Consider the following 71,074-nt stretch of genomic DNA (forward strand, 5'->3'; position numbering starts at 1 on the left):
ATTTATAAATTTTACCTCCTATCTCCTCTCCGCATTCTCATATCTATAACAATGACTATTTAACTAATACAGAATTTGTTTTGACTGGCTTCTGCGTACCTTTTGTTTGGAGCTCCAATGAGAATGCGAAGAATCGATCGGAGCAGCCCAGACTTTGAGGCCTGCTGTCTGGTCCAGATCTTCCTTAGGAAAAAAGTCGGTCAAAAACTCTCATAGGATCACGTCGGGGTCACCATTTGTTAAGGCGTGTTGGTTTATCCTATAATATGAGAGAAGCCGATCCAAGATTTTGGTTCAATCAAATGTTTTATTTAAAGATACAATGAAGAGTTATTCATAGCTATGGACAATTATCACAGCCTATGCTAATTAAGTTAGCAGTAGGAAGTTAATAATGGCCCCGAACAGCAGGGGTCGTGTATAAATATAACAGTAGATTTGATGTGATTGGTTATGAATATTTGGAGGGGAGTCACCGCAAATCACTTTGGATCTCCCTTATTGGTCCAGCCGCAGTCCCACGCCTCTTGTCACCGAATCCAGGAAGTGACATAGCAGCAGCTCTCCGTCATGCGCTCCTACGCTACTCTGCCGGTTGCTAGGGCAACTCTATCTACCCTGACAGTCTGATGTTGTCTCGTTATTTAGCCTTGAGTAGAAAATGTCTTGCTCCAGCCATCTCGGCTGCTGCATATGAGCCATAACAAACTCTCTTGGACTCTCCTATCAGGACAGCTGTGAGACTGACCATAGTTGTGACTCCAACCTCGAGACTTATCAGACAGCTCTTGGAACTCTATGTGAGTTTAATGAATCTGAGGGAATAACGCTTTAATAGAAATGAGAACTAGTGAAACATTAATTCTTAATTTGTAGATTAAACCCTAGGAAGGAAAGGTTATTATTAAAATCATTTGTATGAATGCCTAATATATAGCTAAAACTACTTCTATCTTTATTGTTAAGAGTTCTTTCAGACACAACCTATAGTTAAAAGTTTGAAATTCCTAACACAACCTGCTACACACAAATACTCAAATCTCTAAACATTCAGGTCTGTTGAGCAATTTTCAATCAGGACTGCAGCATAAAAGTGCATTGAGCCTCTGTTTTGTGGAGGAAGAACACGCATTTTCACAGCCGAAACAGGAGACTGAAATTGCTCTCGGCCTCTTGCTAGCCTCCTGACCAGTTTCTTGTTGTCTTTTATCAATTTTGAACACTCTAATGCTAAGAAGCTCTATGTGAACCATGGCTCTTGCTGTAAGTTGTAACTAAGGGAATGTCAGGAAAATCCTATAAGAACAGCTGAACTTTATTTGGGATTAATCAGAGTCACTGTAAATGATGGCAAATTGTAGATATGGTTCATGAGAACAACGCTATCACACTCAGACAAATAAAAACAAGGATCCTGGCTGACCATGTCAGCCTCTCTACATTGGACCGTATTCTTCATAGGAATGCAATGCAGTTGAAACAAGTGTACAGGGTCCCATTCGAACTGAACACAGACGCATCAAGGAGTTACGGCGAGAGTTTGTGCTTGTTAGTACCAAACATTCAGCACTGACACTGTATTTTACCTGTAATCCAATATTGTTCCTTTTCTACAGTGTCTCACTGTAGCCCACTGTGTTGACCTCTCTGTGTCCATACTGTAACTTGCATTCTCATGCTGTCTGTGTCAGTACTGTACTGTTCTCTGTGTGTACCGAAATAAACCCTTATTTGCTGCACATTTGTGTGCTGTTTTATGTTTGACTATGAAAAAATTAGGCCTACACTGAGACAGTTTACAAAAGGAGAAATGGCTAATTCTCCAGAGTCATTGTCATTCATATGGTGTGTTCCATTTCGATGATTGTGTTTTAAATTTTGCACTTCAGTGTGCTGTAAATGCTTGGGAGTGTGCAAGCAAATGCTTAGTTGTGTGTACTCAATAAATGGTATGTGTGTGTCATTTGAAAATATGGCTGTGTGTACCAAATTAAAACACAAGTTCTATTTTGTGAACAGTGAAGAGATTTGATGGCAAAGAGCCATCTTGCAAAGGGAGTGTCAGGTTTAACATTTTGTGTGTGAGGTTTTGAGTTTTCTGTGTGCATTTTTGAGAAAGCCGTTATTGTTTTGAAAAACGTGTGTTAACAATTGTGAAAAACTGTAAAGGTGAAAAAGTTCCGACAGAATTTATCTTTGTCTCATTTGTTTACCTTGCATTTTAACAGGGGTGTGCTGCAGCCAGATGTTTTTGGGGGAACTGAGAATCCTAACCACATCCTGAAGTTGGACCACAAGTCATTAAATCAGTAGCATAAGTGCTCTTCCTGGTGTTAGCTCTAATGATCTTAGAGATAACACCAGGATCTGTTGTCTGGGCTTTCGTTTAGTGCCTGGTTGTAAATAGCACTGACATAGGTATGTGAAGGTGTAGATTTCTCTGTTAGACTCAAACACAAACCAGTATTGGTTGTCTTTATCAATTTAAATGCTGAAAAATGCATTTGCCAGATCAACAACAGAGAATCATTTACAGTTTTTCTCAGTTGTTAACACACAAAAAGCAAAAAGTGCCTTCAGCCTCTGTTTTGTTTGATGAACAATGGAATACAATAGAATACAGTGTAATGCCAAGGCAGTTATTACCTGCTCCAGATATTTCTGGTTTATTTTGGAGAAATGTAGTGATAAATGTCACCAAGTTGAAAAGAAAGTAAGATGAACCCTGTCTTGCTCTTGGTTTCACAGTGAATGAAGGAGGACATGAGGAGAGACTTGTGTCTATTTCAGGTCTGAAAACTCTGGCAGCTGACAGTATGAGACCCAAAAAATGAAGAAGACACTTAGAAACATTACACCCCAGTCATATGCATGTGTTATTTTTGGTTGAGCTTTATCATCGTTGTAACAAAGTGCTTATAAGTGGTTATTTGGTTATTTTTTATCTACTTTTGAAAAAGAACAGACTGGAGGCATGTAGTGATACATGTCCCCAAAAGTACTGCAATTAAGTTGAATTTAAGCAATGTTGAAACAGTTTAACAGAAATAAATGTTGCATGTATTAATATATCTGTTTCCTACAATCATTGTTGTGGAAATCATTGTTAATAATTAATGTGAGGAATAATTAACATTAACTTGATCAGACAGTCTCTTCACATATATTATTATTAATATTGTGCAACTCTGTTATTCAGGACGTTTGTATCAAACAAGTAGCCCTTTGTACTACTCAGTACCTTCGAAGTAGCTCTTAGTCTAAAAAAGGTTGGTGACCCCTGCCTTAGCATATTCTGAAGTTGGAACACAAGTCATTAAATCATCAACATAAGTGCTCTTCCTGGTGTTAGCTCTAATGATCTTGGAGATAACACCAGGTTCTGGTGTTATCCCAGGCTTTGTTTAGTGCCTGGTTGTAAATAGCACTGACATAGGTATTTGCGGCCGCGATGTACCTCTGAACATCTTCAGAGAGGTTTAATGCAGATCAGTCTCTCTTTTCTTCTTCTTTTCTTCATGTTTAAATATCTTCTTCGCATCAACTGCAAGTGCTTTTATTTAAGTTCTTCCTGAGTCCAAACTTGATGCCTGTATGTTTAAACAGCCTGGCAACATCAGGTCACTTCAACAATTTCGGGATTTGGGCTGGATCTTTTCCCATCCATATTATTAAATATGTTTCTGATAGCCACATTAGTTGAGTTTCTAAAGTCACACCATAAAATAGTGTCACACTTACGGTATAATAATCACAACGAAATGTACAATCATTTGATGATGTCATACTTTTTACTTCACTCTCAAACAAATTAATGAGAAAACTTGAGTTGATTTGAATTTATAAAACCGTCTTTTCATTTTCTGACAGTGTGACCATTTGTTTGTGTAACCCTCATGAAGTCAAGCCTCCTAACCTCAGGAGTAGTAAACGTTATTGCCGAAAGGGGGCGCACTATGCTTTCCGCTCAAAGGAATTCCCCACGAAGAAGAAACTCTGTTGTCCTCCTTAGATCCTCCCATGAAACTTGCAGAGGAAGAAGCTTCCTGATTCCGGTATGAAATAACATGAACCACTCGACACATCACCACAGTCTAAACGGTTCTCCTCCAAGCAGACGTCCAACCTGAGAGAGTCAACGGAAGTGATCCTCCGGGACTGGAAACTCCGGTGAGTGAACACGGTTAGCTGGTCACTGCTAGCATCATGCTAGCGAACTTTGGAGAGAACTACTACTGCTGCCAAGCTGCTATTTGAAAGATTACATCTTTAAAACCATTCGGAGTAATAACATCGTGATTATAAATGTTTCCAACGAACTTTAGCAGCTTGTTATCATAGTTAACACCATGTTTAATGTTATAGACATTACGGGTCTGTCTCAGCCCTGTCTACCAGCACACTGCGTTTAAAAGGCAAATATTGAATTTCCACGGACAGACACATATTTGTGGTGTGAAATTACAGATCAATGATGGAAGGAAGATTTAGTTCGAGCCAGGTTTGCTGTTTCCCTGCGTTTTTGTGCGATGTTAACTGGCTCTTACATTGGCCTTAAAAAATTGAATAACTATACTATAACTTTAAATATGTAACCAATACATTTACTATTGATATTTAGTGTATATTTTGCTGATAATGTATCAGTTTTACTTTTACTTAATTTACTCAAGTCAGATTCTGGACGATTAAAATAAATGCTGTGTGATATTTTTACCCCAGTAAAAATATTTTAGAAGTTTTTTCTGGCACTGAACAGCGAACAAACAAACACACGTTTAATAGTTAAAGAGTAAACTCTCCACAACCCTGCGCCATCAAGAATAATCCTGTGAAAGTGATATAAAATGCAACGCTGCAATTAAGCTGAAATTGAGTTTGAAGCATTATTATTTATCTGGAGGCAAATCAATTTAGATAATTTACAAATGAATATAAAATGAATAATTTTCAATCGTAGATTTCCTCGACCGGAGAACAGTAAAAAGAGCAAGAGGCTCAATGATAATAGAGAAGATGATTGCAGCCCTCTCTATCTGCAGCCAGGATAAAGCAGCATTGTTGCTGCAAAGATCCTTAACTATCCACATGTCTGCGGCAGACTCGCTTAAAGGCAGGCCATTGTGTGAAATTAGCAAAGACAGAAAGGCCATCGACATTGTTCCTGGCTAATAGATAAGCCCCGAGGCTGTGGCTGAGGGGTAGAGTGGTCGTCCTCCAACCTGAAGGTCGGCGGTTCGATCCCCAGTCTGAACCGTCTGCATGCCGAAGTGTCCTTGGGCAAGACGCTGAACCCTGAATGGCCCCCCATAGAATAACTAAGTGCTGCGAATAGATGCACTGTATGAATGTGTGTATGAATGGGTGAATGTGAAACTGTACTGTAAAGCGCTTTGAGTGGTCATCAAGACTAGAAAAGCGCTATATAAATACAAATCCATTTACCATTTAATGGGTTAATGTTTTCTCCTTTTTTATCAAGGGAGGATGAGTTGGCCCATTTGTGTCTTATGGACTCCAACACACACACACACACACACACACACACACACACACACACACACACACATCAAGAGGAACGTTGAGACCTAACAGTGTTGTGATCTGGAATGTTCTAGGATGCGTTAGTAGCGGATAGCAATGGTTTAGTATGCAAGTGCATTGCAGGGGCATAGAATCTTAATAGCCAATGCATATCTTAAATGAAGCACAAGTTACACTCTGAATTATTCTCATGTTTAAGTCAAGTAGGGCTGCTACTAACGACTATTTTTCTATCGATTAATAGGTCGACTATTTTATCGATTAGTCGATTAATCTAAACAATTAATTTTCCTCCAAAAAAATCAAATTGACCATTTCATTTCAGTTAATTTACAACAAACTGTATGTCATCGTATAATGCAGCGCAAAACAAAATGTAAACAAAGGCTCAAATATTAAAGTGCAAAACTGTAGGTTTAATCTAGCAACTCCAACGTGATAAAAATAAATCTAAAGAGGGCTTATAAGTTGAGTCAGCAGTGCAACTCAAAAAGATATCAAAGTTTTAATCCCTTATCAAAATAAAAAAGTTAGGTCTGCATATTAAACAAAGTGAAACATGTTTAAAGTAAGAAACCTATGTTATAGTGGAGAAGTAACCTGTTTAAATGTATCCTGACCTATGTCTAGATACCTATGTAACCTTTCTAAATACTTTATGACCATGTCCAAATGTTTTATGGCTTGGACAGTTTTAATTGTGTGAACTGTGTATGACCTGAAAACTGACCCTTATTTAGTGTCTGTTTATTCTCCAAAAGAACTGAATATATGTCTCCTTATCTCCAAAGGAAAAACATGTAAATCAGTCGTCTGTGTTTAGATAGCTCTCTCCATGCGCCTACAGAACCAGTCTGGATTGGCTGAGAGAGATGGCCTTAGTCCTCCTATATAAGATCATGTATTTGACTGACCTGCATCTTCACTCTGAGATCTTTGTGACTCTCTGTGTTGATCCTTTCTGCAGAAAGCCCCTTATTAAATACACTTAGATAACTTTGTTGTTTCCAGCCTCTTGTATCTCCAGATTTCCACCACACTGCCAAATGACTTTTGACCAGTTAAAGATTAAAAGATTAAAGATTACCTCTTTAAAACCATTCGGAGTAATAACATCGTGATTTTAAATGTTTCCAACAAACTTTAGCAGCTTGTTATCATAGTGAACACCATGTTTAATGTTATAGACGGAAAGAGTTCATGTTACCCCCCCCATACTGGTGCTCACTGTATCATGGAGGTAACGTTGAGACTTGCAGTGTTTTTGGTTTACTATGCAAGTGCATTGCAGGGGCATAGAATCTGAATAGCAAGTGCATATATTAAATGAAGCCCAAGTTACACTCTGAATTATTCTCATGTTTAAGTCAAGTATAGTGACGTGATATAGTAATGATGTTATCACATAACGTATGACTGAAAAAGGATGTGTAAAACAGATAAGCCCATAAGTTAGTGATGTGAAATACTTTATTGTTTTGATTTGTACATTATTATTTAGTGCAAGTTTCCAAACAAGTGAAGTTCTAATGTTATACTAGTGGTAACTGTGATGTTGTTCTATCATCTCAATGTAATCTGAGTGCACCCAGGTAACGGTTACACATATAGAAACAAAGTCAATGAGATCTCATGTAGGAAATAGAATTAGAAAACAGACACTGATTATTCTGCACTTTGTGTCGATTGTTTTTTTAGGCACAACAGAAGAATCTGAATCCTGTGAATCTGAATGCTGAGACGGCGAGATAAACCCAGATCGTGGCCTACTGTATGATCCAGACCGAACCTGATTCGCTTGTCAAGAAGACATCAGACTCCAGTCTGAGTTCTTTCACAAGAATCTTACAATTTCCAAACAATCTACTCTTCTTTTTTATTTTACACTGTTTTATATTGTGGTTGTTGCATGACCGATTTGTGAAGAAATAAACTGGTCATTTGTTAACCTTGTTCTTTGTCTCAGGACTACCTCTCCTTCGAATCTAGGTAGATGTTAAGTGCTTTTTGTAAAACTAGCCCCAGACAAGTGCTACATTTGCATTTTGCTTCAGTCTCTTTAATTCGGCTTCAGCGCTGCAGTTACGTCACAGACTCCCTCCCCGCATTTCCTGTTAACACTTTAACTCTCTAGCAGAATGACCTCTGAATATTGAACAAAGAGCAGATCACAAACATATTCGAGCAGCTATTTTACAACCAAGTCTCTTGTCTGTGTGAGCTTGTTGCTGCCGAATGACTTTTGACCAGTTATCAAATCAAAGGCGTGAGTTAGTTTTTACAATCGTGTCCTGACGGAACAGAGAAACCAGGAAGCATCTGTTTCTCCCTGAAGAGACGCAGGCTGAAAACCAGACGATCACATTCTCCTTCCAAACCAGACCAAACATCCAGAGTGAGTCCAGCTACAGGAGAGAAGAGTCAAACTACAACCTGCCGACGCCCCACACACTGACTGTGAGTATAACAAACACCTCGACTCAGAGTGGAACTCAAGCAATCAATAAAATTTTATTTGTATAGCATATATTCTCAAATCACATTGTGTCTCATAGGGATTTAACATGGTGTTACATCCTCTGCCCTTAACCGTCCACAAGAGTATGGAAAAACTAAAAAAAAAAAAACTTTAAAAAGGGTTAAAAGAACTAGAAACCTCAGAGAGAGCCACATGTGAGAGATCCCTCTCCCAGGACAGACAGAAGTGCAATAGATGTCAAGTGTGAAGGAGAACATCATCAAGATAAAGGTTTTAGCAGGATTGATGAGGATAAACAATAAGTGAACCTCAGTGAAGTTCGTGGAGCTGTGACTGACTGACTTTCTGTTTTCAGCTTCACCTGGAGACTCGATGGCTTCCAGATCAGAAGAGGATCTCTGCTGTTCCGTCTGCCATGATGTCTTCAGAGATCCTGTCATTCTGTCATGTACCCACAGCTTCTGTAAAAAATGTGTGAAGAGCTGGTGGAGAGGCAAAGAAGAAAAATTGTGTCCACTTTGTAAGAGTAGATCTTCAATGCATACAACACGTTGTAACCTGGTGTTGAAGAACCTGTGTGAGGCCTTCTTACTGGAGAGAGATCAGAGCTCTTCACATGCTCTCTGCAGTCTGCACTCGGAGAAACTCAGACTCTTCTGTCTGGACCATCAGGAGCCAGTGTGTGTGATCTGCAGAGATTCAGAAAAACACACAGACCACAGATTCAGACCCATCGATGAAGCTGCACAACAACACAAGAAGCAGCTTCAGGAAACTCTGGAGCCCTTGAAGAAGAAGTTACAGAGTTTTGAACGTGTTAAAGTAGAGTTTGAAGAAACAGCAGAACACATTAAGGTCCAGGCCGGACTCACAGAGACGCAGATCAAGGAGCAGTTTAAAAAGCTTCATCAGTTTTTGGAGGAGGAAGAGGAGGCCAGGATGGCTGCACTGAGGGAGGAAGAGGAGCAGAAGAGTCGGATGATGAAGAAGAAGATTGAGGCTCTGAGCAGAGACATAACAGCTCTTTCAGACACAGTCAGAACCACCGAGGACGAGCTGAGAGCTGAAGACGTCTCGTTCATGCTCAACTACAAGGCTGCAGTGGAACGAGTCCAGCAGCGCCCCCTGCTGGATGATCCACAGCTAGCCTCAGGAGCTCTGATTGACCAGGCCAAACATCTGGGCAACCTGAGCTTCAACATCTGGAACAAGATGAAGGACATGGTCTCCTACAGTCCTGTGGTTCTGGACCCAAACTCTGCTCATCCAGAAGTCATCCTGTCTGAAGATCTGACCAGTTTGAGAGGAGGAAAGAAACAGAAGCTTCCTGACAATCCAGAGAGGTTTGATCGATACGCCTCAGTCCTGGGATCTGAGGGTTTTAACTCAGGGACTCACAGCTGGGACGTCCTGGTTGGAGACAGTACACACTGGTTCCTGGGTGTGTTAGCAGAGCCTGAACAGAGGAAGGGAAACAAACTGTCTGGATACTGGAGAATAGGGTTCAAAGCAGGTAAATACTACGCAGTGTCATCAGGAGAATCTGTTCTCTCTGTGCAGAAGATCCAGAGGATCAGAGTGAAACTGGACTGGAACAGAGGAGAACTGTCGTTCTATGATCTTGATACTAACAAACACATTCACACCTTCAGACACACTTTCACTCAGAAGATGTTTCCATACTTTAACACTAGAGATCCCTTGAAGCTGTTACCTGTGAATGTCTCTGTGACGCTGGATCAGAGCAGTTAGAGATAAAGATTTTATTCATCTTGTTTATTTCTTCAAGAGAAATCTGCTGAATTTAAATGTTAAACTCGTTATTCTAAAGCTTTGTTTATTTCTTCTTTTATTTCACATTCTCTTGTCGATTTTTCCACGTGTGTAAAAAGATTTCATTATTTTCTGATCTTTATCTTTGGTTGGTGTTTTACTTTCATGGAAATGTTTTCTATCATTTAGATTTTGTGTGGATCCATGAAGTCGAGCAAACTGATGAAGATCCACATAAAAACACATGTATCAATAACAGCTGATCATTGTTCACATTCAACAAACTTTATTAAAACTCACACATGAGACATGATTCATGTTTAATCACATGAAGTCTGTTCACATATGAAATAATCCAACAAATATGATATTTGTCTGTTTGATGTGATGAAGCCAAAATGATTCTGTCTGTAAAAGTGTTTATTCAACAGCAGCCGAGTGATGTGATTTTAATATTGTGATCAAAATAATAAAAACTATGAAACAGAATCAGAGTTCTCACCTATTTTAAGTTGAAATGTAAACATAACATTATCTGTCATTAAGTAGGATTTAACACTCAGATCGTTTTTTTAATTGAGTTATATGAACGTTTATTCATGAATTATTACTTATTTAAATGTTGGGAGCTAATAGTTGTGAACAATAGTTGGGCCGACATGTGAAGACAAAGCCTGAGACCACATGTCTTCTGTGTTCTGGATACAAAGATGAGCTTCCAGAACTCAGTGTCCCAGGTTGCTTCCACTTCACACCTCGGTGTGAACCTGCCCCTTGACACAGCTTTCAACCCCTAGTGGTCACTGTGTGCCCCCCCCCCCCCCCCCCCCCCCCGACCCATGAGGTCACCAGGACAATAAAAGCCCAGTTCCTCCTCTTTTCTACTGACCTCTGCAGAAGGAGAAGGTTCCTCTCCCTGCTCCAGCTCTTTGGACCTCCAAGCAGGCCGGCCTGAAGCAGACTGCTGAAACCTTCCAGAAGGCAGCGACACGAGAGCCTGCCTAAGAACTGCAGCACAAGCAACTGGCCACGACACAAAGTCTGACCAGCAGATGCACAACAACAGGAGCCACAACCAGCAAGACCAGTTCACTGGACTTTAAACAGCACCTCAAAAAGCACCTTTCCCCCTTTTCATGACCTGGTAACATAACTGGGCTGATGACACCAGGCCTATGCACAGGACTGTTGAAATCTGTTCATGTGATGTTTTATAAATTGGATTTGTGCTGTTGTGATATTTAGTATTATGTTATTTGAAAGCTAATGTTAGTTCTGTGATGCTCTTCGTAGAATAAGCCTCTTTCTTTACATGCAACTAACTACTTCCTCTGACCTGACACCAACACCTCACACACTCCTCTCCACAAACACACACATGTGATCTCAGCCCCATGATCCCAACACTCCAGGGGGTCTTTTGTCTTCATAGTGGCCATCCGCCATTTTGAAACCACACTTTGTCACACACTCACACGCACACACACACACTTACACACGTATACTCACATTAACATGTATATAGTAAGTTCACTTAGTTAGTTTGTGTGTTTACCCTTTTATTATTTTCATAATAAATGTTTTTCTTAAAAAACAAATGCCGTCTTCATTAATGTTGCATAAGTGGGAAGTTTGCCAACTGAACTCCATATCCTTCATCTTTGCTAACTACTGACGTGGTAATTTTGGTTGAAGTTAATAATTTAATTATTCATCAAAGTTCCAAATTTGTAGTTAATAATTTCATGAGACTTAATCAATAAATATCCTCTTTTCCTTTCTTTGAAGGCTGGTGCCCAGTGGTAGCTTTAATGTTAACTAAAGTTATGATTTAATATTAATAATAAATATGTTTCTGATAGCCACATTTATTGAATTTCTAAAGTCAGACCATATAATAGTGTCACACTTACAGTATAATAATCACAACAAAATGTAAAATCATCATATGATGCTATACTTTTTAATTCACTCTCACACAAATTAATGAGAAAACTTGAGTTGATTTGAATTTATAAAATCATCTTTTTATTTTCTGACAGTGTGACCATTTGTTTGTGTAACCCTCATGAAATCAAGGATCCTAACCTCAGGAGTAGTACAAGTTATTACCAAAAGGGGGCGCACTATGCGTTCCGCTCAAAGGAACTCCCCACGAAGAAGAAACCCTGTTGTCCTCCTTAGATCCTCCCATGAAACTTGCAGAGGAAGAAACTTCCTGATTCCGGTATGAAATAACATGAACCACTCGACATATCACCACAGTCTAAACGGTTCTCCTCCAAGTAGACGTCCAACCTGAGAGAGTCAACGGAAGTGATCCTCCGGGACTGGAAACTCCGGTGAGTGAACACGGTTAGCTAGTCACTGCTAGCATCATGCTAGCGAACTTTGGAGAGAACTACTACTGCTGCCAAGCTGCTATTTGAAAGATTACCTCTTTAAAACCATTCGGAGTAATAACATCGTGATTATAAATGTTTCCAACGAACTTGAGCAGCTTGTTATCATAGTTAACACCATGTTTAATGTTATAGACGGACAGAATCAATGTTATCCCCCCCTCCCCCTCTGAATAGCCAATGCATATCTGAAATGAAGCACAAGTTACACTCAGAATTATTCTCATGTTTAAGTCAAGTATAGTGACGTAATATAGTAATGATGTTCTCACATAACGTATGACTGAAAAAGGATGTGTAAAACAGATAAGCCCTTAAGTTAGTGATGTGAAATACTTTATTGTTTTGATTTGTACATTATTATTTAGTGCAAGTTTCCAAACAAGTGAAGTTCTAATGTTATACTTGTGGTTACTGTGATGGTGTTCTGTCATCTCAATGTAATCTGAGTGCACCCAGGTAAGATAGATAGATAGATAGATAGAGTACTTTATTCATCCCCGAAGGGAAATTAAGTTGTCATAGCAGCCGGTATATTTGAATACAATAAAATACAATACAATACAATAGGATAAAATTAAAAATAAAAGGTAGAAAGAATAAAAAAACAGAAGCACAAGATAAAAATACAATAAAATAGGTAGATAAGGTGGATTGGCAAGATGATGGTAAAAGTACTGATGATATGATGGTAATGGTATTGTTAGACAGTATATAAGAATAGTACAGTATATATAGTATATAATGGTTACACATATAGAAAAGAAGGTAATGAGATCTCATGTAAGAAATATAATTAGAATACAGACACTGATTATTCTGCACTTTGTGTCGATTGTTTTTTTTTAGGCACAACAGAAGAATCTGAATCCTGTGAATCTGAATGCTGAGACGGCGAGATAAACCCGGATCGTGGCCTAGCGTATGATCCAGACCGAACCGGATTCGCTTGTCAAGAAGACATCAGACTCCAGTCCTGCCCATCAGGTAGACAGGTACTAAAGTAGTTTATAGATACAGTACACATAAAGACCCGGATCTTTTTTATTTTACACTGTTTTATATTGTGGTTGTTGCATGACCGATTTGTGAAGAAATAAACTGGTCATTTGTTAACCTTGTTCTTTGTCTCAGGCCTACCTCTCCTTTGAATCTAGGTAGATGTTAAGTGCTTTTTGTAAAACTAGCCCCAGACAAGTGCTACATTTGCATTTTGCGTCAGTCTCTTTAATTCGACTTCAGCTCTGCAGTTCCGTCACAGACTCCCTCCCCCGCATTTCCTGTTAACACTTCAGTCTCTAGCAGAACGACCTCTGAACATTGAACAAAGAGCAGATCACATACATATTCAAGCAGCTATTTACACAATTGTGTCCTGACACACCTCTAAAACCAGGACACACTGTTCCTCCCTGAAGAGACGCAGGCTGAAAACCAGACGATCACATTGACCTTCCAAACCAAACTAAACCAAACCAGAACAAACGTCCTGAGTGAGTCCAGCTACAGGAGAGAAGAGTCAAACTATAACCTGCCGACACTCCACACACTGACCTCGAGTTTAAAAAACACCTAGACTCAGAGTGGAACTCAATCAATCTATCAATCCAATTGTATTTGTATAGCCCATATTCACAAATCACAATTAGTCTCATAGGGCTTTAACACGGTGTCACATCTTCTGCCCTTCAACATCAAAAAGAATGAGGAAAAACTACAAAAGCAACCTTTTAACAGGGTACAAAGAAGGTAGAAACCTCAGAGAGAGCCACATGCTGCATAAAGGTTTTAGCAGCATTGATGAGGATAAACAAGAAGTAAACCTCAGTGAAGATTGTGGAGCTGCGACTGACTGACTTTCTGTTTTCAGCTTCACCTGGAGACTCAATGGCTTCCAGATCAGAAGAGGATCTCTGCTGTCCCATCTGCCAAGAGGTCTTCAGTGATCCTGTCATTCTGTCATGTAGCCACAGCTTCTGTAAAGACTGTGTGGACAGCTTTTGGAAAGACAAACAAGCAAAAGTGTGTCCACTTTGTTATAAAGAACATTCAATGCGTGAACCAACTTGTAACCTGGCGTTAAAGAACCTGTGTGAGACCTTACTGGAGAGAGATCAGAGCTCTTCATATGCTCTCTGCAGTCAGCACTCAAAGAAACTAAAACTCTTCTGTCTGGACGTTCAGCAGCCAGTGTGTCTTGTCTGCAGAGATTCAGAAAAACACACAGAGCACAGATTCAGACCCATCGATGAAGCTGCACAACAACACAAGAAGAAGCTTCAGGAAACTCTGGAGCCCTTGAAGAAGAAGTTACAGAGTTTTGAACGTGTTAAAGTAGAGTTTGAACAAACAGCAGAACACATTAAGGTCCAGGCCGGACTCACAGAGACGCAGATCAAGGAGCAGTTTAAAAAGCTTCATCGGTTTCTGGAGGAGGAAGAGGAGGCCAGGATGGCTGCACTGAGGGAGGAAGAGGAGCAAAAGAGTCGGATGATGAAGGAGAAGATTGAGTCTCTGAGCAGAGACATAACGGCTCTTTCAGACACAATCAGAACCACAGAGGACGAGCTGAGAGCTGAAGACGTCTCGTTCATGCTCAACTACAAGGCTGCAGTGAAACGAGTCCAGCAGTGCCCCCTGCTGGATGATCCACAGCTGGCCTCAGGAGCTCTGATAGACCAGGCCAAACATCTGGGCAACCTGAGCTTCAACATCTGGAACAAGATGAAGGACGTTGTCACCTACAGTCCAGTGGTTCTGGACCCAAACTCTGCTCATCATCAACTCACCCTGTCCGAAGATCTGACCAGTTTGAGAGGCGGAGGGGGACAGGAGGTTCCTGACAATCCAGAGAGGTTTGATCGTTATCCATTAGTCCTGGGATCTGAGGGTTTCAACTCAGGGACTCACAGCTGGGACGTCCTGGTTGAAGACAGTAGCTGCTGGTCACTCGGTGTAAGAGAAGAGCATGTCCAGAGGAAGGGAGAGTTTCGGTTTGTACACTGGGCAATATGTTTTGATCACAGTAGAAGCACAGCAGTGTCACCATCAGGATCCTCTGATATCTCCTTGAAGAAGAGCCAGAGGATCAGAGTGAAACTGTACTGGAACAGAGGAGAACTGTTGTTCTATGATCTTGATACTTACACAGACATTCATACCTTCACACACTCTTTCAGTCAGAAGATGTTTCCATACTTTCAGATTAGAGATGCCTTGAAGCTGTTACCTGTGAAAGTCTCTGTGCGGAGCAGTTAGAGATAAAGATTTTATTCATTGTTTATTTCTTGGAGAGAAATCTGCTGAATTTAAATGTTAAACTCGTTATTCTATTATTATTATCATCATTTGCTTTATCTTTATCTTTGGTTTGTTTTTTATTTTCATGGAAACCGTTTTCTATCATTTAGATTTTGTGTGGATCCATGAAGTCGAGCAAACTGATGAAGATCCACATGAAAACACATTCATCAATAACAGCTAATCATTGTTCAGATTCAACAAACTTTATTAAAACACACACAAAGCATGATTCATGTTTAATCACAAAGTCTGTTCATATATGAAATAATCCAACATATATGAACATTTGTCTGTTTGATGTGATGAAGCCAAAATGATTCTGTCTGTAAAAGTGTTCATTCAACAGCAGCCTAGTGATGTGATTTTAATATTGTGATCAAAATAATAAAAACTGAAACAGAAACAGAATTCTGACCTTTTTTTAAGTTGAGATGTAAATATAAAGCCAAAATGATTTTGTGTGTGAAAGGGTTTTCAATCATTCCTTAACAACAAAACAAGAGAGATTTAGTTCAGCTTCAACATTTAAATTCCTCCTAAAAGCTGAAGGTGCATCGACTCCTGTTTGTGAGAAACATCATCGATCACCTGACTGAATGTTTCATCAACGTGTTCCAACACAGACGCAGATTCACAGTAAAAATGTTTTGCATCCCAAACGCAGCAGCACGGAATACACACGTGTGAATGAGCTGCAAACAAAGATGGAGGAGCTCGGAGTTTGGTTTCAGAAGAAACGAGGGAAGCTTCAACGTGACCTCTTGTCTTTCTCCAACATCACAGGTTGATTCTCTGCTGGAGGAAGTGATGGCTGCCTCTGTGACACGAACATAATAAAAGTGTAGGACGAGAATCTATAAAACAAGAGTGAAAATATGATTATTCACAAATAGTGATCTACAGATGTAACTGGTGTTTGTGGGAAACAGATTTAAGTGAAGTGAACGCGACAGAGCATCTATTCAAAACACAAAAAATATTGTTTTTTATCGGATTCAAACAACGTGTAAGTGAAAAAACGTCCATGAACCTACATTCAGTTCGGCTCCTTTCAACTCATGTATCTCTGGCTCTCGTCGGGTGAATGTAAAACAACTGTAAAGAGCTTTGAGTGGTCATCAAGACTAGAAAAGAGCTGTATAAATACACCATTTACCATCTCCTGCATTGTAACTCAAACAGAAGTGAAGGAAACACCAGAGTCCTTTAATCATGAAAGGAAAATGGACACTAGAATTTTAATAAACTTCAAATCTGTTGAACCAAATGTTACAGTTGTTATTCCAACAACCTGTGTCCAGGGGGACGTGCAAGTGAGTGGTCACATGATTGCTGCAGGCGTGTTACGTGTTGGACGGAGATTAAAACTGATACTGAACTGAAATGCAAATATATCAAGTATAATCTACAATAAATCTATGTACATGTATTTAGTTGTGTGTTTTATACACTCTTGAGTTACCTCCTTGTCTTGCTGCTCATGTAAAACCTACTTTTACCTAATTTCCTTTCTGTGCTCTTTCATTGTTTTACTCTGCTACATTTCTGACTTTTTTGTTTCCTGTTAGCATCGAGTTCTGTGAACCTAGAATCAAACCTCAGCTTCAGCACACGTCACCCGACATGACGCACTTTATTCACAGCAAAGCTTTTATCCCTGTGGTTCGCTGCCAAAGTCGCAATAGAGAAACTTTTCATCATCTTATTTGAAAACCATAATAAACGGTAAACGGATCAGCAGTAGAAAAAAGGAAAGCGTTTCAACTGTGGCTTGCCACATCATTAATTTCCCTATCAAGTGAATAAGCAAAGGCAGAGCTGTAATTTAGCCGTGACTGATCCGTGAGTCAATGCACGGTGCATTAAAGGGACTCTTACCTTTGTTGCATTTGAGAATTACAGCACATTCAAATCATCCCGTCTTCCTCCAATGCCCCACCCCCTCGTTCCCATCCGCGGTGTTTTTTTGAAGAAACTTTATTTACACTTACAACCTACTGCCTCCGCGCACGCACGTGAGTTTTTGTTTACCAAAGCAATGGATTCGGATTCAGAAGCACCGGTAAGTTATATACATTGCCTTGATGACGCGGGCCCGAATGCGCCACAAGAAGCAGACGGAAAACCTGCATGTCCATGCAGCAAACAGACAGGTCTGTCGGCCAATAAGGTCCTTCGGTCCGAAGAATTTTATTGGTTGAAGTTTTCACTAAATATTATGAGAGTGAAATAATTGTTTGTTTTTACTCCTGGTGGGTCTGTCTTGCATTTTAGAGTGTCATTACCTTATTAATACCAATTTAACCTTATCCAAAAAAAGTGTAAAAATGCAACAAAGGTAAGAGTCCCTTTAATGAGAGAGTATTAAAGAGCCAGAGCCTGTTCAGCACGACCCTGCTGAATGTTCACCCTCCTTCATCTATCACACCCGACTTCTCACTGCGTCGTTTGTTCTGTCTGTGAATGGAAGGATGATTCTCAGCTTCTTCTGAGTTCACTGCAACGAGGTCTTTCAGGATCCTGACTGCGACAGAGCAGCTTCTGCTTCTTCAGGAGCCGTGACGCCAGCGTGCTCATGCAGGGTTTTTTTTCAGTTTACGACATAGATCATCTGACAGTTGACGTTAGTATCAACTTTGCAGATTCAAAATTGTAGCCTGAAGCGTAATGTTAATACTGTTACATCTGTGAATGAACTATTTCTATGATTGTGTTTTATCAAGTGTCTCTTTTTAAACCACAGCTCCACAGCTGTCATGTAAACACTGAGAGATTAATGCAACTTGATCGATTGATGAGAATAATCTATCATCATCTCAAACGAGCTTTAAGCTTCTTCTGTTTGATTTTTAGAACCAAAAAGAAATTAGTACATTGTAACACTCCAACTTCCTACTGTGTGATTATTATTTTCTTATCTACATAAGCCTCAGGTCGTGTTTATGTTCCTACGGGATGCAGAGAGACCTCGACCCTGACTTCTTCTGCAGTGTTTCGAATTAGATACTTCGACTGTGCGGACCCGTTACAGTCAAATTAGTCCCATGGTTTCATAATGTCATTAACAACTTGTATCTTACTTATGAGATTGTCGACTATTCTCTTACACACACAATGACCCGTCTGTCACAGTCGGACAAAACATCAGCAGCAGCCGGTGAAATCCTTCCCGTGTCCGTGGCCCGTTAAAACATCCATAATGTTTTTACCGTCCTCAGCAGCACCAGGTTGCAGAAATAATTCAAAGAATATTGAAATATTGGGGCTGGATTTGAAAATGATCACCAGAAAAATGATTTCTTCACCAACGAGCTGTAAATGTGCTACTTGTGTTGGAGAATGTTTTAAGCCTTGAGGATTTTCTTGAAAAATGTGTTTGAATCGACCAAGTGAAAGTGGATTATGCTGCAGGAACTTTGGGAAATGTTGATGTGTATGCGTTTGGTAACGCTCCTCTGTCTGTTATCATGAGACCCTGAAACACTGGACATGAGATGGGTGAGTGTATCCCCCCCACCCCCCCACCCCACCCCCTCCAAAAAGCTTATCCCACCATTGCAGCCCCACGTCAGCTGTCCGCACCCCCTTCCAGCTGTCTCCCTAATGATATAGCTAATGAGACATCTGGGGGTCTCTCTCGCACTGAGACAGTATGAGCTCATCCACTTTCCCACGTGTCACTTTCATGAAATTTCATCAACCGCATCTTGAGGGTTTCTGACCTGTCGTGGCACAAATTTCACGGAGGTCAGATGGAGCCGATATTTGAGATTCATAAGTGGCTGCGCACTCGAAGGGATGAACCCGAGTCGAACAATCCCATTTATCCCAGAGCTTCTGCATAATGTCAGAGCAAAGAAGAAGCCTCTGGCTTTAATTCTTATTTCAGCTGGAAACTTCTGGTATTTTCATTAAAGTGAATAAATCAACTGGACACTTTCAATAAAAGGTTTAATTCATGTTTGAATGGACAAACTAAATGTTTATTCATCGGTTGATTTAAAAGTAGATTTTCTCTATTTGTTGTAATTTCGTTGATAAAGGTTTTGTACAAAGGCAGTTAAAGGATATTCAGCAAATATTCATCTGTCTGTGTTTGGTTTTAACATATTATTAATAGAAACTTTAATCATGTGATTTGTCTTTTTACATTTATATAATCTGCTGCAGAGTTTGTCTTCACCTTTTATTTACATTTTGATCTAAGATTTACTTCCCGTAATATCTCATTAATCGAATCAGAAGTTTAATTTATCATACTGTGCACAGAGATAGTATTTAAACATTTTATATATTCACATGGTCATGTACCATATTTTACGTGTGTGACCGGATCAGAAAAGCAGATCCACGCCCTGACAATAGAAATGTACACACACACACACACACACACACACACACACACACACACACACACACACACACACACACACACACACACACACACTTTACTGTGAGGACAGTCTGCCGCTAACATCGACCTTCAGGAAGCTCCTGAGACGTTTTGGTGGCAGAGAAAATAACACGTCGTGCATGCGAGTGTTCAGGGAGTCGTGCCAATTATTCCTCCTCTCTTTACATCATAAACACATGAATCAACTGGTCAGACAAACAGAGAGAGCAGCAGCGACTGAAAGTTTCTGCTGCACTTGAACAATGACGCACTCCACAAAATCTATATAGTGGTCGTCTGCTGTCGCTCCATCCGGCGAGGTTGTTTCTGGCTGCGTAATGAAAACAAATGGTGATGTAGCAGCTCTGAACGCAGCCTCATCCATCCACATCTAAATCAGATCTATTCGCCATCACGGAGGAAGGACACCGAGTTCCCAGAGCTGTCACTGCAGTTCCACCTCCTCCCCGGGCCCGGCTTCCGAAATGTGTTTAATGGAATTGATCCTGGGACTTTGCACTAAAGCTCCGAGCAGCAGCAGAGAATCCAAACCCAAGAAACTCAAATACAGACGAGGAGGTTTGTGTGTCAAAGTCTTCTACTTCGAGATGTTTGTTAGAGGAAGGACCTCAACAGAAAGATGTCAGGAGAGGTCAAGTGATCAAATGAGTTTCAAGTTCACTTTTATTGCCGTTTCACCTCATACAAAGTATTTGTACATTAAACAGGACACAAGATATTGCATAAAATTACTACAGATTCAGGTGCTTTGTGCACACGTATGTATAATCACAATAAAAAGTACAGTGATTGGCAAAAAAGAATAAACTGAATAGATTTAAAACAGCAGATGGAACAAATCAGGTGTCAGCACAGTAATTACCCCGTAAGGTTACTGTGAGTGAGCATTGAATATGAATTTAATGTAATATATCTAGTATTATATTAAATATATAATATAGGATGTGTAATTGTAATTGTTGAACAGCAAAAAAGTGAAGTTGTGAAGTTTATCCCGAGCTGGATGTGATCTTGAGCTTCTCTCAGTGTGGTTATCTGAGTCCATTGGTTCATTTGCTGCTTCTACTCGGGACCTTCACCTGCCGAGGCCTCAGATTAACAATCAGCCGGCTGACGGAGCTCGATCGTACAAAACCGACAGAGGAAAAACAAAAAGACGGAGACAAACTGAGAGTCTGAACACAGCCTTACAGACACTGAATCACAATATGAGACACGCACACAGGGCAGAAGGATATTAGTTTATTACAGATATATGACTTTTTCTATGCAATCACCGTCTTGATCAGCTTGTGTGGTTTAAGAATTTATTGTTAGTAGTTGTTGTTGTTCTCTCTAGATTCATACTCATTATTTTACGATATATCGGTTATTTTCTGTAAAGGTTTATCCGGAAAAATTATGTTTATCTAATGGCTACACATTTGATTATTTTTAGTTATTTGCTAATATGCAAATTTTGTATATAATTTCAATAAATGTGATTTTCCCTTGGTGTGTATATAATGGTATATTTTAACATTTTGTAAAGCAAATGTTATGTTATTTAGTTTTGATGTTTAGTTGGTTTAGTTATTTCATTTCTCATTTGCTTTAAATAAATTATATATTCTCTATTTATTCCCTCAGGCTTTTACTTTTTCTGTTTTCTTTTTGTTCATTTTTCTAGACTTTGTTATGAATATGTCAATGAATTAATAACTAATTGGTGAATTCATTCAATCTCCATCACAGTAGATGAACAAAGACAAAGTCAGACATTACTCCAACAGAAACCATGCCCCTAAATATGCCAGATTTGTTTTATATAAAGATCCAAGAGTTGTTCTCTGGGAAAAAGATGAAAATGTTGAAATGTGGTTTTTGGATAATCAAGTAAGCGACTGGGGTCAGTGTCAAAACAGAAACATTTAAATAAAACCTTTTGTTTTCTGCTCTCTCAGTTTTTAATGTAATATTCAGATCTGGAGAAGTTAGAAGTGGACACTTTGTTCTGCTGCTGGTTGGAATCAGAGCTGCATCACTCACTGTGTGTGTGTGTGTGTGTGTGTGTGTGTGTTTGTGTGTGTGTTTGTGCCTGTGTGTGTCTGTTTGTGCCCTTCAAACACTCTGAACTCGTACTAATGAAGATGCAGTAGATGGAAGAGGTGTGTGTCCCCCCCACCTGCCAGGATGTGTGTGTGGTAACGTAGGTGAAGGGGGAGAGAGGCTCCCTCCTTCCCTCACCCCTCCACCTTCTGTAGTCTGACTCCCTCTCTCACCATCCTTCTGCTCACCAAGCCAGACTGTGTATGTGTGTGTGTGTTGTGTGTGGGGGGGGGGGTTCCACATCTGCCTCACTCCCATCCCCCCCCAAAACAAATCCAACACTCATCAGAAGGGCCCTGTCTGTTTGGATGCCAAGGTGGCAGCAGGTCGTCCAGGCCCGCCAGAACACTGTGTGTGTGTGTGTGTGTGTGTGTGTGTGTGTGTGTGTGTGTGTGTGTGTGTGTGTGTGTGTGTGTGTGTGTGTGTGTGTGTGTGTGTGTGTGTGTGTGTGTGTGTGTGTGTGTGTGTTTTGGTCACCTGCCTGCAGTGGCAGCCATTGAAAAGCTTTTGGAGAAGATGTGAAGACAAATTCAAAATGTTGAGAGCATCTTATTCTTAAAAGATTCTTATTACATGATTCAATGCATCAAAATGTTGTATCCAGATTTATCCTGATGACATTTACACCTGTTTGTGTCTCAGTGGTCGAAGGAGCTGTGAGAAAAGTCTGATCTTCATATTAACTTGATATTTGGCAGCTCGGCCTTGAAGCTGAGGATAGTTCATTTTCGACCTGATGTCTCTGTGATTGCATCAAGGTCACGTCTTCTGTATTTTCTTGTTTTCAAGTGCTTTAAATTTAACTAATTAAATCGTCCTTTAGGTAAAATCTTAGTATTTCAGCATCGATCATTCCTCTGCATCCCTGTTAGGTCATGTGACTTTTCACTTTCCTTTGGCTGGCGTCTCATTTCAAAGCCGTCGTTCGGAGATGGGACGGCCACTCTCCCCCTGCGTCGATGCCAGAGTCCAACACATCAATCATACATTTGTTTTCCATTTAACGGAGACTCTTTCAAGAAATGTGGAAATATCCTCTTGGCAGCGTTTCGCTCTTCCTCTTTCAAGCCGTTTCATTTAGCTGTGTTTTATTTTTCCCTCCTCCCACAGCTGAGCTCCCACCACATCTGTGCTGTGGTTTGGTTTGTGAAGGAGGGAGGGAGGGAGAGAGAGAGAGGAGGTGTGCGTGTGTGTGTCTTTGTGAGGGAGGGAGGGGTGGAGGGAGAGAGAGAGCAGGTGTGTGTGTGTGTGTGTGTGTGTGTGTGTGTGTGTGTGTGTGTGTGTGAGGGAGGGAGGGAGGGGTGGAGAGAGAGAGAGGAGGTGTGTGTGTGTGTGTGTGTGTGTGTGAGGGAGGGAGGGAGGGAGGGGTGGAGGGAGAGAGAGAGGAGGTGTGTGTTTGTGTGTGTGTGTGTGTGTTTGTGTGTGTGTGTGTGTGTGTGTGTGTGTGTGTGTGTGTGTGTGTGTGTGTGTGTGTGTGTGTGTGTGTGTGTGTGTGTGTGTGTGTGTGTGTGTGTGTGTGTGTGTGAGGGAGGGAGGGAGGGAGGGAGGGTTGTTGAGAAAGCAATCTGCGTCCTCCAGCTCTGCATCAAACTCCATCACATGTCCCCTGATTACCTGGAGAGACGTACTTTTATATATTGAAGTAAGACCTGGGTCAGTGTGACACCTTTGGAAGGTGAATGTGATCGTCTGGTTTTCAGCCTGCGTCTCTTAAGGGAGGAACAGATGCTTCCTGGTTTCTCAGGTGTGTCAGGAGAGGGAGGAGCTTGAGACGCTGGATGATAAAACCTGTAAAACCTGCTGCCAGTACAAACTCTGCACCTCCCTTATGGACTGAACTCTAACACTTTAACTCTTCACAGCATGATTCATCTGTTTGTGCAACATCAACGGTTCATTCACTGTACATATTCTCACACTGCACATATCTTTACTGTCTTTACAATGTATACATTAGTTTCATTACATTCATATATTTCTATATTTTTATATATTGAAGAATGACCTGGGTCAGTGTGAAGTATTTTCTTTTTTGTACATTAAAAGGACATTTCCTGTGCTTTGACTAGAACATGAAATTTAAACCAAAATGAAACTTTGATTAATCCGCTCACACCTTCACACACAAACACACACACACACACACACACACACACACACACACACACACACACACACACACACACACACACACACACACACACACACACACACAGTGGCACTCGGAGCTAAATGGTAATTAGCTCAGAGAAGCTCTGACTCGGACCCACAGCTCCGACTCTTCTTAAAATACAATTCAAAGGAGATGAGCAGCTAATTAACGAACCAGTGAAGTCAAACAATCAAACTCTGCTGCGCTCGTTATAAACGCTGCCACAGTCAATTCACACACCTGCGTTAAAGGGAGATGTCCACAGCAGCGATCCACATGCAGCAGAGTAGAGGGACGCTCTGCTGAACCCGGTGGACTTTTCATGTTTCCTGCCGACCGGCTGGTCATGTGACCTCGACCCACGTCACAGGAGCCAGTCATCTCGATTCCCACAATCACATGGATATGATTCAACAGTCCTGTGCATAGACCTCGTGTCATCAGCCCAGTTATGTTACCAGGTCATGAAAAGGGGGAAAGGTCCTTTTTGAGGTGCTGTTTAAAGTCCAGTGAACTGGTCTTGCTGGTTGTGGCTCCTGTTGTTGTGCATCTGCTGGTCAGACTCTGTGTTGTGACCAGTTGCTTGTGCTGCAGTTCTTAGGCAGGCTCTCGTGTCGCTGCCTTCTGGAAGGTTTCAGCAGTCTGCTTCAGGCCGGCCTGCTTGGAGGTCCAAAGAGCTGCAGCAGGGAGAGGAACCTCCTCCTCCTGCAGAGCTCAGTAGAAAAGAGGGAAACTGGGCTTTTATTGTCCTGGTGACCTCATGGGTCGGGGGGGGGGGGCACACAGTGACCACTAGGGGTTGGAAGCTGTGTCCAGGGGCAGGTTCACACCGAGGTGAGAAGTGGAAGCAACCTGGGACACTGAGTTCTGGAAGCTCATCTTTGTCTCCAGAACAAAGAAGACATGTGGTCTCAGGCTTTGTCTTCACATGTCGGCCCAACTATTGTTCACAACTATTAGCTCCCAACATGTAAATAAGTAATAATTCATGAATAAACATTTATATATAATTCAATTTAAAAACCTGAAACTATCTGAGTGTTAAATCCTACTTAATGACAGATACTGTTATATTTACATTTCAACTTAAAAAAGGTCAGAACTCTGATTCTGTTTCATAGTTTTTATTATTTTGATCACAATATTAAAATCACATCACTAGGCTGCAGTTGAATAAACAATTTTACAGACAGATTAATTTTGGCTTCATCAATTCAAACAGACAAATGTTCATATATGTTGGATTATTTCATATGTGAACAGACTTTATGTGATTAAACATGAATCATGTCTCATGTGTGAGTTTTAATAAAGTTTGTTGAATGTGAACAATGATCAGCTATTATTGATAAATGTGTTTTTATGTGGATCTTCATCAGTTTGCTCGACTTCATGGATCCACACAAAATCTAAATGATAGAAAACATTTTCCATGAAAGTAAAAAACAAACCAAAGATAAAGATCAGAAAATAATGAAATATTTTTACATACAGGAGAAATAAAAGGAGAAATAAACAAAGCTTTAGAATAACGAGTTTAACATTTAAATTCAGCAGATTTCTCTTGAAGAAATAAACATGATAAATAAAATCTTTATCTCTAACTGCTCTGATCCAGCGTCACAGAGACATTCACAGGTAACAGCTTCACTGGGTGATGATCTCCAGTGTTAAAGTATGGAAACATCTTCTGAATGAAAGTGTGTGTGAAAGTGTGAATGTGATTGTTAGTATCAAGATCAGAGAACCACAGTTCTCCTCTGTTCCAGTCCAGTTTCACTCGGATCCTCTGGATCTTCTGCACAGAGAGATCAGATGATCCTGATGGTGACTCTGCGAAGTATTTACCTTCAACGAACACTATTCTCCATGTTTCAGACAGTTTGTTTCCCTTCCTCTGGACAGGCTCTGCTCTTACACCCAGTGACCAGTGTGTACTGTCTCCAACCAGGACGTCCCAGCTGTGAGACCCTGAGTTAAAACCCTCAGATCCCAGGACTGAGATGAATTCATCAAACCTCTCTGGATTGTCAGGAAGCTTCTGTCTCGCTCCTTGTTTCAAACTGGTCAGATCTTCAGACAGGACGAGTGCTGGATGAGCAGAGTTTTGGTCCAGAACCACAGGACTGTAGGAGACCACGTCCTTCATCTTGTTCCAGATGTTGAAGCTCAGGTTGCCCAGATGTTTGGCCTCGTCTATCAGAGCTCCTGAGGCCAGCTGTGGATCACCCAGCAGGGGGCGCTGCTGGACTCGTTCCACTGCAGCCTTGTAGTTGAGCAGGAACGAGACGTCTTCAGCACTCAGCTCGTCCTCTGTGGTTCTGATCGTGTCTGAAAGAGACGTTATGTCTCTGCTCAGAGCCTCAATCTTCTTCTTCATCATCCGACTCTTCTGCTCCTCTTCCTCCCTCAGTGCAGACATCCTGGCCTCCTCTTCCTCCTCCAGAAACTGATGAAGCTTTTTAAACTGCTCCTTGATCTGCGTCTCTGTGCGTCCGGCCTGGACCTTAATGTGTTCTGCTGTTTGTTCAAACTCTACTTTAACACGTTCAAAACTCTGTAACTTCTTCTTCAAGGGCTCCAGAGTTTCCTGAAGCTGCTTCTTGTGTTGTTGTGCAGCTTCATCGATGGGTCTGATTCTGTGGTCAGTGTGTTTTTCTGAATCTCTGCAGACGAGACACACTGGCTGCTGATGGTCCAGACAGAAGAGTCTGAGTTTCTTTGAGTGCAGACTGCAGAGAGCATGTGAAGAGCTCTGATCTCTCTCCAGTAAGAAGGCCTCACACAAGTTCTTTAACACCAGGTTACAAGGTGGATCTGACCTTGAAGATCTTCTCTTACAAACTGGACACTCTTTTTCTTCTTTGTCTTTCCACCAGCTCTTCAAACAGTCTTTACAGAAGCTGTGGCTACATGACAGAATTACAGGATCTCTGAAGACATCATGGCAGACGGGACAGCAGAGATCCTCTTCTAATCTGGAAGCCATTGAGTCTCCAGGTGAAGCTGAAAACAGACAGTCAGTCAGTCACAGCTCCATGAACTTCACTGAGGTTCACTTCCACTCTGAGTCGAGGTGTTTGTTAAACTCACGGTCAGTGTGTGGAGCGTCGGCAGGTTGTAGTTTGACTCTTCTCTCCTGTAGCTGGACTCACTCAGGACGTTTGGTCTGGTTTGGTCTAGTGTGGTTTTGAAGGTGAATGTGATAGTCTGGTTTTCAGCCTGCGTCTCTTCCGGGAGGAACAGATGCTTCCTTATTTCTCTGTTGTGTCAGGAGAGGGAGGAGCTTGAGATGCTGGATGATAAAACTCTAACACTTTAACTCTTAACTGCCTGATTCATCTGCCTGTCCAATATCAACGGTTCAGGAGCCGCTGTTCTAACTGCAGATATTTTAATCATAAAAGATTTCATAAAGTGCTTAAACCACTTTTTAGGTTTTTTTTTCATTACTCGGCTCAGATGTGTGTGTGTGGGGGGGGGGGAAGTGGATGGATTCAGTTCTTCTGTCATCATCATCTCAGCTGAGACGGTGACCTCTGACCCCTGAGGCTCCACACGAGCAGAGAAATGACTTGATTTGATTTTCAAGTGCACGTCCATCACTCAGGATAATGACGTCACAGAGTGAGAAGATCTACTGAAACGCTGTCACACACTGACATCTAGTGGCCATTAGTTTATTTAATTTTTGTATCCTTTAAATATGTGGAAAACATGTTGTGTTGGTTGAACAATGCAATGGGTTAATAAATGAAACTGTTAGAAGTCTGGAGACAATGGTCAGAGTTAAGTTTATTTAATTGATTTAATGCAATAATAAGTATTTAACAAACTAAGAGCGTCTGAGTAATTTCATTATTTCAAAGTGATCAGTTGGATTTCCAGATGATTCTCTGTAAATGAGACGATTCATTTCCATAAAAGCTTAATCGATGAATTCAATGAACAGAAACAAATGAATGTGGGAAACGTAATTGGCTCTAATTACATCCAGATGAAGAATATTAACATTTCATAAACGATTACGTATCCACACATAGAAAATAAGTGTCTTCTTATACGTCCATAATGTGAAATGACAGATAAGACAGAACCGCAGAGAGAAGCTGTCCACAGATTTATTACAGTTTGTTTAAAGCCACGTGATTAACAGCAGCGTCTGAGGACAACGTGTCCTCAGTTCATCTTTGTTTCAAGCAGAACAGAGAGAGAGAGACAGAGAGAGAGAGACATAGACAGACAGAGAGAGAGAGACAGAGACAGACAGAGAGAGAGAGACAGAGAGAGACAGAGACAGACAGAGAGAGAGAGACAGAGACAGACAGAGAGAGAGACAGACAGAGAGACAGAGAGACAGACAGACAGACAGACAGACAGACAGACAGACAGACAGACAGACAGACAGACAGACAGACAGACAGACAGACAGACAGACAGACAGACAGACAGACAGACAGACAGACAGACAGACAGACAGACAGACAGACAGACAGACAGACAGACAGACAGACAGACAGACAGACAGACAGACAGACAGACAGACAGACAGACAGACAGACAGACAGACAGACAGACAGAGCTGTGTGGTTTATAAAGCAGCAGACAGCAAAGTGGTTTCAGTCCTGAACAGTTTCTCGTTTCATAAACTCCTCTGTTTGTTTACTTGGAGCAGATTTACAGATCTGTTGATGTTCCAGACGACTTTTCCTTTTTCTGTCACAGTAGAAAAACTATTTCAGGGACTAAAACCTCCACCACAGACAGGAAACGTGAAACAAAGAAGCCTGAAGCAAAGTCATTCAAACTACAGGACAATGCAGAAACACAATAAAACCTCAGAATGAAACATGAGGTTTTTCATTAAACAATAATCTGCATAAACTGTTTGTAAATCATGATTCGACAAGAACTCATAAGATCGTGTACATTCTTAAAACCCTTTCATGAGAAATCACATTGATAAAAACATTCATGACTTAATATAAATATGTTGAAGCCCTCATGGTGTAATTAAGGGCTGATGTTGTTAAAGGAAATATTAAAAAATACCAGATTTTGTCCATCCAGCATCACATGGACGTTTTAAAGACAACATCTGGTTTTACATCATTTAAATTAAATCCTCTTTAGAAACTGTCTATCAGGATGTTTCCACTGCAGCAGCATCTGGATACTATTAAATGAAAGTACTGAAAAAGTATTAAATTAATTATTGAAAAGCTGCAATAATCGACAGACAGATCATGTAAGTGTTCAACAAAACATGAGATTTAAACGTGGGAAACCTTTCAGAAGGAAAAGGTTGAGATTCTCTGGGGAAATCTGAACATTTCCCCATCAATACACACAAATAATGTACTTCCTGTTCAAAACAGGAAATGAGAAATAAGCGTTACAGAGAACAGACACCACAGTTACCAAATATTAAACCAATTAGTGAGTTTTAAGGAGAAACAGTAACTTTGACAAAGGACGTCTGTAGCACCAAAGCTCAAATGATCCTCAGGCACTGATGATGTTTTTACAGAACATGAATATGAGAGAAACTCTGAAAGTCACAGATCAGCAGGAAGCAGCAGTGATGAGACGCCGTGGAAATAAAAGCTCATCTGTGTGGAGCCAAATCACGTCCTGTGTTTCTGTTTGTGCTTTTAACTTGAAGGGGTTGTGTGTGTGTGTGTGTGTGTGTGTGTGTGTGTGTGTGTGTGTGTGTGTGTGTGTGTGTGTGTGTGTGTGTGTGTGTGTGTGTGTGTGTGTGTGTGTGTGTGTGTGTACAGAGTGTTACACAGGTTTTCATATAGTGACGGTTACACTGTGAAGTGACATGCATCTCTACACACGACTGTTTGTGTCACTACTTCATGCAGAGTCAGCGAAGCTAAACAAGTCGTCACTGAACACGAGACACAGAGTGAGCTCCTGAACGTATTTACACTAAACATGGACTTTAAACAAAGGCCTGTACAGTTTATATAGAAATAAGGAACGAAATTATCCATCTGCTGGTCAGCTCCTTATTATTTAACACTTTTTTCTTTTTGACCAGATTAGTTTAGTGACTTCCCTTTCACCATCGTGATCAAATCGTCATCTTATTTGATTTCTACGGATCTTTCTTTAAGACGACACCTCAGTGAGTCAAGAGGACTATTTAATTATTTCAAAGTTTAGAAAATGTTTGTTTAATTAGTTGTGAATCTTTGATATTCATGATTTATGGAGAGATGACAGATGAGAGGAAAAACAAAACAGATGCTTCCAAACAGGAAGAGCATTTAGATGAGACATATTCAGGCTTATAACTTTAATTTGGGTTATGAATGGAAAATGTTCACTTTCCAAAAACTGTCCTTTGCTGCAGCTCCTCTTTTCAGCCTCTGTCTCAAACACTTGGACTCATCTGTCCAGCCTCTGCCGCTCGTCCACCGGGGACGAGTGGGTCACTGAATGGTTTGATTCCCATAAAGACACATAGATTTAACTTGAAATACAATTGTACCTCTCAGCGTAGTATTTACAAATACAAACATTTTACTTTTTCTGAAATCCATTTTCAGCCGTCAGCCTCCTCCTGTGATGTGCTGCCTTAAAAAAGTTTCTTCCACATTGTGAAAATACTTTAGAGCCTTTAACCCCAAATCTCTGCAAATATCATTCACATAAAAACACGTTCTTTAAGACCCCAATGAACCATATCAACTGCGGTAAAATGGGCATAATATGTCTCCTTTAACTCTGCCTGATTCATCTGCCTGTGCAATATCAACGGTTCATGTGCAATACATTCACTGTTCATATTCTCACACTGCACATATCTTTACTGTCTTTACACTGTATACATTAGTTTAATTACATTCATATATTTCTATACTTTTATATATTGAAGTATGACCTGGGTCAGTGTGAAGTATTTTCTATTTTGTACATTAAGAGGTAATTTCCTGTGCTTTGACTAGAACCTGAAAGCTAAACCAAAATGAAACTTTGATTCATCCGTTCACACCATCACACACACACACACACACACACACACAGTGGCACTCGTAGCTAAGTGGTAATTAGCTCAGAGAAGCTCTGACTCGGACCCACAGCTCCGACTCTTCTTAAATTACAATTCAAAGGAGATGAGCAGCTAATTAACGAACCAGTGAAGTCAAACAATCAAACTCTGCTGCGCTCGTTATAAACGCTGCCACAGTCAATTCACACACCTGCGTTAAAGGGAGATGTCCACAGCAGCGATCCACATGCAGCAGAGTCGAGGAACGCTCTGCTGAACCCGGTGGACTTTTCATGTTTCCTGCTGACCGGCTGGTCATGTGACCTTGACCCACGTCACAGGAGCCAGTCATCTCGATTCCCACAATCACAGGAATAGAGTTCAACAGTCCTTTGCATAGGCCTGGTGGAATCAGCCCAGTTATGCAACCAGTTCATGAAAAGGGGGAAAGGTCCTTTTTGAGGTGCTGTTTAAAGTCCAGTGAACTGGTCTTGCTGGTTGTGGCTCCTGTTGTTGTGCATCTGCTGGTCAGACTTTGTGTCGTGGCCAGTTGCTTGTGCTGAAGTTCTTAGGCAGGCTCTCGTGTCGCTGCCTTCTGGAAGGTTTCAGCAGTCTGCTTCAGGCCAGCCTGCTTGGAGGTCCAAAGAGCTGCAGCAGGGAGAGGAACCTCCTCCTCCTGCAGAGGTCAGTAGAAAAGAGGAGGAACTGGGATTTTACTGTCCTGGTGACCTCATGGGTCGGGGGGCACACAGTGACCACTAGGGGTTGGAAGCTGTGTCCAGGGGCAGGTTCACACCGACGTGAGAAGTGGAAGCAACCTGGGACACTGAGTTCTGGAAGCTCATCTTTGTCTCCAGAACAAAGAAGACATGTGGTCTCAGGCTTTGTCTTCACATGTCGGCCCAACTATTGTTCATAACTATTAGCTCCCAACATTTAAATGAGTAATAATTCATGAATAAATGTTTATATATAACTCAATTTAAAAACCTGAAACTATCTGAGTGTTAAATACTACTCAATGACAGATAATGTTATATTTACATTTCAACTCAAAAAAGGTCAGAACTCTGATTCTGTTTCATATTTATTTTGATCACAATATTAAAATCACATCATCAAGCTGCTGTTGAATAAACACTTTTACAGACAGAATAATTTTGGCTTCATCACATCAAACAGAAAAATGTTCATATATGTTGGATTATTTCATATGTGAACAGACTTTATGTGATTAAACATGAATCATGTCTCATGTGTGAGTTTTAATAAAGTTTGTTGAATGTGAACAATGATCAGCTGTTATTGATAAATGTGTTTTCATCTGGATCTTCATCAGTTTGCTCGACTTCATGGATCCACACAAAATCTAAACGATGGAAAACATTTTCCATGAAAATAAAAAACAAACCAAAGATAAAGATCAGAAAATATTGAAATCTTTTTACACACGTGGAAAAGACGACAGGAGAAATAAAAATGAGTGAGAAGTAAAAGGAGAAATAAACAAAGCTTTAGAATAACGAGTTTAACATTTAAATTCAGCAGATTTCTCTTGAAGAAATAAACATGATGAATAAAATCTTTATCTCTAACTGCTCTGATCCAGCGTCACAGAGACTTTCACAGGTAACAGCTTCAAGGGATCTCTAATGCAAAAGAATGGAAACATCTTCTGAGTGAAAGTGTGTGTGAAGGTGTGAATGTGTTTGTTAGTATCAAGATCAGAGAACGACAGTTCTCCTCTGTTCCAGTCCAGTTTCACTCTGATCCTCTGGTTCTTCTGCACAGAGAGATCAGATGATGCTGATGGTGACCCTGTGTAGTATTTACCTTCACGGAACACTAATCCCAAAAATCCAGACAGATCGATTCCCTTCCTCTGGACAGGCTCTGCTGACACACCCAGTAACCAGCATGTACTGTCTCCAACCAGGACGTCCCAGCTGTGAGTCCCTGAGTTAAAACCCTCAGATCCAAGGACTGAGACGTAATCATCAAACCTCTCTTGATTGTCAGGAAGCTTCTGTCTCTCTCCTCCTCTCAAACTGGTCAGATCTTCAGACAGGACGAGTACTGGATTAGCAGAGTTTGGGTCCAGAACCACAGGACTGTAGGAGACCATGTCTTTCATCTTGTTCCAGATGTTGAAGCTCAGGTTGCCCAGATGTTTGGCCTGGTCTATCAGAGCTCCTGAGGCCAGCTGTGGATCATCCAGCAGGGGGCGCTGCTGGACTCGTTCCACTGCAGCCTTGTAGTTGATCAGGAACGAGACGTCTTCAGCTCTCAGTTCGTCCTCTGTGGTTCTGATTGTGTCTGAAAGAGCCGTCATGTCTCTGCTCAGAGACTCAATCTTCTTCTTCATCATCCGACTCTTCTGCTCCTCTTCCTCCTTCAGTGCAGCCATCCTGGCCTCCTCCTCCTCCTCCAGAAACCGATGAAGCTTTTTAAACTGCTCCTTGATCTGCGTCTCTGTGAGTCCGGCCTGGACCTTAATGTGTTCTGCTGTTTGTTCACACTCTACTTTAACACGTTCAAAACTCTGTAACTTCTTCTTCAAGGGCTCAAGAGTTTCCTGAAGCTGCTTCTTGTGTTGTTGTGCAGCTTCATCGATGGGTCTGAATCTGTGCTCTGTGTGTTTTTCTGAATCTCTGCAGACGAGACACACTGGCTGCTGATGGTCCAGACAGAAGAGTCTGAGTTTCTCTGAGTGCAGACTGCAGAGATCATATGAAGAGCTCTGATCTCTCTCCAGGATGAAGGCCTCACACAGGTTCTTCAACACCAGATTACAAGGTGGTTTACGCTTTGAAGATCTACTCTGACAAAGTGGACACAATTTGTTTTCTTTGCCTCTCCACCACTTCTCCACACAGTCTTTACAGAAGCTGTGGCTACATGACAGAAGAACAGGATCTCTGAAGACATCTTGGCAGTTGGAACAGCAGAGATTCTCTTCTGATCTGGAAGCCATCGAGTCTCCAGGTGAAGCTGAAAACAGGCAGTAAGTCATTCACAGCTCCATGAACTTCACTGAGGTTCACTTCCTCTCTGAGTCTAGGTGTTTGTTAAACTCACGGTCAGTGTGTGGAGCGTCGGCAGGTTGTAGTTTGACTCTTCTCTCCTGTAGCTGGACTCACTCAGGACGTCTGGTCTGGTTTGGTTTAGTTTGGTTTGGAAGGTGAATGTGATCGTCTGGTTTTCAGCCTGCGTCTCTTCAGGGAGGAACAGATGCTTCCTGGTTTCTCTGGTGTGTAAGGACACGATCGTAAAAAGTAATTCAAGCCTTCGATTTGATAATTGGTCAAAAGTCATTTGGCAGTGTGGTGGAAATCTGGAGATACAAGAGGCTGAAAACAACAAAGTTATCTAATTGTATTTAAGAAGGGGCTTTCTGCAGAAAGGATCAACACAGAGAGTCACAAAGATCTCAGAGTGAAGATGCAGGACAGTCAAATACATGATCTTATAGAGGAGGAGTAAGGCCATCTCTCTCAGCCAATCCAGACTGGTTCTGTAGGCGCAGGGAGAGAGCTATCTCAACACAGACAACTGATTTACATGTTTTTCCTTTGGAGATAAGCAGACATATATTCAGTTCTTTTGGAGAATAAACAGACACTAAATAAGGGTCAGTTTTCAGGTCATACACAGTTCACACAATTAAAACTGTCCAAGCCATAAAACATTTGGACATGGTCATAAAGTATTTAGAAAGGTTACATAGGTATCTAGACATGGGTCAGGAAACATTTAAACAGGTTACTTCTCCACTATAACATAGGTCTCAGCCACATTTAATAATTTTCCCACTACAATTCCCCACTTTTTGTCATTTATGACAACATAAAATAATGCACCACTACAGTAAAACATCAAATACATCAATTCACCAGGATTTCAAAATGCATCATCATCATCACTGTAGTGCAAAGCAAACTGCCATTGTTGTGGACAGAGTAATGCGTCTCAAAAGAGAGTAAGAACTGATAAGAACAGACTAATCAGCCAATATAACATCATCACATTCTTCATCACTATCAAAAGGGCTCTGGGGAGGGAACCAGTTAGTGAGGGGAAACACATCTGGGGCCTCTTTAGCAAGGTCCCCACGGGACAGTTGCATATACGCACCAACATGACCTGTCACTGTATCGCCAACCCACCTATACATGAGGGCCTTCATACATGTAAGGGTGCATGAACAAAAGCATAATATAATGCCAAAAGTAAGTAGTACAGGAATTAACAGTTGAACTAGCATCACTTCCCAGGGACCCAGTTTGTCAACCAGCCATTTATTGAGTCAGAGGGGTTAAAGGCATCTCTAATCTTCTCTAGTGAATGGATTACAGAGGTGAGGTTGTCAGAGTTATCAGGAATCAAGGTTACACTTTTATTCCACCACCACACCTCTAGGATGTGTTAAATTAACACATTATATCATATCATATTATATTATACTGCATTACATTGCATATTGCAATCTGACACTGTTCACTGTTTTGCATTTAGCATACACTTTTTACTTCACTTTTTATATCTTTTATCTTTTATATATTTTTATTCAGAAATGTTTATGTCAAAATAAATGTTACTTTGTATAAATATTGGTAAAAAGTGAGTAAATAAGAAGTAAACAGTGAGTAAATATATACTGGTTTCCTATTTTTTATTGCTCTCCTATGTATGTTGTATTTATTGCGTTTTTATGTTTCTATGTTCATTGTATGCACCATTAACCAGAGCAAATTCCTTGTATGTGTAAACGTACTTGGCAATAAAATTCTTCTGATTCTGATACACAAGCATCTTTAGTAAAATTTAGAGTGGCACAAAGGCCACCTGTTTTTGCAAGAATATAATCAAGTTAGACGATGTGATTTGTCTTTTGAAGAAAGATACTTGAAACCCTTAATTGTTTCGTTTGCGAACATGGATAAAGAATAAGTCATGTTGTCTATGTGGTCAGCTAAAAATGTGACACCATACCATGGTCAAAGGCCGAATATTACAGTAATCAATAAAAGAACAGTTCCTCTACTTCCACTCATGCCCATCTGACTGAAGGGATGTCACGGAGGTCGACGTTGCATCGTTCTCCTCTCGGCGGTGTGTGTATTATGTGTGAATTATGTATTCCCCGAAGCAACTCTTTACCAACAGCTGTGCTGGTCAACGCTGCCCCCTCTTTACTGATCCTATGTTTTAAATATTCAGTGTGGGTGCAGCAGGTGGATGTTCTGGTTCTGGGACTCTCTTGCAGTGACTGGCATGAATCCACGTTGTCCTCTCAGCGACCTTCACAGTTGTGGTGGCAATTTGACTATTTGGGCATTGATTGATGGAAGGAACCACTTTGATGTATAGGAAGATGAGCACATTTTTAGATTTCCTTAGGTATCAGGGTGTTTCTCAAAGTAACTGATGTTATATGACTTCCTCACTAACAGGGTCACCTAACAAAGAGGTCACAGGAAACGGGATGTGAGGGGGTTGTAAAACATTGAAAACACTTCCTTGAAAACAGATGTTTCACTCAAGGGGCCTGAGACCTTGTTGAGGTCAATTGTCTTTTAACAGGTCCAATGCCCGTGTTTGCTGGACGTCCGAACAAAATCTCAAATGGGCTCAATCCATATTTTGGTCTAATTCTCATTCTCATCTGCATGAGAACAAGTGGGAGAGCTTTAGTCCATGACAATCCAGTTTCCTCACAGCAATTAGCCTATTTGTTTTTCAGCGTGCCATTTTCTCTCTCCACCGCTCCAGCACTAGCTGGGTGGTAGGCACAATGTCGTCTCAAATCAATGCCCAAATATTCACTTATTTGTTTTAATGTCGCACTAACAAATGGAGATCCGTTGTCACTGCTGATTTTGCCTGGGATTTCCCATCTAGGAATAATTTCAGTGATCAAAACGGCACCTGTGTCTTGTTTAGATGTGGGGAAAACTTCAACCCATTTAGAAAACGTCCACTATAACCAAACAATATTTTTTACCTTCACTTGGTGTTAGTTCAATGAAATCCATCTGTAGGTGATCAAATGGTTTGTCAGGTGGAGGATGTGCAGCTTGTGGAGCCTGCATTCCTCTACCAACGTTATTTGTAGCACAAATCATGCATGTGTGACAACATTTCTGAGAGTAGCTAGAAAACCCCTTTGTGAACCAATGTTGTGAAATAGCAGCCATCATTGATCCTTTTGAAACATGATCTTTCCCATGCGTAAACTTTGCATAATGGGGAAACAGATACTTTGGCAGATAAGGTTTCTTATCAGGGCCCACCTACACCCCATGTGTGTGTGTGCAACCGCTCTTCCTCCAAAGTGCACGCTCATCCGCTGTTGCTCTAATTTGGAGTTCCTGCAGGTCAACTGTGGGGGTGGTGGGGTCGACCTGTAAGAGAATGTGTGAAGCAGATAGGGGCTGACGAGCAACTGCTTTTTCTGCTGCATCCGCCCTGACATTACCTTGTGATACTGGGTCATTATTAAAAGTGTGAGCATCACATTTACACACTGCAACCTGTTTGGGGAGGAGGACAGCATCAAGCATCTGAGACACTAGAGCATGATGTGTAATTGGTTTGCCTGATGATGTAAGGAATTTTCTGTGATTCCAAATCGTGCCAAAATCATGTACTACACCAAATGCATATCTACTGTCAGTGTAGATATTCACCCTTTTCCCTTTAGCCAATTTGCATGCTTCAATGAGAGCAGTGAGCTCTGCTGCCTGTGCAGACAGAGAAGCAGGGAGAGGTTGTGCAATCAATGTATCATGTGCTGTAACCACAGAGAAACGCTGATCCATCCACAAACAGTTCAGAGTCTGGATTCTGCAAAGGTGTTTCCTGTAAATCTGGTCTGGGGGAACAAATTTCGGTTATTGTTACTACACAGTTATGTTGTTCACCATCTCCTTCTGTTGGAAGAAGAGTAGCTGGATTTAGAACATTACATCTTTTCACAGTGATGTTAGGCATTTCCAGTAGGATAGCATGATAACAAAGCCAGCGTGCAGCAGACAAATGAGATGTCTTTTGCTCCAACAAAATCATAGACACAACATGTGGGACCAGCAGGGTGAGTGGGGAGTATCCTACTAAATCCCTGGATGCCATGACAGCCTTCTCTGCAGCAGCTACAGCTCTGAGACAAGTAGGCAGGCCTGCAGCAACAGAAGTTTTGCTGAGAAAAATGCCACAGGTCTCTGTTTGCCCCCATGTTCTTGGAGCAGCACTGTAGTCATGTAGCCCCCCTTTTCGTCAACTGCCTGTGTGAAAGGTCGGTCAGGGTTGGGTAGTCCTAAAGTCGGGGTCGTTTGTAAGGTCAGTTTCAAGTCAGTGAAAGCTTTCTCTGCGTCATCAGTCCATGTCACTTTGCTATATGCTTGTAAGCCTTGCCCGTGTGCGATTGCGCTAAGGGGCGCCTCGAGGACAGCGTAGTTAGGGATGAATGATCTGCAATATGAGCACATTCCTAGGAATGACATCACTTGTTTCTTTGTGACAGGTTTTGGAATATTTTGAATTGCTGTTACTCTCTCGCTGTGATCACATGCCCTAAAAATGAAACTTGTTCTTTCAAAAACTGCAGTTTTTTCAGGCTCGCTTTGTGGCCTTCTGCAGCTAAATGTTTTAAGAGAGCCACAGTATCCTTTTCACACTGTTCCTTAGTTGCCCTGACACAGGCGTGTGAATGTATAACTGTCTCTGTTGAATTCAAATGCAAACCAGTGTTGGCTGTCTTTATCAATGTGAACACTGAAAAATGCTTTTGCAAGATCAACAACAGAGAACCATTTACTATCTGGCGGAACTTGAGAAAGGATTGTATAAGGATTTGGAACCGACGGAGCGTGCTGTTGAACTGCAACATTGACAGCTTTCAAATCTTGAACAAATCGCCACTCATCAGGTTGTGATTCATCACGAACCTTCTTGACCGGAAAAATCGGAGTGCGTACTGGTGAATCCTTGCAAGGAACAATTACACCCGCCCTCAATAGAGAGTTGAAAACTGGTGTAATACCATCGATGGCTTCCTGTCTCAGTGGATATTGTGATTTATGTGGTCTGTAGTCTGATTTTGGTTTGATGACTACAGGTTTCATGTTTTGAATTAAACCCACATCATGATTGCCTTGAGCCCAAAGTGTCTTAGGGACATCTTTTAGAGCTGGGTGTGTTTCTGAAATGTTGTTTGTGTCATGTAAATATGCATGTGCATATTGGGTGTCTTTGTGTGTGTCTGGTATCAGTTGAACAGTTCTGAATGTGTGAACAACAGATGTAAATCGTTTTCTATACACTTTCAAAAATGGATTATACTGAACCACAGGATCTGATGTCTTTTCCCAGACGTCAGCATTGCCACGGTCCCAAGTCTTGCCATTCATCATTTTTGTGTTTTGACAGTGAGACATGTGGGTGTGAATCAGGAAGGTCATAAAAAGAAGCAGCCTCAGAACATCTGTGAAGGAACAGTGTAAATCTTCTGGATGCCATGTCTGTTCCTAGTGTGGCTAAATGTGCCTTATCCACTAGATCAATGTTGATTGATGTGACAACAGATGAACAAAGCCTCCATTCATACGCATATAGCAGTGAAGCAGCATTATACTTAATGCATGTGTAAATCTGTGGTGGATCCAGATCAGCCGTTCGGACCACTACGACTCCTAATGTGGTGGAAATGAGAGAAATTCCCATAAACCACATTACATCTCTCCCCATCAAATTAATTGGACAACATGAGGATAGCAAAAATGAACACTTGAATTTTCCTGTGCTGCTATCACTACATATTAAGGTAGTCGTGAATTTTTCAACCACAGTGTTTCCTGAAGCACCCACAGATCTAACAAATCGTACACTCATTTTAGGAGGTGTGTCAAACATATCACTCTTGATGACTGAATGTGTTGCTCCTGAATCTACAAGGAATGTAATCTCTTTCCCTAGCACTGTGAGTGTGTGTGTTGGCATATGGGCATAAGCATCTGATTGATACTTAACATATGTTTCTGTCAGTAATTTGTCTTTCTTTTCTAACAAATCAATTACTTCTTTGATTAATGTTTGTGTTGGTGTGGTGCATTTACCCTTCTCATGTGTGATGTGTTCCTCACGGTCTCGTTCTGTGTCCAAAGATGCTGGTTCCGCCCTCTCCTCCATCCCCGCCTCGGTTCAATCAGCCTTGTAAAATTGCTGTTTCCTCGGACACTCTTTTGCCCAATGTCCCTTCTCTCCACAGTGAAAACAAATGTCTGGATCATAACTCAGGATACGGTCTCCCCTTCTTCCTTGAAATCCTCCTCTCTTCTGTCCGCGCCCTCGGCCTCTGGAGTACCCGCGAGGTGTATCTCTGAACATGGTCAGTGTGGCGCTATGCAGATCAGTCTCTCTTTTGTCTTTCTTCCTCTTGTCTCCATCTCTGATTAGCTTCTCAGCATGCACTGCATTTGATTCTATCAAGCTGAGTTTTCCAGAGTCCCACTGAATACATGTGCGTATTAACAGGCTGGCAACATCAAGTCTTAGTCCGTTGATGAAACTATTTCTCAGGTGGGCTTCCGTTGGTGTTATTTCTGCTGCGTTTACATCAGGAGGTGGAGTCAACCCACTGTGAGTGTTGTGAGCTTCGGTCAAGCGAGTCAAGTAGTTATGATCTGACTCATCTTCTTCTTGTTTACACGCTGAAATCTTTGTCGTGTCCATTCGCACTGGGAATGCAGCTTCAATGCGTCCACACAGATTATTAATGGCATTCATGTATCCGGCATTTGCGGCATTATTCCAGTCTGGATGTACCATTCTAAGGTCTTCTTGTGGATATCCTCCTGCTATTTTCGCCCATCCATTACTCATTTTAGCCATGAGCAATCGTCTCAGTTCAAAGCTTGTGGGGCGGAATTCTCTGCAGAAGACAAGCAGCTCCTCTTCAAACTTCACTCCCCCTGCATTTGATGGGGAGGGGAGGTGATTCATTGCTGCTTGAATGTCGCTGGTTGTCCACGGCCTGTGCACAAGTATGGCAAGTCCATCTGGTCCTGCCACTTCAACCATCGGGAGGCACAAAACATTGTGGGCCGGAACCTGTCCCGGTCCGTATTGCTTGCCTTGTCTGGTGTGAGGTGGAGAAAGGCTTTGCGGGTCTGGAATATGATATCAGGGCCTTCTGCCTGTAGAATAGCCGCGTGTGGGGGGGCTTGGGGTTGGTCTGGTTGTCGTCTTCTTGGCGGGGCAGAGTCGAGGTCGGAAACCTGCATTTTGACACACTGAGACACTTGTGAGGAGTTATCTGTCCCTGCCAGTGTTTGTTTTTTGTCCCTACGTTGCGCTTCTTCTAACCACATTCCATATCCCTTCCAATCTGCCTGAAATGTATGTTTTCTTTTCCTGGCTTAACTGATTTTTTCTTTCTCCTCCAGCTTCAGTCTCAGCTGTTTTAGTTGTGTTATACTAAAACTCCCCCCTTCTCGAAACCCACATTCATTCATCCAAATTTTTACCTGGCTTAGTGCTGTGTCACCATAGTTCCTTTCGCATGAAATTCATATTAGGACTACTCAGAGCAGTTCCATTATCCAAATCTTTACATTTTTCTTTACTGTTACTTTTACCCATTTTTTTTTTTGTTGGGTTTTGTTTTGTTTTGTTGTTGTTAAGTTTTAGTTTCCTTAAATCTTTAATCAATCTCCAAAACGCTTTTGTAAGGCGCAAATAAGAAACTCAATATATAAATATCCTCTATGGTAAGCTGTTGCGTATGCGCTCTGCCGACCGGATACTGAAAACTATCAAACAGGCGGGAGTGGAACATTTCATGGACGTTAACCGACTGACCAGCACCTGCAGTGGAACTCTCACCTGCTCGTATGGCATCCTTGATATTAAGGTGAGTAATTCAGATATATGAATTTATTCAGTTAAATAGGGTGAGTAATAAAAAGGAGTGAATCGACATTTGTGAGACCTATCTCAGTTAGTGCCTTGTGTTTCTCACAGTTAGCACTAGCTTAACTTTGTCATGGGTAGGTTTTACTTAAGTGTGTGTGTGTTTCTGTGTTCAACAGAAGCAAGTCCGGGGGATGCCAGGATGTAGTCGCAGTCATGGTAACCGGTTGTGATTAGAGTGGTAGAGTTACTGTAAGTCATTTTCAGTGTCCAGAGAAGCTTTGTTGGAAGTTTATTAAAATTCAAATGTCCATTTTCTTCTTCATGATTCAAGGACCCTGGTGTTTACTTCACTTCTGTTTGAGTTACAATGCAGAAGATAGTAAATGGTTTTGTATTTATACAGCACTTTTCTAGTCTTGATGACCACTCAAAGCTCTTTACAGTAGTTTTACATTCACCCGACGAGAGCCAGATATACATGAGCTGAACGGAGCCGTTGTTTGAATCCGATAAAAACCAAGTGAAGCTAGTTTTTTGTGATTTGAATCGATGCTCTCGGTCGCGTTCATTTCACTTAAATCTGTTTCCCAAAAACACCAGCGTTACATCTGTAGCTCATTGTTATATCTGAATAATCATTTCTTTTCACTCTTGTTTTATAGATTCACGTTCTACACTTTTATTATGTACGTGTCACAGAGGCAGCCATCACTTCCTCCAGCAGAGAATCAACCTATGATGATGGAGAAAGACACAAGGTCACGTTGAAGCTTCCCTCGTTTCTTCTGAAACCAAACTCCGAGTTCCTCCATCTTTGTTTGCAGGTCATTCACACGTGTGTATTCCGTGCTGCTGCGTTTGGGATGCAAAATATTTCTACTGTGAATCTGCGTCTGTGTTGGAACACGTTGATGAAACATTCAGTCAGGTGATCCATGTGCAGTCACACATTTTATAATGTTTCTCACAAACAGGAGTCGATGCACCTTCAGCTTTTAGGAGGAATTTAAATGTTGAAGCTGAACTAAATCTCTGTTGTTTTGTTGTTAAGGAATGAATGAAAACACTTTCAGACACAAAACCCTTTTGGCTTTTTATTTACATCTCAACATAAAAAAGGTCAGAACTCTGTTTCTGTTTCATATTTATTTTGATCACAATATTAAAAACACATCACTAGGCTGCTGTTGAATAAACAATTTTACAGACAGAATCATTTTGGCTTCATCACATCAAACAGACAAATGTTCATATATGTTGGATTATTTCATATGTGAACAGACTTTATGTGATTAAACATGAATCATGTCTCATGTGTGAGTTTTAATAAAGTTTGTTGAATGTGAACAATGATCAGCTGTTATTGACAAATGTGTTTTTATGTGGATCTTCATCAGTTTGCTCGACTTCATGGATCCACACAAAATCTAAATGATAGAAAACATTTCCCATGAAAGTAAAAAACAAACCAAAGATAAAGATCAGAATATAATCAAATCTTTTTACACACATGGAAAAGTCGACAGTTGGAATAAAAAGGAGTGAGAAGAAAAAGGAGAAATAAACAAAGCTTTAGAATAATGAGTTTAACATTTAAATTCAGCAGATTTCTCTTGAAAAAATAAACATGATGAATAAAATCTTTATCTCTAACGGCTCTGATCCAGCGTCACAGAGACATTTACAGGTAACAGCCTCAAGTGATCTGCAGTGTTAAAGTATGGAAACATCTTCTGATTGAAAGTGTGTATGAAGGTGTGAATGTGTTTGTTAGTATCAAGATCAGAGAACGACAGTTCTCCTCTGTTCCAGTCCAGTTTCACTCTGATCCTCTGGATCTTCTGTACAGAGAGAACAGATCCTCCTGATGGTGACACTGCATAGTATTTACCTTCATTGAACACTATTCTCAATGTTTCAGACAGTTTGTCTCCCTTCCTCTGCTCAGACTCTGCTGACACACCCAGTAACCAGCGTGTACTGTCTCCAACAAGGACGTCCCAGCTGTGAGTCCCTGAGTTAAAACCCTCAGATCCCAGGACTGAGGCGTGTTTATCAAACCTCTCTGGATTGTCAGGAAGCTTCTGTTTCACTCCTCCTCTCACACTGGTCAGATCTTCAGACATGACGAGCGATGAACCGGCAGAGTTTGGGTCCAGAACCACAGGATTGTAGGGGACCACGTCCTTCATCTTGTTCCAGATGTTGAAGCTCAGGTTGCCCAGATGTTTGGCCTGGTCAATCAGAGCTCCTGAGGCTAGCTGTGGATCATCCAGCAGGGGGCGCTGCTGGACTCGTTCCACTGCAGCCTTGTAGTTGAGCAGGAACAAGACGTCTTCAGCTCTCAGCTCGTCCTCTGTGGTTCTGATTGTGTCTGAAAGAGCCGTTATGTCTCTGCTCAGAGCCTCAATCTTTTCCTTCATTATCCGACTCTTGTCCTCCTCTTCCTCCCTCAGTGCAGCCATCCTGGCCTCCTCTTCCTCCTCCAGAAACTGATGAAGCTTTTTAAACTGCTCCTTGATCTGCGTCTCTGTGAGTCCGGCCTGGACCTTAATGTGTTCTGCTGTTTGTTCAAACTCTACTTTAACACGTTCAAAACACTGTAACTTCTTCTTCAAGGGCTCCAGAGTTTCCTGAAGCTGCTTCTTGTGTTGTTGTGCAACTTCATCGATGGGTCTGAATCTGTGGCCGGTGTGTTTTTCTGAATCTCTGCAGACGAGACACACTGGCTGCTGATGGTCCAGACAGAAGAGTCTGAGTTTCTCTGAGTGCAGACTGCAGAGAGCATGTGAAGAGCTCTGATCTCTCTCCTGTAAGAAGCTCTCACACAGGTTCTTTAACGCCAGGTTACAAGGTGGTTCCATCTTTGAAGATCTTCTCTTACAAAGTGGACACTCTTTTACTTCTTTGTCTTTCCACCAGCTCTTCACACAGTCTTTACAGAAGCTGTGGCTACATGACAGAAGAACAGGATCTCTGAAGACATCATGGCAGACGGAACAGCAGAGATCTTCTTCTGATCTGGAAGCCATCGAGTCTCCAGGTGAAGCTGAAAACAGACAGTCAGTCAGTCACAGCTCCATGAACTTCACTGAGGTTCACTTCCTCTCTGAGTCGAGGTGTTTGTTAAACTCACGGTCAGTGTGTGGAGCGTTGGCAGGTTGTAGTTTGACTCTTCTCTCCTGTAGCTGGACTCACTCAGGACGTTTGGTCTGGTTTGGTTTAGTTTGGTTTGGAAGGTGAATGTGATCGTCTGGTTTTCGGCCTGCGTCTCTTCATGGAGGAACAGATGCTTCCTGGTTTCTCAGGTGTGTCAGGAGAGGGAGGAGCTTGAGATGCTGGATGATAAAACCTGTTAAACCTGAAACAAATGTACAAGCAGCTCTGCTGCCAGTACAAACTCTGCACCTCCCTTACGGACTGAACTCTAACACTGTGTCCGAGGGACCCTCTGCTGAACCCGGTGGACTTTTCATGTTTCCTGCCAACCGGCTGGTCATGTGACCTTGACCCACGTCACAGGAGCCAGTCATCTCGATTCCCACAATCACATGGATATGATTCATAAGTCCTGTGCAAAGGCCTCTTGTCATCAGCCCAGTTATGAAAAGGTGGAAAGGTGCTTTTTGAGGTGCTGTTTAAAGTCCAGTGAACTGGTCTTGCTGGTTGTGGCTCCTGTTGTTGTGCATCTGCTGGTCAGACTTTGTGTCGTGACCAGTTGCTTGTGCTGCAGTTCTTAGGCAGGCTCTTGTGTCGCTGCCTTCTGGAAGGTTTCAGCAGTCTGCTTCAGGCCGGCCTGCTTGGAGGTCCAAAGAGCTGCAGCAGGGAGAGGAACCTCCTCCTCCTGCAGAGGTCAGTAGAAAAGAGGAGGAACTGGGCTTTTATTGTCCTGGTGACCTCATGGGTCGGGGGGCACACAGTGACCACTAGGGGTTGGAAGCTGTGTCCAGGGGCCGGTTCACACAGAGGTGTGAAGTGGAAGCAACCTGGGACACTGAGTTCTGGAAGCTCATCTTTGTCTCCAGAACAAAGAAGACATGTGGTCTCAGGCTTTGTCTTCACATGTCGGCCCAACTATTGTTCATAACTATTAGCTCCCAACATGTAAATAAGTAATAATTCATGAATAAACGTTTATATAACTCAATTTAAAAACCTGAAATTATCTGAGTGTTAAATCCTACTTAATGACAGATAATGTTATATTTACATTACAACTTAAAAAAGATCAGAACTCTGTTTCTGTTTCATAGTTTTTATTATTTTGATCACAATATTAAAAACAAATCAGTAGGCTGCTGTTGAATAAACACTTTTACAAACAGAATCATTTCGCTTCATCACATCAAACAGACAAATGTTCATATATGTTGGATTATTTCATATGTGAACAGACTTTGTGATTAAACATGAATCATGTCTCATGTGTGAGTTTTAATAAAGTTTGTTGAATGTGAACAATGATTAGCTGTTATTCATAAATGTGTTTTTATGTGGATCTTCATCAGTTTGCTCAACTTCATGGATCCACACAAAATCTAAATGATAGAAAACATTTTCCATGAAAGTAAATAACAAACCAAAGATAAAGATCAGAAAATAATCAAATCTGTTTACACACGTGGAAAAGTCGACAGGAGAAATAAAAATGAGTGAGAAGTAAAAGGAGAAATAAACAAATCTTTAGAATAACGAGTTTAACATTTAAATTCAGCAGATTTCTCTTGAAGAAATAAACATGATGAATAAAATCTTCATCTCTAACTGCTCTGATCCAGCGTCACAGAGACTTTCACAGGTAACAGCTTCAAGGAATCTATTATGTTAAAGAATGGAAACATCTTCTGAGTGAAAGTGTGTGTGAAGGTGTGAAAGTGTTTGTTAGTATCAGGATCAGAGAACGACAGTTCTCCTCTGTTCCAGTCCAGTTTCACTCTGATCCTCTGGATCTTCTGCACAGAGAGAACAGATAATCCTGATGGTGACGCTGCTGTGTATTTACCTTCACGGAACACTATTCCCACAAATCCAGACAGATCTTTTCCCTTCCTCTGGACAGGCTCTGCTGACACACCCACTGTCCAGCTGATACTGTCTCCAACCAGGACGTCCCAGCTGTGAGTCCCTGAGTTAAAACCCTCAGATCCCAGGACTGAGGCGTATCGATCAAACCTCTCTGGATTGTCAGGAAGCTTCTGTCTCGCTCCTCCTCTCAAACTGGTCAGATCTTCAGACAGGACGAGTACTGGATGAGCAGAGTTTGGGTCCAGAACCACAGGACTGTAGGATGCCAGGTCTTTCATCTTGCTCCAGATGTTGAATCTCAGGTTGCCCAGATGTTTGGCCTGGTCTATCAGAGCTCCTGAGGCCAGCTGTGGATCATCCAGCAGGGGGCGCTGCTGGACTCGTTCCACTGCAGCCTTGTAGTTGAGCAGGAATAAGACATCTTCAGCTCCCAGCTCGTCCTCTGTGGTTCTGATTGTGTCTGAAAGAGCCGTTATGTCTCTGCTCAGAGCCTCAATCTTCTCCTTCATCATCCGACTCTTCTGCTCCTCTTCCTCCCTCAGTGCAGCCATCCTGGTCTCCTCTTCCTCCTCCAGAAACTGATGAAGCTTTTTAAACTGCTCCTTGATCTGCGTCTCTGTGAGTCCGGCCTGGACCTTAATGTGTTCTGCTGTTTGTTCAAACTCTACTTTAACACGTTCTAAACTCTGTAACTTCTTCTTCAAGGGCTCCAGAGTTTCCTGAAGCTGCTTCTTGTGTTGTTGTGCAGCTTCATCGATGGGTCTGAATCTGTGGTCGGTGTGTTTTTCTGAATCTCTGCAGATCACACACACTGGCTGCTGATGGTCCAGACAGAAGAGTCTGAGTTTCTCTGAGTGCAGACTGCAGAGAGCATGTGAAGAGCTCTGATCTCTCTCCAGTAAGAAGGCCTCACACAGGTTCTTCAACACCAGGTTACAAGGTGGTTTACGCTTTGAAGATCTACTCTTACAAAGTGGACACAATTTTTCTTCTTTGTCTTTCCACCAGCTCTTCACACAGTCTTTACAGAAGCTGTGGCTACATGACAGAAGAACAGGATCTCTGAAGACATCATGGCAGACGGGACAGCAGAGATCTTCGTCTAATCTGGAAGCCATTGAGTCTCCAGGTGAAGCTGAAAACAGACAGTCAGTCAGTCACAGCTCCATGAACTTCACTGAGGTTTACTTCCTGTCTGAGTCGAGGTGTTTGTTAAACTCACGGTCAGTGTGTGGAGGGTCGGCAGGTTGTAGTTTGACTCTTCTCTCCTGTAGCTGGACTCACTCAGGACGTTTGGTCTAGTTTGGTTTAGTTTGGTTTGGAAGGTGAATGTGATCGTCTGGTTTTCAGCTTGGTCTCTTACGGGAGGAGCAGATGTTTCCTGGTTTCTCAGGTGTGTCAGGAGAGGGAGGAGCTTGAGATGCTGGATGATTAAACCTGTAAAACCTGAATCAAATGTACAAGCGGCTCTGCTGCCAGTGAAAACTCTGCACCTCCCTTATGGACTGAACTCTAACACTTTAACTCTTAACTGCCTGATTCATCTGCCTGTGCAATATCAACAGTTCATGTGCAATACATTCACTGCACATATCTTTACTGTCTTTACACTGTATACACTAGTTTAATTACAATCATATAATTCTATATTTTTATATATTGAAGTATGACCTTGTGTCACTGTGAAGTATTTTCTTTTTTGTACATTAAAAGGTTATTTCCTGTGCTTTGACTAGAACGTGAAAGTTAAACTTTGATTAATTCGCTCACACCTTCACACGCACTTTGTCTCTCACGTATCCTCACACACACACACACACACACACATACACCAATCTGCATCTTCTTACAACACATAAACAAACTCATGCAGTTGGACCCGAACCCCGATTTACACAATGCAATTCAAAACTTTACGTTAACCCTGAAACAGCCAAATATCCCAAGAGGTTTCCCTGATATGGTGAATGAACGACGGTGGCAGTTCTTGTACGATGCCAGGTGGATCCCCCTACAGCGCCCCCTTCAGGCAGCCTCTCCAACAGGGTTAATTTACGTCCACTGTGCCAATGAGCTATATGAGACAAAAATATTTAATGTTAACCATCATTTTTCAGACGTGTAAAATATCAGAATTCCTGTATCGTGAGAAGAAGAGAGAAGACATTTCTCTCTTCTCCAGAAATAACATCTTGAGTTTGTTTATTTCTTTACTTTACCAAAGATATCTTCACTTTCTCTCCTCACTGTCATGGACACTCGTGCACACAGAGCTGGTTTCCTGCCAGCGAAGCAGCAGCAGCCGTCTGGGTTTGATTCTGTTTCTCCGGTGTTAGTCGGTTGAACTCGGTGAAGCCACCAGACACCAAGACTCACTGGAACTCTTAATGAGTCTCTGAGGACCGGCCAGCGGAGCGTCGGCCAGGAAAACCTGTTTTAAAAGCTCTGATTTTATCCCTGCTGCTCGGCCGCTGCCCTTCCAGACACGCCAACACTGCAACCTGCATCAGGCCTCACCACCTGCCAGAGCGTGCTGCCGTCTCATCCCTCCATCCCTCCATCCATCCCTCCATCCATCCCTCCATCCATCCATTCCTCCATCCATCCCTCCATCCCTCCATCCATCCATTCCTCCATCCCTCTCTGCCCCAAACCCTGAACCTGGAGGCAGGGCTCATGACCTATACTGCAGCCAGCCACCAGGGGGCATTCTAGAGACTTTGGCCTCATATTTGGGGAGATTACAGCTTTAATACTGTGTGATTAGCAGGGAGTACTGTGCAGGTGTAGGTGGGCGGGCAGTGTCCTCGAGATCTCAGACAGGCTCCACCCCCCCAATCATCCTTTTATTTTTATATATATATATGTCATAAGATGGTGAATGGCACAAAGCTGCTTATTAACGGCTAAAGTTTCACTGGTTTGAGCAGCTCCCAGATAAAATCTAAAATAAAAGTTTCACGCTGTCCATCAAACGAAGGATTTCAAGGTTTTAAAGCTGCGATAAAACTTGTGGAGGTGACGGAGAAGCTTCCAGGACGTTCTCCATCATCGTGGTCTCCCGCTGACACAGGATCCTGCGACCACAGGGGCTGGGTGGCCTACTGAGGTCAGAGGTCACCGCCAGCCGGGGAAACGGATCTGGATTCCTGTTTGGTCTGGATGGGAGTCAGACCCGGAGTCTCTCTCTCTCTCTCTCTCCTACAGGGAGCTCAGTGTAGCTCGCCCACTAGCTGGGCACAAAGAGCTTGGACTGGGAGGAACCGCTCTGCAGCTCCCAGCTGCTGTTTCCACTCGTCTGAGACGTTCCACATCGGGATGCACGGCCAAAAGGATGTGGACGCCCAAACATGGGCATCAGGCGGCTCCTTCAGCAGCGTGCACGAGAGCTTTAGTGACACACATCACTGACGACGGGCCATCAGGTCTCAGTCACAGTCAGGGTCTGAGGTCTGAGGTCTGAGGAAGTTCTCTGACACCAAACTGGAAAAACTCATCTCACATTCAAACAGGAAAGTGTCTCACACAAGTCGTCCAAACACATTCAAGCAGGTTTCACACGTGAACTCTGTAAAATCAGGTCAGAGTTTGTGTTTCATATTTGAAGAAGCAGCAGGAGACTGACGTCTTTTTTCATCCTGTGATATTTGTTTTCTCCCAGTTTCAAGTCCGTCGTGTGGTGTCGTCAACACTTTGACTTTTCAGGACATTTCCATTCTCCCATGTTCTCACTCAAACATTTGGCCCACAGTGCACGTCTGAAAGCAGCTTTAGAGAAACACTAATAATATATAATATATATAATAATATGTACTTATTCACAGAAATGTGACCGAAAACCATCCAACAGTATCACTTACAAGTACATTGAAATGTGTCAGTATGGACGGAAAGTATAATATAATAATAAAAATACATAATATACTTGTCTTATACGTCTTAAGACTTGAAAAGAGTGAACTTATCCTTTAAATAAGGAGCCGCTGTTCTAACTGCAGATATTTTAGTCATAAAAGATTTCATAAAGTGCGTAAAACCACTTTTTATGGTTTGTTTTCATTACTCGGCTCAGGAGTGTGTGTGTGTGTGGGGGGAGTGGATGGATTCAGTTCTTCTGTCATCATCATCTCACCTGAGAAGGTGACCTCTGACCTCTGACCTGACCTCTCCACACAAGCAGAGAAATGAACTGATTTGATTTTCAAGTGCACGTCCATCACTCAGGATAATGACGTCACAGAGTGAGAGGATCCAATGATAAGCTTTCACACACTGACATCTAGTGGCCATTAGTTTATTTAATTTTTTTTGTCCTTTATATGTGGAAAACATGTTGTGTTGGTTGAACAATGCAATGGGTTAATAAATGAAACTGTTAGAAGTCTCGAGACAATGGTCAGAGTTAAGTTTATTTAATTGATTTAATGCAATAATAAGTATTTAACAAACTCAGAGCATCTGAGTAATTCCATTATTTCAAAGTGATCAGTTGGATTTCCAGATGATTCTCTGTAAATGAGACGATTCATTTCCATAAAAGCTTCATCGATGGATACGATGAACAGAAACAAATGAATGTGGGAAATGTAATTGGCGATAATTACATCCAGAGGAAGAATCTTAACATTTCATAAACGATTAAACGATGTAAAACTGATGTGGGAACTTTAACTCATTGTTTCTGGTCTTGCTATAAACTTCAAAGATATTGGGCTGAAGTTATAAGTGAAATAGAGAGAATTTTTCATATTAATATAGGAATGGACCCCATATCCCTGATTCTAGGTCTCCCAAGTGACTGTTTAAAAACAGCAGTCAACAAAAGATTGTATAATATTTTAACATTTGCAGCTAGGAAAAATATTCTTGTGCAGTGGATTAGTGACAAGGTCCCTTCTGTCTGTGGTTGGCGCAAAATAATTTTTGAATTGATCCCTTTAGAATATCTCACCAACATCATACATCACAGTGTAGATCAGTTCTACAGAGTGTGGCGCCCATTTTTGGATTATATCGGTCTAGACCTTTCTTCCACCCTATTAAAAGGACTGCTGTGGATTTGAATGACATTTGTGCACTGTGAGATTCATCACCTCTTGTATCATGCCATATGTTTATCCCTTATGTAAGAGCTGTCATGTATGTTTTGTGCTTGTCTTGTAGACACTGTTTGTTTGTTGAATAGAAACAAAAAACTGCAATAAAAACAATGAAAAAAAAAAAAAAAAAACTCTCAGGTGAGAAGAACAACTTCCAGAAACATTTATTGACGGTGACACTTTGCTCACTCGTGTCGCTCTTCGTGTTGTGTTGAAGTCGTTCGGGTTGAAGACGAGGGAAACACGAGCTTTTACGTTAACTGACGTTAATTGATGATGCGCGCTGTCAAACCGGAAATACTGTAAAGGGGAGCTAGCTGTAGCCTAGCATCTCGTAGCTGATCAGACACTGGCGTTGAAACAGCTGTGTAATGTTATTTAGCCATTATTTAACTTCCAATAGTTGATGACAGCGAATAAAAGCCTCATTTAGAGGAGAACATGAAAAGATATTCGGTGGGTCAACCTTTCGGTATCATGTATCCCTTAATGCTCAACTAGTGTCTTGTTATACAACCTATGCGGATTTGTACAATATTTTGACTTCCACACTTCCAAATAATGTTGTAATGACTGTGTGCATCCACCAGCAGGCGCCATCGCTTCTTTTGTGTTGTCTTAGGATACGTCACTTTACGTTGTTTCTCTTATAGTAGACGGGTGAAAGTAAAACTGCCACTGTAAACGTCACCACTATTTAGGTTGTAGTTATTAGAGGTTAAGTTTGTATATTAGATTATTTATGGCGACGCTGAACGAAGTGGTTTATGTGAAAACAGTGTTTCCGGTAGTGACGTGCCATGTGAGGCGTACAGCGCCGTCCAAAACTCTGAGACCACTTCCTCCTTCACTTGAACGGGGAAGTGGTCTCACTCTTTTGGATCCTACTGTAACACAATACCGCAAAGCATTGTGGGGGTCAAACTGAAATCACTAAACGCTCAAATAATACGTTTAGATTTGAATGTTTTTTAGTTTTATTCCTACCACTGACTCTTGATATCGAATCGGTTCGATCATTGATGTTTACCACTTTGCTTATTTTTGTGCAACCATGAGTCTAAGTAGTGTGTGGCTGAATGGTTTTGCTCCACGAGACGTGTACAACTCATACTTACCTGGCAAGGGAGATACCATGATCAAGAAGGTGGTTCACCCAGGGCGAGGTATAGCCATTGCACTTCGGCTGTATTGACCCCTGCGAATTCCCCAAATGTGGGAATCTCGATTGCATAATTTCTGGTAGTGGGGGACTGCGTTCGCGCTCTCCCCTGATGAAAATGTTAAATATCAAATCTTAAAAACTACTGATATCACAGCGTACACAGATTTTGAATTGAATTAGTTACAGCTAACAAAGCAGGCACCTTTTCTTTATTGAGAAGAAGAACACACATTATATAATGAAGGTATTTACAGGGGAGCTAATTTGTCTGATTATTCTGACACCACATGAATGCAATGCTTGTATGAATGGAAGTTATTACTGATTGCAGATTCAGATGTTTCAGTGTTAAAAATGTGCTGTCTTTATCTCCCATTTTTTCAAATTAATTCAATCAGTGATTTTAGTTACTAACAGTGGCTCACAAAATAAATTGGATACGTTTATTTCTGTAATACAAAGTATTGTTCCATGCAAATGAGAAATAAATATGATTATATGTGAAAAAAAAAAAAAAAAGTTTATTTAATTGATTTAATGCAATAATTATTATTTAACAAACTAAGAGTGTTTGAATAATTCCATTATTTCAAAGTGATCAGTTGGATTTCCAGATGATTCTCTGTAAATGAGACGATTCATTTCCATAAAAGCTTCATCGATGGATTAGATGAACAGAAACAAATGAATGTGAGAAACGTAATTGGTGATAATTACATCCAGAGGAAGAATCTTAACATTTCATAAACGATTACGTATCAACACAAAGAAAATAAGTGTCTTCATATACGTCCATAATGTGAAATGACAGAAAAGACAGAACCGCAGAGAGAAGCTGTCCACAGATTTATTACAGTTTGTTTGAAGCCACGTGATTAACAGCAGCGTCTGAGGACAACGTGTCCTCAGCTCGTCTTAGTTTCAGGCAGAACAGATAGAGACAGACAGAGAGAGAACAGAGAGAGAGAGACAGAGACAGACAGAGAGAGAGAGAGAGAGAGAGAGAGAGAGAGACAGACAGAGACAGACAGAGAGAGACAGAGACAGAGACAGAGACAGAGACAGAGACAGAGACAGAGACAGAGACAGAGACAGAGACAGAGACAGACAGAGAGAGAGAGAGAGAGAGAGAGAGAGAGAGAGACAGGGAGAGAGAGACAGATTTAAACAGACAGAGACAGAGAGAGAGAGAGAGAGAGAGAGAGAGAGAGAGAGACAGAGACAGAGACAGAGACAGAGACAGACAGACAGACAGACAGTGTCTGAGGACAACGTGTCCTCAGTTCGTCTTTGTTTCAAGCAGAACAGACAGAGACAGACAGACAGAGAGAGAGAGAGACAGAGACAGAGAACAGAGAGACAGAGACAGATAGAGAGAGAGACAGACAGAGAGATACAGAGACAGACAGACAGACAGACAGACAGACAGACAGACAGACAGACAGACAGACAGACAGACAGACAGACAGACAGACAGACAGACAGACAGACAGACAGACAGACAGACAGACAGACAGACAGACAGACAGACAGACAGACAGACAGACAGACAGACAGACAGACAGACAGACAGACAGAGCTGTGTGGTTTATAAAGCAGCAGACATCGTGTACATTCTTTAAACCTTTTTATGAGAAATCACATTGATAAAAACATTCATGACTTGATATAAATATGTTGAAGCCCTCATGGTGTAATTAAGGGCTGATGTTGTTAAAGGAAATATAAAAATTAACAGATTTTGTCCATCCAGCATCACATGGACGTTTTAAAGACAACATCTGGTTTTACATCATTTAAATTAAATCCTCTTTAGAAATCGTCTATCAGGATGTTTCCACTGCAGCAGCATCTGGATACTGTTAAATGAAAGTACTAAAAAAGTATTATATTAATTATTGAAAAATGAAAAAGCTGCAATAATCAACAGACAGATCATGTAAGTGTTCAACAAAACATGAGATTTAAACGTGGGAAACCTTACAGAAGGAAAAGGTTGAGATTCACCGGTAATCTGAACATTTCCCCATCAATACACACAAATAATGTACTTCCTGTTCAAAACAGGAAATGACAAATAAGTTTTAAAGAGAACAGACACCGCAGTTACCAAATATTAAACCAATTAGTGTTTTTAAAGAGGAACAGTAACTTTGACAAAGGACGTCTGTAGCACCAAAGCTCAAATGATCCTCAGGCACTGATGATGTTTTTACAGAACATGAATATGAGAGAAACACTGAAAGTCACAGATCAGCAGGAAGCAGCAGTGATGAGACGTCGTGGAAATAAAAGCTCATCTGTGTGGAGCCAAATCACGTCCTGTGTTTCTGTTTGTGCTTTTAACTTGAAGGGGTTGTGTGTGAGTGTGTGTGTGCCTGTGTGTATTCGTGTGTATGTGTGTGTACAGAGCGTTACACAGGTTTTCATATAGTGACGGTTACACTGTGAAGTGACATGCATCTCTACACACGACTGTTTGTGTCACGACTTCATGCAGAGTCAGCGAAGCTAAACAAGTCGTCACTGAACACGAGACACAGAGTGAGCTCCTGAACGTATTTACACTAAACATGGACTTTAAACAAAGGCCTGTACAGGTTATATAGAAATAAGGAACAAAATTATCCATCTGCTGTTCAGCTCCTTATCATTTAACCCTTTTTTCTTTTTGACCAGATTAGTTTAGTGACTTCCCTTTCACCATCTTGATCAAATCGTCATCTTATTTGATTTCTACGGATCTTTCTTTAAGACGACACCTCAGTGAGTCAAGAGGACTATTTAATAATTTAAAAGTTTAGAAAATGTTTGTTTAATTAGGTGTGAATCTTTGATGATTTATGATTTATGGAGAGATGACAGATGAGAGGAAAAACAAAACAGATGCTTCCAAACAGGAAGAGCATTTAGATGAGACATCTTCAGGCTGATAAGTTTAATTCGTGTTATGAATATAAAATGTTTACATGCTCCTATGTTCGATTTCCAAAAACTGTCCTTGGCTGCAGCTCCTCTTTTCAGCCTCTGTCTCAAACACTTGGACTCGTCTATGCTGCCGCTGCCGCTCGTCCACCGGGGACGAGTGGGTCACTAAATGGTTTGATTCCCATAAAGACACATAGATTTAACTTGAAATACGATTGTACCTCTCAGCGTAGTATTTACAAATACAAACATTTCACTTTTTCTGAAATCCATTTTCAGTTGTCAGCCTCCTCCTCCTCCTTAAAAAAGTTTCTTCCACGTTGTGAAAATACTTTAGAGCCTTTAACCCTAAATCTCTGCAAATATCATTCATATAAAAACACGTTCTTTAAGACCCCAATGAACCATGTCAACTGCGGTAAAATGGGCATAATATGTCTCCTTTAACTCTGCCTGATTCATCTGCCTGTGCAATATCAACGGTTCATGTGCAATACATTCACTGTTCATATTCTCTCACTGCGCATATCTTTACTGTCTTTACACTGTATACATTAGTTTAATTACATTCATATATTTCGATATTTTTATATATTGAAGTATGACCTGGGTCAGTGTGAAGTATTTTCTATTTTGTAGATTAAGAGGTGATTTCCTGTACTTTGACAAGAACGTGAAAGTTAAACCAAGCTCCGACTCTTCTTAAAATACATTCAAAGGAGATGAGCAGCTAATTAACGAACCAGTGAAGTCAAACAATCAAACTCTGCTGCGCTCGTTATAAACGCTGCCACAGTCAATTCACACACCTGCGTTAAAGGGAGATGTCCACCGCAGCGATCCACATGCAGCAGAGTCGAGGGACGCTCTGCTGAACCCGGTAGACTTTTCATGTTTCCTGCCGACCAGCTGGTCATGTGACCTCGACCCACGTCACAGGAGCCAGTCATCTCGATTCCCACAATCACATTAACAGAGTTCAACAGTACTGTGCATAGGCCTGGTGTGATCACCCCAGTTATGTTACCAGTTCATGAAAAGGGGGAAAGGTCCTTTTTGAGGTGCTGTTTAAAGTCCAGTTAACTGGTCTTGCTGGTTGTGGCTCCTGTTGTTGTGCATCTGCTGGTCAGACTTTGTGTCGTGGCCAGTTGCTTGTGCTGCAGTTCTTAGGCAGGCTCTCGTGTCGCTGCCTTCTGGAAGGTTTCAGCAGTCTGCTTCAGGCCGGCCTGCTTGGAGGTCCAAAGAGCTGCAGCAGGGAGAGGAACCTCCTCCTCCTGCAGAGGTCAGTAGAAAAGAGGGGGAACTGGGCTTTTATTGTCCTGGTGACCTCATGGGTCGGGGGGGGCACACAGTGACCACTAGGGGTTGGAAGCTGTGTCCAGGGGCAGGTTCACACCGAGGTGAGAAGTGGAAGCAACCTGGGAGACTGAGTTCTGGAAGCTCATCTTTGTCTCCAGAACAAAGAAGACATGTGGTCTCAGGCTTTGTCTTCACATGTCGGCCCAACTATTGTTCACAACTATTTGCTCCCAATATTTAAATAAGTAATAATTCATGAATAAACGTTTATATATAACTCAACCTAAAAACCTGAAACTTTCTGAGTGTTAAATCCTACTTAATGACAGATACTGTTATATTTACATTTCAACTTAAAAAAGGTCAGAACTCTGTTTCTGTTTCATAGTTTTTGTTATTTTGATCACAATATTAAAATCACATCACTAGGCTGCTGTTGAATAAACACTTTTACAGACAGAATCATTTTGGCTTCATCACATCAAACAGACAAATGTTCATATATGTTGGATTATTTCATATGTGAACAGACTTTATGTGATTAAACATGAATCATGTCTCATGTGTGAGTTTTAATAAAGTTTGTTGAATGTGAACAATGATCAGCTGTTATTGATAAATGTGTTTTTATGTGGATCTTCATCAGTTTGCTCGACTTCATGGATCCACACAAAATGTAAATGATAGAAAACATTTTCCATGAAAATAAAAAACAAAACAAAGAAAAAGATCAGAAAATAATTAGATCTTTTTACACACGTGGAAAAGTTGACAGTAGAAATAAAAATGAGTGAGAAGTAAAAGGAGAAATAAACAAAGCTTTAGAATAACGAGTTTAACATTTAAATTCAGAAGATTTCTCTTGAAGAAATAAACATGAATGTAAACATGATGAATAAAATCTTTATCTCTAACTGCTCTGATCCAGCGTCACAGAGACTTTCACAGGTAACAGCTTCAAGTGACCTGTAATGCTAAAGCATGGAAACATCTTCTGAGTGAAAGTGTGTGTGAAGCTGTGAATGTGTTTGTTAGTATCAGGATCAGTGAACGACAGTTCTCGTCTGTTCCAGTCCAGTTTCACTCTGATCCTCTGGATCTTCTGCACAGAGAGATCAGATGATCCTGATGGTGATGATGCTTTGTATTTACCTTCATAGAACCTTATTCTCCAGTATCCAGACAGTTTGTCTCCCTTCCTCTGGACAGGCTCTGCTCTTACACCCAGTGACCAGTAAGTACTGTCTCCAACCAGGACGTCCCAGCTGTGAGTCCCTGAGTTAAATCCCTCAGATCCCAGGACTAAGGTGAAATGATCAAACCTCTCTGGATTGTCAGGAAGCTTCTGTTTCTCTCCTCGTCTCAAACTGGTCAGATCTTCAGACAGGACGAGCCATGGATTAGCAGAGTTTGGGTTCAGAACCACAGGACTGTAGGAGACCACATCCTTAATCTTGTTTCAGATGTTGAAGCCCAGGTTGCCCAGATGTTTGGCCTCGTCTATCAGAGCTCCTGAGGCCAGCTGTGGATCATCCAGCAGGAGGCGCTGCTGGACTCGTTCCACTGCAGCCTTGTAGTTGAGCAGGAACGAGACATCTTCAGCTCTCAGCTCGTCCTCTGTGGTTCTGATTGTGTCTGAAAGAGCCGTTATGTCTCTGATCAGAGCCTCAATCTTCTCCTTCATTATCCGACTCTTCTGCTCCTCTTCCTCCCTCAGTGCAGCCACCCTGGCCTCCTCTTCCTCCTCCAGAAACCGATGAAGCTTTTTAAACTGCTCCTTGATCTTCGTCTCTGTGAGTCCGGCCTGGACCTTAATGTGTTCTGCTGTTTGTTCAAACTCTACTTTAACACGTTCAAAACTCTGTAACTTCTCCTTCAAGGGCTCCAGAGTTTCCTGAAGCTTCTTCTTGTGTTGTTGTGCAGCTTCATCGATGGGTCTGAATCTGTGGTCGGTGTGTTTTTCTGAATCTCTGCAGATCACACACACTGGCTGCTGATGGTCCAGACAGAAGAGTCTGAGTTTCTCTGAGTGCTGACTGCAGAGAGCAGGTGAAGAGCTCTGATCTCTCTCCAGTAAGAAGGCCTCACACAGGTTCTTCAACACCAGGTTACAAGGTGGTTTACGCTTTGAAGATCTACTCTTACAAAGTGGACACTCTTTTACTTCTTTGTCTCTCCACCAGCTCTCCACACAGCCTTTACAGAAGCTGTGGCTACATGACAGAATGACAGGATCTCTGAAGACATCATGGCAGACGGAACAGCAGAGATCCTCTTCTGATCTGGAAGCCATTGAGTCTCCAGGTGAAGCTGAAAACAGAAAGTCAGTCAGTCACAGCTCCATGAACTTCACTGAGGTTCACTTCCCCTCTGAGTCGAGGTGTTTGTTAAACTCACGGTCAGTGTGTGGAGCGTCGGCAGGTTGTATTTTGACTCTTCTCTCCTGTAGCTGGACTCACTCAGGACGTTTGGTCTGGTTTGGTTTAGTTTGGTTTGGAAGGTGAATGTGATCGTCTGGTTTTCAGCCTGTGTCTCTTCAGGGAGGAACAGATGCTTCCTGGTTTCTCTGGTGTGTCAGGAAACGATTGTAAAAAGTAATTCAAGCCTTTGATTTGATAACTGGTCAAAAGTCTTTTGTCAGCAACAAGCTCACACAGACAAGAGACTTGGTTGTAAAATAGCTGCTTGTATATGTTTGTGATCTGCTCAGTGTTCAAAGTTCATAGTTCGATCAGCTTGAGAGTGAAAGTTAAATACTAAAAGGAAGTGCAGTTTGCTCATTAATTTGTGTGTGAGTGAAGTAAAAAAGTATGACATCAAATGATTGTACATTTTGTTGTGATTATTATACCTTAAGTGTGACACCATTATATGGAGTGACTTTGAGCATTCACTAAACATATTTAATATTAAGAAGCGTTGGATTATTTACACAATTAACATATCCATACTCCATATTGAATACAAATGTATCACAACTACCCTAATCTGTACTAAAATGGACTTATTTTGAAAGTAAGCACACACACACTGTCTTAGAACAGACTTTGCTAAGAGGGATCAGAAATTCACTGAGCCTAGTGTAAGCAGTTATTTACCTCCATCATCTTTCAAAACATTATTATTCATAATTATGAAGCAAATCCTACCTGGCCCTGAAACCATTCACCGTTAAGCAAAGTTGTAGCATTTAAAAATCATCTTATTCATGTAGTTTACCTGAGGTTGAAGCGATGATGTCTTGTTTCTCTCAGCAGGGTGTTGGTCCTGTCCTCTCTGCCTCCACCTGACGGAGGTGAAACTGCATCCAAGACAACTGAACTCCCCGGACACATTACATTTCCAAGGGGACCAGTATTCTTCCACATGAGCGAACACTTAGTAGCAAGTGACTTACACGAGCGAATTGTGCAGCCAGACAAAGGGTAGGAAACCTCCTCTGTGTGCACATTTTTCATTGGCAATTAAGTTTGTACACTTTTAAAATATTTGACATAAAAATTTGTAGTTTGACAGAAAGTTAAGGCAAATAACAGGAGGTCAGTGGTTGTTGTGTTTACTGAGGTCTTTAAAAGTTGTGAAATGAGGAAAGACATCAAACAGAAAAATGACACAACAAATAATAGCGAACGTGAAGGTGCTCAGCAGAGAAACAACAGCAGCAGAGCTCCCTACTGACACATAGAAGTACTGCTCCGGTCTCATCTAGATTTTAAAAAGTGTGTAAAGCTGAGTGTGCTCAATATGAAGTCCGAAAACTGTTCAAACTAATATTAATAAAATAACAAGTCTAACAAGTACCTCAAAGTAAAAATTTGGGTAATGGCCAAAATGGCCACCAAATGCAAAATAGCAGGATTCCTGTTGCGTTTTTTAAATTGCACATCCGGACTTTTAGTTTTCTGGTCATGATACAATTGTGTTACGATTTTTGTGAAGATCGGTCAATGTGAACGCGTTCCGGGGGTCTCGGGGGCACCGTTGAGCCATTTTGCCATGCTCATTGAAAATTACTCCAGAATACGTACATTTTCACCACTTACAAATGTTCTGCAAATTTTGGTAAGAATTTGAGCGTGTTAAAGCCCTCAATAAGCCAACTCATTTGTCTCCTACTGTTCGGTGCTCAGGCCTTAATTAATATCAAATAATAACTTTAGTTTACATTAAAGCTTCCTCGAGCACCAGCCTTCAAAGGAAGGAAAAGAACCAATTTATTGATTAAATTTCATGAAATTATTAACCACAAATTTGGAACTTTGATGAATAATTAAATTATTAACTTTAACCAAAATTACCACGTCAGTAGTTAGCAAAGATGATGGATATGGAGTTCAGAGGTTGGCAAACTTCACACTTATGCAACATTAATGAAGACAAGATTTGTGTTTTAAGAAAAACATTTATTATGAAATTAATAAAAATATGAACACACAAACTAACTAAGTGAACTTACTATATACATGTAAATGTGAGTATACGTGTGTAAGTCTGTGTGTGTGCGTGTGTGTGTGTGAGTGAGTGACAAAGTGTGGTTTCAAAATGGCGGCTGGCCACTATGAAGACAAAAGACCCCCTGTAGTGTTGGGATCATGGGGCTGAGATCACATGTGTGTGTTTGTGTAGAGAAGTGTGTGAGGTGTTGGTGCCGGCTCAGAGGAAGTAGTTAGTTGCATGTAAAGAAAGAGGCTGATTCTACGAAGAGCATCACAGAACTAACATTAGCTTTCAAATAACGTAATACCAAATATCACAACAACACAAATCCAATTTATAAAACATCACATGAATAGAGTTCAACAGTCCTGTGCATAGGCCTCGTGTCATCAGCCCAGTTATGTTACCAGGTCATGAAAAGGGGGAAAGGTGCTTTTTGAGGTGCTGTTTAAAGTCCGTGGAAAAGTCGACAGAAGAAATAAAAATGAGTGAGAAGTAAAAGGAGAAATAAACAAAGCTTTCGAATAACGGGTTTAACATTTAGATTCAGCAGATTTCTCTTGAAGAAATAAACATGATGAATAAAATCTTTATCTCTAACTGCTCTGATCCAGCGTCACAGAGACATTCACAGGTAACAGCTTCAAGGGATGATGATCTATAATGTTAAAGCATGGAAACATCTTCTGAGTGAAAGTGTGTTTGAAGGTGTGAATGTGTTTGTTAGAATCAAGATCAGAGAACGACAGTTCTCCTCTGTTCCAGTCCAGTTTCACTCTGATCCTCTGGATCTTCTGCACAGAGAGATCAGATGATCCTGATGGTGACCGTGCTCTGTATATACCTTCATGGAACTGTATTCTCCAGTATCCAGACAGATTTCCCTTCCTCTGGACAGGCTCTGCTCTTACACCCAGTCTCCAGAAAGTACTGTCTCCAACCAGGACGTCCCAGCTGTGAGTCCCTGAGTTAAAACCCTCAGATCCAAGGACTAAGGCGTGTATATCAAACCTCTCTGGATTGTCAGGAAGCTTCTGTTTCTTTCCTACTCTTAAACTGGTCAGATCTTCAGACAGGATGAGTAGTGGATGAGCAGAGTTTGGGTCCAGAACCACAGGTCTGTAGGAGACCACGTCCTTCATCTTGCTCCAGATGTTGAAGCTCAGGTTGCCCAGATGTTTGGCCTGATCTATCAGAGCTCCTGAGGCCAGCTGTGGATCATCCAGCAGGGGGCGCTGCTGGACTCGTTCCACTGCAGTCTTGTAGTTGAGCAGGAACGAGACGTCTTCAGCACTCAGCTCGTCCTCTGTGGTTCTGATCGTGTCTGAAACAGCTGTTATGTCTCTGTTCAGAACCTCAATCTTCTCCTTCATCATCCGACTCTTCTGCTCCTCTTCCTCCCTCAATGCAGCCATCCTGGCCTCCTCTTCCTCCTCCAGAAACTGATGAAGCTTTTTAAAGTGCACCTTGATCTGCGTCTCTGTGAGTCCAACCTGGACCTTAATGTGTTCTGCTGTTTGTTCAAACTCTACATTAACACGTTCAAAACTCTGTAACTTCTTCTTCAAGGGCTCCAGAGTTTCCTGAAGCTGCTTCTTGTGTTGTTGTGCAGCTTCATCGATGGGTCTAAATTTGTGGCCGGTGTGTTTTTCTGAACCTATGCAGATCACACACACTGGCTCCTGATGGTCCAGACAGAAGAGTCTGAGTTTCTCTGAGTGCAGACTGCAGAGAGCAGGTGAAGAGCTCTGATCTCTCTCCTGTAAGAAGGCCTCACACAGGTTCTTTAACACCAGGTTACAAGGTGGTTTTTGCATTGAACATCTACTCTTACAAAGTGGACACAATTTTTCTTCTTTGTCTTTCCACCAGCTCTCCACACAGCCTTTACAAAAGCTGTGGCTACATGACAGAATGACAGGATCTCTAAAGACATAATGGCAGACGGGACAGCAGAGATCCTCTTCTAATCTGGAAGCCATTGAGTCTCCAGGTGAAGCTGAAAACAGACAGTCAGTCAGTCACAGCTCCATGAACTTCACTGAGGTTCACTTCCCCTCTGAGTGGAGGTGTTTGTTCAACTCACGGTCAGTGTGTGGAGCGTCGGCAGGTTGTAGTTTGACTCTTCTCTCCTGTAGCTGGACTCACTCAGGACGTCTGGTCTGGTTTGGTTTAGTTTGGTTTGGAAGGTGAATGTGATCGTCTGGTTTTCAGCCTGCGTCTCTTCCGGGAGGAACAGATGCTTCCTGGTTTCTCAGGTGTGTCAGGAGAGGGAGGAGCTTGAGATGCTGGATGATAAAACCTGTAAAACCTGAAACAAATGTAAAGCAGCTCTGCTGCCAGTACAAACTCTGCACCTCCCTTATGGACTGAACTCTAACACTTTAACTCTTCACTGCCTGATTCATCTGCCTGTGCAACATCAACGGCTCATGTACAATACATTCACTGTTCATATTCTCTCACTGCACATATCTTTACTGTCTTTACACTGTATACATTAGTTTAATTACATTCATATATTTCGATATTTTTATATATTGAAGTATGACCTGGGTCAGTGTGAAGTATTTTCTATTTTGTACATTAAGAGGTAATTTCCTGTGCTTTGACAAGAACGTGAAAGTTAAACCAAGATGAAACTTTGATTAATCGGTTCACACCTTCACACACACTTTGTCTCACACACACACACACACACACACACACACACACACACACACACACACACACACACACACACAAACACACACACACACACACACGCACACACACACAGTGGCACTCGGAAGGGGCAAAGGTGCTTTTTGAGGTGCTGTTTAAAGTCCAGTGAACTGGTCTTGCTGGTTGTGTCTCCTGTTGTTGTGCATCTGCTGGTCAGACTTTGTGTAGTGACCAGTTGCTTGTGCTGCAGTTCTTAGGCAGGCTCTCGTGTCGCTGCCTTCTGGAAGGTTTCAGCAGTCTGCTTCAGGCCGGCCTGCTTGGAGGTCCAAAGAGCTGCAGCAGGGAGAGGAACCTCCTCCTCCTGCAGAGCTCAGTAGAAAAGAGAGGGAACTGGGCTTTTATTGTCCTGGTGACCTCATGGGTCGGGGGGCACACAGTGACCACTAGGGGTTGGAAGCTGTGTCCAGGGGCAGGTTCACACCGAGGTGAGAAGTGAAAGCAACCTGGGACACTGAGTTCTGGAAGCTCATCTTTGTCTCCAGGACACAGAAGACATGTGGTCTCAGGCTTTGTCTTCACATGTCGGCCCAACTATTGTTCACAACTATTAGCTCCCAACATTTAAATGAGTAATAATTCATGAATAAATGTATATATAACTCAATTTAAAAACTTGAAACTATCTGAGTGTTAAATCCTACTTAATGACAGATAATGTTATATTTACATTTCAACTTAAAAAAGGTCAGAACTCTGGTTCTGTTTCATAGTTTTTATTATTTTGATCACAATATTAAAATCACATCACTAGGCTGCTGTTGAATAAACACTTTTACAAACAGAATCATTTTGGCTTCATCACATCAAACAGACAAATGTTCATATATGTTAGATTATTTCATATGTGAACAGACTTTATGATAAAACATGAATCATGTTTCATGTGTGAGTTTTAATAAAGTTTGTTGAATTTGAACAATGATCAGCTGTTATTGATAAATGTGTTTTTATGTGGATCTTCATCAGTTTGCTCGACTTCATGGATCCACACAAAATCTAAATGATAGAAAACATTTTCCATGAAACTAAAAAACAAACCAAAGATAAAGATCAGAAAATAATGAAATATTTTTACACACGTGGAAAAGTCAACAGGAGAAATAAAAATGAGTGAGAAGTAAAAGGAGTAATAAACAAAGCTTTAGAATTACGAGTTTAACATTTAAATTCATCAGATTTCTCTTGAAGAAATAAACATGGTGAATAAAATCTTTATCTCTAACTGCTCTGATCCAGCGTCACAGAGACTTTCACAGGAAACAGCTTCAAGGGATCTCTAATGTTAAAATATGGAAACATTTTCTGAGTGAAAGTGTGTTTGAAGGTGTGAATGTGTTTGTTAGAATCAGGATCAGAGAACGACAGTTCTCCTCTGTTCCAGTTCAGTTTCACTCTGATCCTCTGGATCTTCTGCACAGAGAGATCAGATGATCCTGATGGTGACACTGCTGAGTATTCACCTTCAAGGAACCCTATTCTCCATGTTTCAGACATATCCTGTCCCTTCCTCTGGACAGACTCTGCTCTTACACCCATTGCCCAGCGTGTACTGTCTCCAACCAGGACGTCCCAGCTGTGAGTCCCTGAGTTAAAACCCTCAGATCCCAGGACTGAGAAGTAATAATCAAACCTCTCTGGATTGTCAGGAAGCTTCTGTCCCCCTCCGCCTCTCAAACTGGTCAGATCTTCAGACAGGACGAGTACTGGATGAGCAGAGTTTGGGTCCAGAACCACAGGACTGTAGGAGACCGCGTCCTTCATCTTGTTCCAGATGTTGAAGCTCAGGTTGCCCAGATGTTTGGCCTGGTCTAGCAGAGCTCCTGAGGCCAGCTGTGGATCACCCAGCAGGGGGCGCTGCGGGACTCGTTCCACTGCAGCCTTTTAGTTGAGCAGGAACGAGACGTCTTCAGCACTCAGCTCGTCCTCTGTGGTTGTGATTGTGTCTGAAAGAGCCGTTATGTCTCTGCTCAGAGCCTCAATCTTCTCCTTCATCATCCGACTATTCTGCTCCTCTTCCTCCCTCAGTGCAGTCATCCTGGCCTCCTCTTCCTCCTCCAGAAACTGATGAAGCTTTTTAAACTGCTCCTTGATCTGCGTCTCTGTGAGTCCGGCCTGGACCTTAATGTGTTCTGCTGTTTGTTCAAACTCTACTTTAACACGTTCAAAACTCTGTAACTTCTTCTTCAAGGGCTCCAGAGTTTCCTGGAGCTGCTTCTTGTGTTGTTGTGCAGCTTCATCGATGGGTCTGAATCTGTGGTTGGTGTGTTTTTCTGAATCAGATGAGACACACTGGCTGCTGATGGTCCAGACAGAAGAGTCTGAGTTTCTCAGAGTGCAGACTGCAGAGAGCATGTGAAGAGCTCTGATCTCTCTCCAGTAAGAAGGCCTCACACAAGTTCTTTAACACCAGGTTACAAGTTGGTTTACGCTTTGAAGATCTACTCTTACAAAGTGGACACTCTTTTACTTCTTTGTCTTTCCACCAGCTCTCCACACAGTCTTTACAGAAGCTGTGGCTACATGACAGAATGACAGGATCTCTGAAGACATCATGGCAGACGGAACAGCAGAGATCTTCTTCTAATCTGGAAGCCATTGAGTCTCCAGGTGAAGCTGAAAACAGACAGTCAGTCAGTCACAGCTACATGAACTTCACTGAGGTTCACTTCCTCTCTGAGTTGAGGTGTTTGTTAAACTCACGGTCAGTGTGTGGAGCGTCGGCAGGTTGTAGTTTGACTCTTCTCTCCTGTAGCTGGACTCACTCAGGATGTTTGGTCTGGTTTGGTTTAGTTTGGTTTTGAAGGTGAATGTGATCGTCTGGTTTTCAGCCTGCGTCTCTTCCGGGAGGAACAGATGTTTCCTGCTTTCTCAGGTGTGTCAGGAGAGGGAGGAGCTTGAGATGCTGGATGATAAAACCTGTAAAACCTGAAACAAATGTACAAGCAGCTCTGCTGCCAGTACAAACTCTGCACCTCCCTCATGGACTGAACTGTAACACTTTAACCCTTAACTGTGCCTGATTCATCTGCCTGTCCAATACATACGGTTCATGTGCAATGTTTTTACAGATCATGAATATGAGAGAAACACTGAAAGTCACAGATCAGCAGGAAGCAGCAGAGATGAGACGCCGTGGAAATAAAAGCTCATCTGTGTGGAGCCAAATCCCCTCCTGTGTTTCTGTTTGTGCTATTAACTTGAAGGTGTGTGTGTTTGTGTGTGTGTGTGTGTGTGTGTGTGTGTGTGTGTGTGTGTGTGTGTGTGTGTGTGTGTGTGTGTGTGTGTGTGTGTGTGTGTGTACAGTGTTACACAGGTTTTCATATAGTGACGGTTACACTGTGAAGTGACATGCATCTCTACACACGACTGTTTGTGTCACTACTTCATGCAGAGTCAGCGAAGCTAAACAAGTCGTCACTGAACACGAGACACAGAGTGAGCTCCTGAACATATTCACACTAAACATGGACTTTAAACAAAGGCCTGTACAGTTTATATAGAAATAAGGAACGAAATTATCCATCTGGTGTTCAGCTCCTTATTATTTAACATTTTTTTCTTTTTGACCAGATTAGTTTAGTGACTTCCCTTTCACCATCGTGATCAAATCGTCATCTTATTTGATTTCTACGGATCTTTCTTTATGACGACACCTCAGTGAGTCAAGAGGACTTTTTAATTATTTCAAAGTTTAGAAAATGTTTGTTTAATTAGTTGTGAATCTTTGATATTTAAGATTTATGAGGAGATGACGAATGAGAGGAAAAACAAAACAGATGCTTCCAAACAGGAAGTTATGAATGTAAAATGTTTACATGCTCCTATGTTCGATTTTCCAAAAACTGTCCTTTGCTGCAGCTCCTCTTTTCAGCCTCTGTCTCAAACACTTGGACTCGTCTGTGCCGCCGCTGCCGCTCGTCCACCGGGGACGAGGGAGGTCACTGAATGGTTTGATTCCCATAAAGACACATAGATTTAACTTGAAATACAATAGTACGTCTCAGCGTAGTATTTACAAATACAAACATTTCACTTTTCTGAAATTCATTTTCAGCCGTCAGCCTCCTCCTGTGATGTGCTGCCTTAAAAAAGTTTCTTCCACATTGTGAAAATACTTTAGAGCCTTTAACCCCAAATCTCTGCAAATATCATTCATATAAAAACACGTTCTTTAAGACCCCAATGAATCATATCAACTGCGGTAAAATGGGCATAATATGTCTCCTTTAACTCTGCCTGATTCATCTGCCTGTGCAATATCAACGGTTCCTGTGCAATACATTCACTGTTCATATTCTCTCACTGCGCATTTCTTTACTGTCTTTACACTGTATACACTAGTTTAATTACATTCATATATTTCGATATTTTTTATATATTGAAGTATGACCTGGGTCAGTGTGAAGTATTTTCTATTTTGTACATTAAGAGGTAATTTCCTGTGCTTTGACTAGAACCTGAAAGTTAAACCAAAATGAAACTTTGATTCGTTGGTTCACACCTACACACACTTTGTCTCTCACGTATCCTCACCCACACACACACACACACACATACACACACACACACAAACACACACACAGTGGCACTCGGAGCTAAGTGGTAATTAGCTCAGAGAAGCTCTGACCCGGACCCACAGCTCCGACTCTTCTTAAAATACAATTCAAAGGAGATGAGCAGCTAATTAACAAACCAGTGAAGTCAAACAAACAAACTCAGGCCTCGTGTTATCAGCCCAGTTATGTTACCAGGTCATGAAAAGGTGGAAAGGTGCTTTTTGAGGTGCTGTTTAAAGTCCAGTGAACTGGTCTTGCTGGTTGTGGCTCCTGTTGTTGTGCATCTGCTGGTCAGACTTTGTGTCGTGACCAGTTGCTTGTGCTGAAGTTCTTAGGCAGGCTCTCGTGTCGCTGCCTTCTGGAAGGTTTCAGCAGTCTGCTTCAGGCCGGCCTGCTTGGAGGTCCAAAGAGCTGCAGCAGGGAGAGGAACCTCCTCCTCCTGCAGAGGTCCGTAGAAAAGAGAGGGAACTGGGCTTTTATTGTCCTGGTGACCTCATGGGTCAGGGGGGCACACAGTGACCACTAGGGGTTGGAAGCTGTGTCCAGGGGCAGGTTCACACCGAGGTGAGAAGTGGAAGCAACCTGGGACACTCAGTACGTTTACATGATGGCAGAAACCCGATTTCGGCCGAAATCGGGTTTCTCTATCCATGGGGGGTTAACTGCTCTATCTCAGGGTACATGGCACTGAGAAATCCGACTCTTGTCCGAAAGCATTTCATACCCCGCTACGATAGTTGGCGCTGTTTTCATTACAGCTAGTGGTGATCCAGCCATTTCCGCTTGACCTCGTCACCACTAGCAACACAAAAACAACAACAGCCTTCAACTCAGCATGCGAGAAAGATGACGAACGGAGAGCAAGGTGAAGCTACGTCCCTCTACATGATGTTGTGCATGTTTACTCTAGGAGTACTGCGAATGCGAACGGCGCATTTGATTAGAATGGTAATGGCGAGTGCCGGCCGGCACCGGGCAGCGACATTTTATCTACGTGTCGACTTCCGGGTCACGACCAGGGAGGGGGGGGGGGCAGGATCTCAAGCATGCGCAAAGACGTCTTCTCCAGTTGTTGTCTAGCTTCCAGAGTTACATGCGCGCGTTGTCCGATATACAGCCAGATCCGATCTACTTATCTGGGGGTGGTTATCCGACTTCAGTCGGACACAAGAAATCTAGATTTGTGGAGTTACATGACATGGATCTTCGATTGAAACCGGACAACGCCAGAAATCGGGTTTCAATCGGACACATGTAACCGCAGTGAGTGAGTTCTGGAAGCTCATCTTTGTCTCCAGAACAAAGATGACATGTGGTCTCAGGCTTTGTCTTCACATGTCGGCCCAACTATTGTTCACAACAATTAGCTCCCAACATGTAAATAAGTAATAATTCATGAATAAACGTTTATATAACTCAATTTAAAAACCTGAAATTATCTGAGTGTTAAATCCTACTTAATGACAGATAATGTTATATTTACATTACAACTTAAAAAAGATCAGAACTCTGTTTCTGTTTCATAGTTTTTATTATTTTGATCACAATATTAAAAACAAATCAGTAGGCTGCTGTTGAATAAACACTTTTACAAACAGAATCATTTCGCTTCATCACATCAAACAGACAAATGTTCATATATGTTGGATTATTTCATATGTGAACAGACTTTGTGATTAAACATGAATCATGTCTCATGTGTGAGTTTTAATAAAGTTTGTTGAATGTGAACAATGATTAGCTGTTATTCATAAATGTGTTTTTATGTGGAT

The 71,074-nt window shown here is 41.6% G+C and overlaps 7 protein-coding genes, 1 long non-coding RNA gene, 1 other non-coding gene and 1 pseudogene across 10 annotated transcripts in view; 4 read left to right on the forward strand and 6 right to left on the reverse strand.

The window, feature by feature from the left end:
- The first annotated feature begins 4,009 nt into the window (after nucleotides 1–4,009).
- LOC133015267 (uncharacterized) lies at nucleotides 4,010–7,497 on the forward strand. Its single transcript, XR_009681524.1, has 2 exons — nucleotides 4,010–4,170; nucleotides 7,243–7,497. It is a non-coding gene; the product is annotated as an uncharacterized LOC133015267 (long non-coding RNA).
- An 898-nt stretch (nucleotides 7,498–8,395) lies between these two features.
- LOC133015264 (nuclear factor 7, ovary-like) lies at nucleotides 8,396–9,775 on the forward strand. Its single transcript, XM_061082427.1, has one exon. The coding sequence runs from the start codon at nucleotides 8,396–8,398 to the stop codon at nucleotides 9,773–9,775; it is 1,380 nt and encodes a 459-aa protein (XP_060938410.1).
- Nucleotides 9,776–11,975: 2,200 nt separating this feature from the next.
- On the forward strand, nucleotides 11,976–15,871 carry LOC133015265 (nuclear factor 7, brain-like). 2 transcript variants are annotated; one of them, XM_061082428.1, is made up of 3 exons: nucleotides 11,976–12,138; nucleotides 13,048–13,193; nucleotides 14,069–15,871. In XM_061082428.1, the coding sequence occupies exon 3, from the start codon at nucleotides 14,086–14,088 to the stop codon at nucleotides 15,454–15,456; it is 1,371 nt and encodes a 456-aa protein (XP_060938411.1). In that variant the 5' UTR covers nucleotides 11,976–12,138; nucleotides 13,048–13,193; nucleotides 14,069–14,085; the 3' UTR covers nucleotides 15,457–15,871. The 2 variants fall into 2 exon arrangements, with proteins under 2 accessions (XP_060938411.1, XP_060938412.1); XM_061082429.1 differs by having other exon boundaries at nucleotides 13,048–13,185.
- Nucleotides 15,872–25,736: 9,865 nt separating this feature from the next.
- On the reverse strand, nucleotides 25,737–27,146 carry LOC133015261 (zinc-binding protein A33-like). The gene has a single exon (XM_061082424.1). It carries the CDS (start codon nucleotides 27,142–27,144, stop codon nucleotides 25,756–25,758), a length of 1,389 nt encoding a protein of 462 aa, XP_060938407.1. The 5' UTR covers nucleotides 27,145–27,146; the 3' UTR covers nucleotides 25,737–25,755.
- Nucleotides 27,147–32,631: 5,485 nt separating this feature from the next.
- Nucleotides 32,632–34,132, reverse strand: LOC133016011 (nuclear factor 7, brain-like). Its single transcript, XM_061083307.1, has one exon. The coding sequence runs from the start codon at nucleotides 34,130–34,132 to the stop codon at nucleotides 32,750–32,752; it is 1,383 nt and encodes a 460-aa protein (XP_060939290.1). The 3' UTR covers nucleotides 32,632–32,749.
- Nucleotides 34,133–41,153: 7,021 nt separating this feature from the next.
- On the reverse strand, nucleotides 41,154–45,101 carry LOC133015069 (E3 ubiquitin-protein ligase TRIM35-like). The gene is made up of 2 exons (XM_061082202.1): nucleotides 43,743–45,101; nucleotides 41,154–41,432 (listed from the first exon to the last, which is right to left on the reverse strand). The coding sequence occupies exons 1-2, from the start codon at nucleotides 45,099–45,101 to the stop codon at nucleotides 41,154–41,156; spliced, it is 1,638 nt and encodes a 545-aa protein (XP_060938185.1).
- A 1,755-nt stretch (nucleotides 45,102–46,856) lies between these two features.
- On the reverse strand, nucleotides 46,857–48,212 carry LOC133016118 (zinc-binding protein A33-like; the record flags this gene model as incomplete). The annotated part of the gene is made up of 1 exon (XM_061083445.1): nucleotides 46,857–48,212. A coding segment is annotated over exon 1 (1,356 nt), but the record flags the coding sequence as incomplete, so codon positions are not given.
- Nucleotides 48,213–53,303: 5,091 nt separating this feature from the next.
- LOC133017042 (U1 spliceosomal RNA) lies at nucleotides 53,304–53,467 on the forward strand. The gene has a single exon (XR_009682385.1). It is a non-coding gene; the product is annotated as a U1 spliceosomal RNA (small nuclear RNA).
- A 3,985-nt stretch (nucleotides 53,468–57,452) lies between these two features.
- LOC133015071 (nuclear factor 7, brain-like) lies at nucleotides 57,453–59,623 on the reverse strand (annotated as a pseudogene).
- Nucleotides 59,624–65,129: 5,506 nt separating this feature from the next.
- Nucleotides 65,130–71,074, reverse strand: part of LOC133015072 (E3 ubiquitin-protein ligase TRIM39-like) — a 7,589-nt gene continuing 1,644 nt past the window's right edge. Inside the window, exons 2-3 of the mRNA XM_061082203.1 lie at nucleotides 66,079–66,579; nucleotides 65,130–65,222 (exon numbers count right to left, since the gene is read on the reverse strand). Of these exons, the coding sequence (XP_060938186.1) occupies nucleotides 65,130–65,222; nucleotides 66,079–66,579 (594 nt within the window). The remainder of the gene's footprint in view (nucleotides 65,223–66,078; nucleotides 66,580–71,074) is intronic.

The sequence above is a fragment of the Limanda limanda genome, chromosome 12 (genome assembly GCF_963576545.1).
Source record: "Limanda limanda chromosome 12, fLimLim1.1, whole genome shotgun sequence".
NCBI lineage: Eukaryota > Metazoa > Chordata > Actinopteri > Pleuronectiformes > Pleuronectidae > Limanda > Limanda limanda.

Coding starts and splice junctions, on each gene's coding strand:
- LOC133015264 (XM_061082427.1), top strand. CDS start 8,396: ATGGCTTCCAGATCAGAAGAGGATCTCTGCTGTTCCGTCTGCCATGAT.
- LOC133015265 (XM_061082428.1), top strand. CDS start 14,086: ATGGCTTCCAGATCAGAAGAGGATCTCTGCTGTCCCATCTGCCAAGAG.
- LOC133015261 (XM_061082424.1), bottom strand. CDS start 27,144: ATGGCTTCCAGATTAGAAGAGGATCTCTGCTGTCCCGTCTGCCATGAT.
- LOC133016011 (XM_061083307.1), bottom strand. CDS start 34,132: ATGGCTTCCAGATCAGAAGAGAATCTCTGCTGTTCCAACTGCCAAGAT.
- LOC133015069 (XM_061082202.1), bottom strand. CDS start 45,101: ATGGCTTCCAGATCAGAAGAAGATCTCTGCTGTTCCGTCTGCCATGAT. Junction 41,433..43,742: donor TGTTACCTGTAAATGTCTCT/GTGACGCTGGAT, acceptor GTCAAAATGCAG/GTTTCCGACCTCGACTCTGC.